This window comes from Amphiprion ocellaris, chromosome 11, assembly GCF_022539595.1.
Source record: "Amphiprion ocellaris isolate individual 3 ecotype Okinawa chromosome 11, ASM2253959v1, whole genome shotgun sequence".
NCBI lineage: Eukaryota > Metazoa > Chordata > Actinopteri > Pomacentridae > Amphiprion > Amphiprion ocellaris.
In genome coordinates, this window is record NC_072776.1 from 32,740,682 (window position 1) to 32,812,770 (window position 72,089).

Genomic DNA, 72,089 nt, shown 5'->3' on the forward strand with positions numbered 1-72,089 from the left:
ACTCATGTAAAGCTAAGCTACTGTTTAAGATGAATATCAATAAGAAATCCTTTGTTCCTTTCCTGGATTTTAATCCGGAAGTGACGGTTTGTAGGATTTTGTTGAACAAGTCTCCTGAATGGTGGCTTTCTGCGCTCTTACTGCAGCGGGTCCCTCCTATTTCCTGTCCCCGGGGCACCTACAGCTTTCAGCAGCTCCAAATTATTTACATTTTCATCGACACCAACGTTTGTTTTCTGTCAGTCTGAGCGTTTAAACGTCCGGCGACACCACCGCATGCTTCCTGGGCCCAGAGGTCAAAGAGTTTGGAGCTTTTCCCGAAGAGAAGGAACACGTTAAAGTGAAAGTATTTCTGCCTCCTGACAGGAAGCCGAAACAAGCAGGAAAACTGTGGAAATCATGCAAATATCACAGTTTAACAGCTAAACTGCTCCTCTACATACTGGAAGTTATGTGTTTTGCAGCCAGAATACAAATAATTAACAGATTAATGCATCGCTGACTTGTTTCCTTGATGCAGTTTCCTTGTTTTGTCTTTTATTTTGAAATCCAAAAGGCAGAAAATACCATGATGATTCAAAAGTAAAAGTTAGCAAAAATTAATTTTAAATGATGGATTTAAGGTGAAAAGGGGCCTCTGATGGCAGCCTGCTTGAAAAAATGCTTTAAGAAGCGTCTAAGTGTCAGAAAAGTATTTTTACAACAATGGGGTTTTCAAAATAAAATGCCATTGAGCCATTTCAAGGTTCAAACATCCTCAGATTTTCATACATTTATGGAAGTTATTAAACAGTGCAGCCAGGAATTTATAAATCTGTTAACTATGTGCCTCAGTTTTGTTAATCATTTCTAATTATTACAAATTATGAACTATTGCAAGCTCAGAGTTTCTAAACAGACTTTATCTTCTAGTTTGTGGAAAAGCTGCTCACAGGTTGGTCAGACGATGAATATATGTTGTTTTCTGATGCCCCTACATACAGGAAGTTATGTGTTCTGCAAAACCTGATTACATCCAGACACCAGCATACAAATAAATAACTGCCTGGATGCCGAGTCCTTGCTTTGTCTCTTATTTTGAAATCTGAAAGGGCTGAAAACACTTTAATTCAAAAGCAAAAGTAAGCAAAGTGAATTTTCAATGATGACTTTAAGATGAAAAGGTACATCCTTGGTTTTTAAAAGCTTTTAAGTCCCAAATAAGTGAATTTGAACTCGTGATTTTCAGAATAAAATGCTATTGAGGCATTGAGAGCTTCCTCTATAACTAATCATTAAGTTAAACCTGCAAAATAAACACCCTGACCACTAACACAGTGAATAATCCTGAACTCAGATGTTCGTACGTCCATGAAAGCCTTTAAAAGCGCAGCCAGGAGTTTATTAATCTATAAACTGGAGTCTGCAGGTTTAATACGCAGCAACAGATGAACTCTGAGCTGCAGGTCGGATGATGTGAACCGCTGGATGCTGACAGTACGTCACCGCTGGACTCCAGATGTTCTGCCAAGGGAACATTTCAGCTCCAGAACCTGGATCACCCTGCTGCCATTTTAATGTAATGAGGAGTAACATGCATTTCTGATTCATAAACATGCATATTTCTGCATTTCCCGCATCCTCAAATACACATTTAGTTGATTTTATTTACAGGAAAACTTATGGCAACTACATTATTTGCTTTTCTGAAAGTTGTTATTGTTTGTCAAGAAAAAATTAAACTTCATGGATCTTGAAAATGTCAAATCTGTAGGAAAATCTGTGTTAATTAAGGATTGTTAAAGATTAATTCAAAGTTTTAAGTATAGATCAATAAACTAACAATCATGCAGAGATAAGTTCAGGAAGAAGTGAACAATGCCATGTTTTTGGGATAATTCACACAAATTTATGCAACTTTCAACTTTATTTATGTATTTATTTATTATTTGTCTTCTTTTGAAGCCTATTGAGTGGCTCAAATGGGTTCTATTTAAATTGACTCAGAGGAGTCACCAGCTGTAGTCGACTTTTTCTTTTGTTCTAACGGAACATAATCTGACACAAATAAGAAACGTAGAGAACAATAAAACACTAACAGGTAAGTTAATGGAATAATAAAAGTATTAATTATCCCAATTATCTGCAAAGTTCTAGTAATGTTTTCAGAGGAAACTTTTCTTTAAGCTCCAAGAATGTTCTTCCTAAAGGTCCAATAAAGTTCTAAAAATGTTCTTAAAACATTTTCCAGATGTTGAATTCAGAACTTTCTTTGTTGTCAAATTGTGGGAACGGTCTCAACAACATCCTCAGAATATTGCAGGAAAAATGTTTGCTGATATATCAAATTACAAGAACATTATATTAAATTGTTCTTTGTTCCAAGGACGTTCTGGGAACGTTCTTGTAATTTTTCACTAGGAGGTTTTTGTTTACTTCCAGGATGTTCTTCCTAAAGGGAGGATAAAGTTCTATAAGCACATTATAAACGTTTTCCCTAATGTTGCATTGAGAATGTTCTTCCTTTGTTGTTATGTAACATTAAGGGAACATTTTACACGAACATTCTCAACAATAGTATCCCGAAAACATTCTCAGAATATTGCAGAATTGCAAAATGTTTGTAGAATTCTAGTTTAATATCTTGAAAACATTGTTTGAATGTTGGTTTGTGCCTCTTTTGTTATCATGGAACATAGTTTGACAACATCCTCCCAACAAAAAGTTCACTTTTAACGTCACTGGAAAACTGTTTGAAATGATAAATATCCTTAAAACCTTTTTAGAACATTAGATGAAATGTTGTCTTTGAAACTTTATTAGAACTTGTAGGTAAAGTTAGCCAACGTTGTGGGAACGTTCTCAACAACAACATCCCCAAAACATCCTCAGAATAACTAAAAATGTTCCATCTTGTAGACTTCATGTTTAGCATCTTGAAAACATTGAATGTTGGCTTTAGAACATTCTTGTTTTGTCATCACAGTCTTAACCTCATTGGAAAACTATTTGAAATGAAAAATCCTTATAATGTTCTTAGAATGTTAGAGTAAATGCTTTCTTTAGAACATTATTATAATTCATGAATAATGTTAGCTAATGTTGAGGGAATGTTCTCAACAGCATCTGCAAAACATCCTCAGAATTAACTAAAAATGTTGCACCTTTGCAGACTTTTTGTTGGACATCTTGCGAACATTTTTTGAACGTTGGTTTGAGAGTGTTCCTCAGTGATTACAGAACATAATCTGACAACATCGTCCAAACAAAAAGTTCACTCTTAACCTCATTGGAGCATTGTTTGAAATGATAAATGTCCTTAAAACGTTCCTACAATGTTTTCTTTAAAACATTATTAGAACTTTAAAGTAGCATTAGCTAATATTGTTGGAACAGTTTCCTGGGTTAATTGAATGGAAATGTATGTGAAGCTTTGTTGTATGTAAAGAATTCCTAATTATTATAACAAATGATCAAAGCTTAGAAGCTCAATTCTGACACTCAACAGACTTTTTCTTCTAGTTTGTGGAAAAACTGTTGTATAATTTGTTCACTGGATGAATAAATGCTATTTTCTTGTCCTTTGAGCTACAAAAATCTGTCAGAAATCCAAAAATCTGTGCAAAAACCAGTCGACTCTTTAAGTTTCTGTATGAATTGAAGTGAACACCCTCGTTTAAACTATTATTTTATGTTGCATGAATTCATTTTAAGCCCAACATTTGTCAAAGTGAAGGAAAAACGTGAGATTTCCACTGAGTTTGGACGTAACGCTGCAGCCTGCTGTGACTCCTGCTCTGATGAAGTCTTTTTTTCGTAACAGAAACGTTTCCCAGCACTTTCCACCGCCGTCTCTCACGCTCGCCTCTCCCCAGTGGAGGCTTCAGGACTCCGAAGCTGGAGGTTGATATTTACTGCATGTAGACACGTGAAGGTCGGACGCGTAAACTTCTGCTGATGCTTTTGCCAAATGGCAGCTCTTTCTGCTGAGGAGCTGAACGTCGTTTCCACCTCGCGGGGCTTGTATCGCTGAAAACAGCCACGGCGAGAATTCGGGCGACAAAGAGCGTTCTGTGTCCACATCTCGGGAGTGATAATAAAACAGAATGGAGGAGAGTGAAAAAAGAAACAGAGCTATGGAGCTGTAAAGGGACAAGCGAGGCCCCACCAGTCGTGTCCAGCGAATAATTCACCTTGAAAAGTTTTTTCCTCCTTAATTTTGAGTCTGGCAGCTCTTTCCCCCCTCAGATAATTTAGAGCTTGTTCCCTTGGAGTGGCGGGCAGCAGGCATGAATCACCGAAGCCTTGCTCAAGAGCATAAATGTCCAACTATCAGCGAGCTCTCACTGCGTCGGTAAATACCACCTTCATAGCCGACGTGTTCTCATGGAAACACTGTGAGCTCCATAGGTTCTTTATTTACATTTGGAAAGTTCCAGAGAAACCGAATGGTTCTGCTGCAGCTTCTGGTATTTGTGTTTATTGTTATTATTATTATTATTAATAATCATTAAAGCTAACTTATTACTATTCCTCTGGTTTATTCTTATAGATTCTGCCAACATGATTTCAGTGCATAACTTGTCACTCAGTAAAAGACAACCCAACAGCTTGATCAAGAATGGTGAGTTGTGACTTCTGACAGTGATTCTTCGTATGTTTTTTGCAAAATTCACCACTAACCGCATTAAAAATACCCATTGAAATGAATAGTAAGTCAACCAGACAACTGCTGAAACCATCCATCTTTGAAATCTTGTATCTCTAGAATATTTCACAGTAGGGACTTCAGTCTAGGTTTAAACAGGTCACAAGACTTTGAATGTTATTTGTCTAAATCCATGTTTTGATATCTTTTGTGGTTTTTATGCAGTCGCAGTTTAAGTTTGAATTTTGATTCAGTTATAGTGGGGAATGTGTTGGCTTTTCAAAATAAAATGTACTTATGTCCAACTATAATTATGCAAAAGGTATAATTCTTCTAATCTTGAAATAGGAACGGTGTACTATGACTATTGGTAGCGATTCTTCATACGTTCCCCATTGAAATGAATGGGAAGTAGTCCAAACTCTCTGGAACCCTGTATCGCTAGAAAATTTTACATTAAAAACTTAATTTAGTGTTCAAATGGGTCACAAGGCTTAGAATGTGATTCATTTAAATCCATGTTTTGGTATCTTTTATGATTTTTATGCAGTTGCAGTTTAAGTTTTATGATTTTTTTTCTGAAAATCTACATGGGAAAGATGCTGGATTTTTAAAATATAAGTACTTCTATAAATTATACTGTATGCATAGTTGTAGCAGGGCATCATCAACTGACTGAAGCTGCATTGGCTCATTCAGAATTTCTTCAGATATTTTCTAGTTCTTTTATAGATTTCAGATTGAAATGAATGGGAATCACTGTTGTGACATCTTTTACGGTTTTTGGTTAATTAATGTTCTATAATTTTAGTTTTGTTTTTGTTTTTTAAATCCAGCATTTTTCTTCAGCTTGATTTAGTGACATCAATAACAAAAAGTCTTGCTCAAGAGCCTAAACATCCAATTACCAGTGGCCTCTTGCTGTGTTGGAAAACATCACCTTCAACACTGTTACCTCGATAGTTCCTTCATTTCCATGACAAAAGTTCCAGACTAACTTTTCTGTTTCTGCTCCAGATATCTGTGTCTCTTTATTACCTATTGTGATGCTGAAAATAGCGTCTGGAACAGCAGGCCGACGGCCTCTTTAGCGCCACCTGCTTCCAGACTTGTAAAAGTTACGAGATTCCAGAGTTCAGACTCACCTGCTGCAGGATCTGTGTGGTCTGTCTGACCTCGGAGACCCGGAGGTCGAAGGTGTGCGATGTAAAACGTAAAGACCAGAGAGAAAAAGTCTGACTGCTGAAGGACAAACTGACCTGCTGCATTCACACAGACAGAATGAGCCTCTCGAGTTTTGTAAAAGTGATGAAATTAGAATTTAAGTGGACATTTTGAAGCACAACAAGGTAAAAGATTCCATTTTGTTGCGCTAATCTTGTTTTTGTTACAGCGTCTAGTGTTCTTTCACACCAAAAAAGCTGCTAAACATTACAGAAACAACACAAATGCATTCATTTCCTATGTTTTCTCATTGCATTAGTGGAATTATTGGACATTCGGGTCAAAATTAGAGGTAAACTGTGCAACAAAAACAAAAATGTTCAGCTCCTAGTTGGTGCACTGGTGCAAAAATGTTCTACTTGTCAGTGTTTAACGTTATGCCAAATGTCAAATTCCTTCTATGTTAAAGCTCCGTTGCCATAAAACTGATTCAAATTTGAAGCCAAGATACCCTGACTTAGCAAATATTTCAAATTCTAAACATACTAGATTCTATATTTCCTATATTGCAACCAGAAGCATCTTTCAATTAGTCTTTTCTAGTCAAACTATGTTCCTTGTGTTGTATGTTCTCATTTATTCTTGGTAAAAAAATGTGTTTTCTTCCAGGAAGATTTGTAGTTAGAAAGAGCAACATCGTCTGCCTATGGATGTAGGCAGTTAGCAACCCACATGCTACCATTGTTCTAAGACTAGAGTTTCTTTGTTTTTTAATTGTTCTGCGGTTCACTACAGGCTCCAAGTGTAAAAAAATGTCCCGATAACCTGCTTGTTGAAGCTTGGTTGGGTTTAAGCTTCAAAACTACTTGGTTAGCCTTAGGGAAATAGCAACATCTGGGTTAAAATATGATCCTTTCACAAAATGTTTGAAGCTTTGATTCCATTTTCTGGGTTCCCAGGGTGACACCTCATCTGACATTTGACTGGCTGACAGTAAATTAAATGTCAAACGATATGTTGATTTGAAACATATTTCATATTTTATAATGCGTCACAAACAAATGCAATCGGTAGATAATCTGTTGGCCTAAAGACTATTTCAGTGAAAATAGTCTTTATTTTACAAATCATTTTCAACATGAAAAGAGTTTCCACCTACAAAACTTCTGGTCCTACACGGTAAGTGTTCTAATTATATCAGTATTTTTCCCAACATCGTATTTATTACACTTTATGTTTGCATTTTGTTTGTTTGTTTATTCCATTTTTTTGCTGAATATAGATGTCACAGCCACAGCTTAAGGCTGTGGTAGTGCTTCCTGTTCTCTCTCTCCTAGGTGTGTGTTGGTGAAGCTGGCAGCAGGTGTGTTGCATTGTAATCAGCAGACGAGCTGCAGGTGGAGCTGAGTGATTGGTCTCTGAGCGTCTCTATAAAAGCAGATGACACCAGTCATTTGAAGCTGGACCGTCGTCTAATCTTGAAAAGCTGATTCCTACCTGCTGAGTTGCCTGGGTTCCTTTGTCTGCCGGTTTTCTGTCCAACCACGAATTCTGGCTTCTTCTCCAGAGGATCTCCACCTGTCGCCAACTTAACCTGGGAACATCAACATACACCTGGAAAGAAGACTTTCTCTAGAAACATCTGCCATGATGGGTTCTACTGATACCAACTACCAAGCACATTGTGAACACCGGGAGGGAGAGTTCTGGATGAAGTCAAGCCAAAAGGACTGTTCTCAGCTCATCAGCTCAGTCTCCAAGCCCTAGTATCACCAGACTATTTGTATTGTTAATACGTCGAATTAAATAATCAGCGTTCCGTATTTAACTTAATGTATTTTATGCTTTGCATAGGATAGCTTTAGTCTGGGGTTTCAGCTCATAATTACTGGGTTAGTTTTGTATTTTCAGTTGTTTCCCTACCTTGGTGTTGCCATATGTGGGTTAACCTTAGTTTCAGTTTCCATGTTCATGTAGTTATTCCTCTGTACCTCTAGATGGTTTTTGTTTTTCAGTTCTAGTAGTAGTTTAGTTCTTCTTTGTCTAAGATTCCAGTTCCGGTTCCTGTATAAAGTTTCTTGTTGTTAATAAAAGCATTTTTAAAACGTTTATGCTGGACTTGTTTCATTTCCTGCTCCTGAGCCTTTTGAACCTGCCGTAACAATAGAGGCCTGATGCATCTGAAAATCAGTGTAAAGCTAAGACCTCCTCTGGTCAAGCTTCAATCCTGGTGAACTTGTCCACAAGGTATTTTTTTTTTTTTTTTTTTTTATAATGTTGGAAGACAAATAATGAGCAAAATAAGTAGTCAACACCATTGCTGAGTGTTTAAAGCTCAAACTGCAGCGTAATGATGACTTTTAGAAACACAGATTCAGATCTCCAGGATTTCATACATAACAAACCTGAGAAACTAATCCCGTTAACTTGCAAGGTGGAACTTTCTGCATTTTTCTTTTTCTTCAGAAGTGATTTCTAGGAAAGAGTGGTCCGGCTGTAGGTGAGCTGATCTATGAACATGCTTGAGCAAATTCAAAGATCTACAATGATGCATGGCGACAGAACACTGTAGAGTTACAGTTGAACCATTTTAAAGCATGAAATGAATTAATTTAGTGAAAAAGAGGTCTAAATATGTAACTTTGGTATGCAGAAAACGAGTTCAGACATAAAGCTGGTGTGCTCGAGTTGCAGAAACTTCAGAGATCTGCAACCGTGCATCATTACAGAACAGTGTAGAGTTGCATTTTAGCCACTATAAGGCAAAAAAAAATAGGACTGTCATGGTTAATGTCTAAATATGTAATTTGAAATGCAGAAAAGAGGTTTTAGAAGTTCATTTGATGAAGAAAGATGGACTTGGAACTGTATTTTGGTGGCAACAAGACAGAGAAGCAGATATTTTTAAATCTAAGCAGCATCTGCAATGCTAAATGTTAGCGGTAAGCCTGAAAATAAGAGGTTAAAAAGTGGGGAAGAGTTACGTAGTGCTTGACTTCCTGCTGGTTCTTCAGTCCATCTGTAAGACTAGAAGAATGCGAGCATGTTTTATGGACGGATCGCGTCCTCGTGAAGGTCAGGCAGCAACCAGCGGAGCTTCATCACGTCTTTTTCCGTCTCCCACGCTGCCTCTGACACCGGCCAGGGAGTTTATCACACGGCTCGATGAAGATGATGAAACGGCGAAGCTCGGCGGTTTAGCTGCAGGCATCTCAACAAACAGGCATGCAAAGCTAACACTGCGTGTGTGTGCATGTGCACACCCACGTGCACGCGCAGCAGCTGATGGCTTTAACATGTGAAGTCCAGCTTTGGTTTTTTACTGTCTTTGGCTGCAGCCGGCAGGATTCCTGAAATAGACGATGTCAGAGCTCATCTTTCATTTTCTCTGCTCGGCTTCAATTATTGAATGTGATTTTACTGCTGAGATGTAGCTGTAAATATTTCCTCGGCCGTGGTTTTTGTAACTGATCACGGTCCGATTCATCGTTCCTCTGATCTCTGGCCGACACTCGCTGACCTGTAAAACTATTATTGAACCATGTAGCTCTGGAATATTTTACAGTAGAAACTTAATTCAAAGTTTAAACGAGCCACAGGACTTTGAATGTGATTAGTTAAAATCCTTGTTTTGATACCTTTTTCCATGTGGGAAATATGCTGACTTTTCAAAATAAAATGTACTTATGTCCTACTATAATTATGCTAAAGGTTTAATTTTCTTATTAACTGACAGAAGCTTAACATTTTGTAGTTACTATTACAGATTCTTCCCGCACATTTTAAGAAACTCTACAAATGGCGCGCTGTGACTAGTGGTAGCGATTCTTCGTACGTTTTTTGGAAACTTTGTAAAAAATCTGCAGTAAAAATCCCCTTGGAAATGAATGGGAAGTCCACTAAAACCATCCATCTTTGGAACCTTGTATCTCTAGAAAAGTTTACGTTAGAAACTTGATTTGCAGCTTAAACAGGTCACAAGACCTGAAATATTATTTGTTTAAATCCGTATTTTGGTATCTTTTGCAGTTTTTACATTTGCTATTTAAGTTTGGTGAAAATTCCTTCAGTTAGAGTGGGCAAGATGCTGATTTATGAAAATAAATTGTACTTACGTCCTACAATAATTATGCAAAAGGTATAATTCATATAGGAATGGTGTATTATGACTATTGATGGCAATTCTTCATACTTTTTTTGTTAAATTTGTAACAGTTTAAGTTTTATGAATTTTTTGAAAATCCCTGTGGGAAATATGCTGGTTTTCTAAAATAAAATGTACTTATGTCTTACTAAAATTATGCTAACTCATCCTGCAGCTTAAAAAAAACTACAAATGGTGTGCTATGACTATAGGTAGTGATTTTTCATGTGTTCTTTTTTTTTGGTAATTTGTAAAGAAAAACTACATTAAAAATCCCCATTGAAATCAATGGGAAATCAACCAACAACCAGCCATTTTTGGAACCTTGTATTTCTAGAAAAGTTTATTTTAGAAACTTCATTCTAAGCTTAAATGAGTCACAAGACTTTGAATGTGATTAGTTTCAATCTGTGTTTTGGTATCTTTTATGGTTTTCATACAGTTGTGGTTTAAGTTTGATGAATTTTCCTTCAGTTAGATTGGGTAACATGCTGGCTTTTCACAATAAAATCTACTTACGTCCTACCATAATTTGCAAAAGGTATAATTTTCAATCATATAGGAACGGTGTACTATGACTATTGGTAGCTACGTACATGAAAACGTGTGGCTCGAACAAGAATGGTGACTTTTGGTAGCGGATCTTCGTACGCTTTTTGGAAAATTCGGAAGACGCTGCATTAAAACTCCCCATTGAAATGAATGGGAAGTCGGCCATCTTTGGACCCTTGTACCTCCAGGAGATTTAGATTAGAACCTTGCTGCTCAGGCTGCTGCCACTCGCTGACCTGTAAATCTATTATTGGGCGTATTTATAGCTGCAGAATGTGAATCCGTCACATCGACAACAAGCTGTCGGGCTCAACTCACCGCACAATAAAGCTTTCCATCTTTTCATCGGCCTCCCGGCGCGACGCTAAGTGGTGTCACTCAGCGACGCTCGGCCCATTTAACAATGTGACGGTGTCGGTCGCACCTCACCGGCTGGATTTCACACGGAGGACGAGCACCTTAAACCGTCACATAAAGGTTGCACCGCCGTCTGGGACGTGATGGAGTTTTATTCTGAGATAATCCCGTCTTTTGCAACCCGGTCTTACCTGTTAGCTGCTCTGAGCTCGTGCCTCATTGTGTTATTTTTACCTCTCTGACATATGAGGTCATGATTATCTGCGCTGTTCCAACTGTCGTATATAATTTTTTGCCTTTCCTGTCGACAGATGCACCTGCAGGAGTCACTTTAAGCTGACTTCCCCCGGTTTTAATGATGACGAAATGCTGCTAATTTGGATCCTCGATGAAAAACAGCTGTTTAGTAATCAGTGAATGTTCCTCGTTAAATGGAGAAACCTTCTCAACATGTCCATGTGGGGGTTTTTACAAGCTGGATGAGTGGAATAAGCATCCACCATGAAATTCAGTTTCCATGACAGTCACTACCAGAAATGAATCAGTCTGCATGCAAGGTGGAGCTTTCTGTTTCTTTTTTAGTGGTTTCTAGTGGGAAAAAATCTAAATGTTGAACTTTGAGACACAGGAATGAATGAACTGTTGTAACTTCTGAGCGCCAAACCTGCCAACGGATTAAGTACATAAATAAATAAATCACCTAAAGTACACCTTTATCAGCCAAAAACTGAAAGAATTGCTGGATTTGCAACTTTCTGAAAGTCCTTGAACTACTCATTTTTGATGGGGCGTTTAAAAACTTACGCAAATTGAAACTTACAAGAGTGACATTTTTAAAAAATCACTTTTTCCCATGGGTCTTATTCTAAAATTCAGTAAAAATTAACCATTTGTTTCAATGGGATTCTGTAAAAAACAAAAAATTCTGCATATTTAGTTACAATTGAGAAATTAAAAGAGGTTCAGCTGCGACTGAACAGTCATGTGACAAAAATTCTGGGACTTTTTTATACCGAACTGAGAAGACAGGAAACCCATCAGGAAAAAATATGTTAATTCATATCATTTCTTGGCTGAACTGAGTTGAACTGCAGGCAGTGTTTTCAGAAAATGTGCTGGATTTTTAAACTTCTCAGTTTTCGAACTACTAATTGTTGTATCGTTCTGTGGGTAAATTTCACTAAATCTGAGCTTAAAATCTCTTTAATCTACATGATTCATTTAGAAATTCTACAATAATATACTGTGTATGACGACTAGAATCTGTAAAGCACAAAAACTGAGAAGTTCATAGTATTTTTAACAAATTTCTCAAAAATTGCTGTAAATGATGCCGCTTTTTTTCCATAACTGTATTATTTTTTTGTGTTTTCTGTCATTATACTTTTGTCATTCTGCACCAAAGACTTTTCTGAGTTCTCTTTCCTTCTTCATGCTTGTTCTGTTTCCATAGATTCCATGTTTTCAAAGTTTTTTAATTTTTAAAAAAAAAAAATTTATTTTTTACAGTGCAGGGTGACACATATCTAATGTTATGTACAGTTTTGCTCCTTTTTTGTTGTTTTTACAATAAATGTGTGAATTAATACTTCAATCTGTATAGTGAGAGTTAAAAATTATTTGTCATTTTAAAAAACTACTTAATGTATATAATTGTACTTTAAATAACAGAAAATATCTGTAAAATGACAATATTTTTGTTGACTGAAATATGCAAAGAAATATGTGACTGTAAAGAATGAAGTACCCAAATATTATTTACAGTTTTGTGAATAACTTTGAATTTATATTGCAGTGAAGAATGAGCCCACAGTGACCAAAAATGTGGCAAAAAAAACACCCAGCGTGGAGTTCAGAGGGTTAAAATGACAAAAAGCATGTGTAAAAATAATAAAGGAGCTGAAATATGCTTGTCCTGGCTGCACTGAAAGCAGATCTGTAGGAATCACACACACACACACACACACACACACACACACACACACACACACACACACACACACACACACACACACACACACACACACACACATTCTTGTGGTCGTTTCTTTTCTACTCGAACACATGTACGGTCGAGTTTTTTCCCATTTGAATCCCACTTCTCAGCACCTGGATCAGCTCAGCAGGTGTCCTGACGCTGGAGGCCGAATGACGGGGTCCGCTCGGTGCATCTGCTGCGTGAATGCTCCTCAGAATGCGCAGGAACAGAGTGCAAAGGCTCCGTTAATCTCTCCGAGAAGACGAGAACTTCTCATCGGTGGAGCTACAGCTGCTGTAGAATCACACGCTGCTTCTACCTGCAGCATGGATCGCATTAGCGTCGAGGTGTGAAGGCGAAACACACACAAGCGCACAATTATGCGAGCGGGGCGGTGCATGCAAACCATGCAGCACTGATTACCCGCCGCATTAAAGCCGGACATTAAGCCCCGCAGCATCCAGAAGCGACACCTTAGCCGGGATTTCATTTTGTGCGGCGGCGGGCTTTAGAAAAACACATGATGTAGCCAGTTGTTGTGCAGGGCGAGCCGTTTTTATGAGCTGTTGCTTGATTTGTTCCTGCGGCCTGCAGAGCGAGCCGCTAAATCAATGCGTCCAGCTGTTCTCGGGGCTCGGCGGCCTCGCAGCAGGTGTATGGCCCAGTCGCTCCACTCACACACACCCGCTCACATAACAAATAATAACGGCCTCCACACACGGCCCATCCATCACGGTTATGGCCCGGCCCGGCCCAGCCCGGCCTGGCCCGGGAGAGCCACGCTCACGCGCCTGTGCACAGCCGCAGTGTGTACGTGGAAGTGTGTGGTGGAAATTCCTGCACATTCGCTGCATGTTTCTGTCCTGGTGAGGCCCCTCTGTTGGATACGAGCCGCTACAGTTACACGTTTAATCCTCCTGTTGTCCTCATTTACAGGCACCAAAAAATATTGTTTCCTTGTCTGAAAAAAAATCCAAAAATTCTGCAAAAAAATTCCCCACATTTCTGAAAATTTGCAAAACCGTCAGGAATAAAATTCCAATAATTCCTTAAAAGTTTCCCTTAAAAGTTTTATTTTTTTAAAAAAATCCCCCAAATTTGGCAAGAAAATTCTTGTAAATATTTTCAAAAAATGAGTAAAAATCTTCCAAAAATTCCTAAAAATATCTAAAGTGATTCCATATATATCAGTAAAACTTCTAATATTTTCTTTAAGAACATTCACAACATGTGATTTTTTTTGTGAATGTTCTTAAGAAACATTTTTAACATTTCCTTTTTTCCACCAAAAAATGTTCAAAGATTTTCCAAAAATGTTGAAAATGTGGACATCAGAAGTTTCACTGTGAAAATAAATATTTTTTTTCCACATTTTCAAACTTTAAAAAGGGCCAATTTTGACCCACAGGACGACACAGAGTTAAACTTAAAGACAAGATAAGCTATGATTAGCTAAAATAAGATGAGACTTTATTAGGTTTATTGAGGTTCTGATGATGTAAAATAAAAATAATAGTAGTAATAGTAAATAAGTAAAAGAAACAGGTAAATAAATGGACGGTAAAAGAGAATAAAATGAACAATGAAATCACTTGACATCATGTGTGATAATAAGTAATATCACACATAAGATACAACTGAAAATCAAACATCCAATACATTAAGAATATTGCACATGTAATCTAAATATTTCAAATGAAAATAAAATATTATGCAAAAAACTGAAATGTTGCACCTGAAAAATTTGACAAAAATGAGATATTGTGCATTAAATTGACATGTTGCACATAAAACTGAAATAATGCACTTTACAATGAGATAGAAATGAAAATAAAATGTCCAATACAGTATTATATTTATAATTTTGGACAGTGAAATGTTGCACATTAAAATGACATTAAAATAAAGATAAAATTCTTATTACATTGAGTGTTGTACAAGTGAACTATTGCATGTAGTCAAGATATTGCAAATGAAAATGAAATATTTCACATGATAATGAAATATTGCACATTACATTGACGTGGTTGCACATAAACTGAAATAATGCACCTGAGAAATGAAAATATGAAACATTAAACATGAAATGAAACACTACACAGAATACAGAAACTGATGCTAAACTAAAGGTTTTCTCAAACTGGTCCTCATAAAGATTAAAGTCTCTCTCTCTCTCTCTCTCTCTCTCACACACACACACACACACACACACACACACACACACACACACACACGTTCAAACCACATGCTGATTTAAAGCCAACACTTTCCCAGATGTGCAGACGTACAAGACTTCTACGTGATTTTACATAGAAACACTTTTACTGATGGGGATGCAGAGAACTGACAGACACACCTGCACACGTGCACAACACACACACACACACACACACACACACACACACACACACACACACACACACACACACACACACACACACACACACACACCAGCTACACACTCAGGGGCTCCATCGATCACAGTTAAAGATCTGCTCTGATCACAACCAGGTTTTTTTAAAGCAGCAGAACACAAATGTTCCAAGTGTTTCTGTCACCAAACTGTCCCCTGGTGCTGCTGCATGTTACACAATAATGTGGATGTAAATGAAGAAATATGTTTTATCGCTTCGAATTTCTTTTACAAAAAAAGCAGCAACTCTTCTGCTATAAAGTCTCTAAATCCAGAGGTGTGTTATCTGTTAAAAACATGTCAGAATTAGACCATTTCTCAGAGCCAGAAGCAGGAAAACACTCTGACATTCCAAACAAAACATCTGGAAATTGGTGTTCCATCATGAAAATGAAGCAATTATAAGCTTAAAGTTGAGATGTTTCATCAAAGTCGCTTTATTTTACGTATTATGTAAAAAATATTCTGTTTGTACCGACCAAATTCTGTTAAAAAAGCAACACAAACTGAGAAGACATGAGAAGCATTTTAAAAATGCCAAAATGACACCATTTATCTCAGCCAGAAACTGGAAAAATGTGAAAAAAAAAGATTTCTTCAGGAAATGGACCAAATATAAGGAAAAAAAATGTGATATTTTATTTTTAAATGACTTCTGTCATTCTCTCTACTTCCATAGATTTGCAGGACTTTTTACTGCAGTGAAAAATGAGCCACAGTGAAGAAAACTGCAAACAGAAACTGCAATGCTAAGTGCAGCTTCACTGTCTTGGGTTAAAAAAACCCTCAGAAACATGTTCAAGTAAAACCCAAATATCTGCAGCGGCTAAATACCAAGAGAAAGTAAGAAAAGGTGATTCTGCAGCAGCAGCAGCTGGACCTCAGTTAGGACCAAAATCAATCAGTCGTCCAAACAGCAACGTTCCACATCTGGACTAACTCAACACTGGAGGAGGAGGAGGAGGAAGAGGAGGAGGAGGAAGAGGAGGAGGATGAAGAGGAGGAGGAGGTGATTCAGCAGGTGATGGCAGCAAACTTCACTAAAGAGGGAAACCCAGAGGAAAGGAAAGGAAAGAAAAACTAGCAAAGGCAAAGAAAAGATACAAGGAAAAGACAGGAAATGAAATGAAAAATAAAAGGAATGGAAAAGAGAATCAAAAAGAAGGGAAAATTAGCAAAGGGAATGGATAAAAAAACAAGGAAAGAATAAAGAAGGGAAACTAGCAAAGGAAAGGAAAGAATAAAAAGAAAACGTGCAAAAGGAAGTAAAGGAAAACAAGGGAAAGAATGGAATAAGAATCAAAGAAAAGGAAAGGAAAGAGAAGGAAAGGAATAAGAACAAAAGAAAACAAAGGGAAAGGAAATGAAAGGAAAGTGGAAATAAAAGTAAACTAGCAAAGGGAATGGAGAAAGAAAAAAGGAAAGGAAACAAGGGAAGGAAACTAACAAGAAATAAAGAAACAGAGACAATGAAACAATAAAAAGGGAAAACTAGCAAAGGAAAGGAAAGAATAAAAAAGAAAGTAAAACTTCCAAAGGGAAGGACAGGAAATGAGGAAAGGAAAGGAATAAAAAAAACAAAGGAAAACTCACAAAGGGAAGAAAAGAATAAAAGGAAGGAAATCTTGCAAAGGTAAGGAAAGGAAAACAAGGAAAGGAAAGGAGTAAAAAAGAAAGTAAAACTTCCAACGGGAAGGAAAGGAAAACTAGCAAAGGAAAGGAAAGAATAAAATAGAAAGGAAAACTCACAAAGAGGGAAGGAAAGGAAAACAAGGACAGAAAATTAATGAAAAAGAAATGAATAAGATGTAAAGGAAAGGGAAGGAAATGAAAGAATAAAAAAGAAAGGAAAACTCGCAAAGGGAAGAAAAGAATAAAAAGGAAGGAAAACTTGCAAAGGAAAGAAGGAATAAAAGGGAAAGGAAACAGAAGGAAGCAGAGGGAAGGAAATGAACGCTGTGAGATGAAAGCCGTCCAAGAACGAGGAGAATGAAGGTCAGGAATGGACAGAAGCTGAAACTCCGACAACAGATATCGGTCTTTATGCAAACTGTGGACACGCTGAGCCTCGTCCACCCAACCAGCAGTCGACACCACGTCGGCTTCAGTGACACTTTAGAAGCCAGCAGGAATGCATGAGTGTGAATGTACATTTATGTGTGTGAGAGCAGAAAAAGCAACTGCTGGACCAATCTGCTTCGGTTCCTAACAGCTGGTCGCTGCAGTTGCCTCCTTTTTTTCTGTCTTTTTTTTCTACCCAACACATGAAAGGCCAACACTCGCAGTGCTGTGTGTGTCTGTGTACGTAAGACATGAAAGAGAAAGGCAGCAACAGGCATCGCAAGGAAATATTCAGAGCCTCGTAAATCAGCGCTACACGATGCAGGCCTTCAGCAGGGCGGCTAGTGTTTGTGGGAACGCTGGATTCATACAAGTCTGTTCTCAAAACTCTGCTCCGGATTGTGTTTGGCTCAAAAAACATGAATCTTGAGGTTTATTTAGACGTGTATGTGGGTTTGGTTTGGCATCTAATAAAACTGTATTCATACCAAACATGTATTTTTGTTGTTATGTAACAGCTGGTCGTTATGAAGCTGTTATTCTCTATTCTGTTGTTTTACGTGTAACACGTCGAATGTGAATAAAATGACCAAATTCTGCCAGAAACGGGAAAATCTTTCCAATTTCCCAAACTAACCATCAGTGAAGTGACGTTCCATCAGTACACCATGTCCCAAAAGTTGGTTCTCCCCACTGGACAACATGTTGGACTGTTTGCCACCAAGCTGGGTTCCATCTGGTCAGTCAGGTCCTGTTTGGTTGTTTGTCTGGTCAAACTGTCAAGTCCTAGTATATACATTTCTTGCCTGACCAAAATGCATGACACTCACAACCAGATTTTGGAAGCATTGTTACCATGGCCATGAGTAAGTTTACATGTCCACAGGATCCGTCAGTTTCTCGCATCCCATTCATTGTCTATGTGAAACACACCGTATTCCATGCTGGTTGCTTTACGGCGTGTTTTCAGCTGCATTCCGGTGCGTCTGGACTTGCATGGAGCGGAGGTCCGACGCATCACAAAACTTTCACTAAACATCTAAACTAGCCGTCTTTGAACTAAAATGAGGACAGATTCAGCAACTTATTTCTTACCTCAAATCCTGTCAGAAATACTTTTAGCTGCAGTGTTTTTGTAATAAAAGGCAAAGTTTGCGACCGAGGCGCCATGTTGGTCCGATGCTTCTACTAGTCTGAAGGTCTGAAGGGCTGTCATGTGACCACCTAGTGGCCCACTAGTGAACGCCCACCAAGTGGGCGATATTCAGATGTGGTGCGTTTTCACGCGAGAAAAAACAGCCCTGCAGACACGTAGCTTAAGGGTGGAAAAGCCATGCTTTCAGAGTCTGAGATTCGTGCACAGGTCATTGCTCTTCGAAATGCAGGGAGAAACGGTCGGCAGGTAGCTCAAGCCCCTGGCAGAGGTGGTGGCAAAGTACAACAAAGGAGGATCCTTCAAAGACTTGCCTCGCTCAGGACGTCCATCTGGTCTAACTGCAAGAGCCAAGAATCTGAGGAGAAAGGCCGAAGGTAAAAGACACAAGTCATGCCGGCGACTCAGTCACAGGCTGAAAAATCTCAGAGAAGAAGTTTCTAAGAGTTCTGTGCATCGTTACTTAACAGAAACATTAGGGCTAGAAGCTTACAAGAGGCAACATATCCCACGACTCATCAAACTGCAAAAGGAGAAGAGGCTGGCCTTTGCAAAGAAGTCCATAACTCTGACTCCAAAGGACTGGGAGAACTGGGTTTTCTCTGATGAATGCCCTCTACTTATTTCTGGCACTCAACAGCCAAATCGACCGTATCTATACAGATGATGGTGAAAAAGTACCATCTACTGAGCAGTGAAATTCAGTGCCCATTGTATGGTTCGGGGGACTATGTCTGCTTCAGGTCTCTCAGAGCTGCACGTTGTGCCTCAAGGTTCCACTGTTAATGCACAATATTACACCAACAGCATTATAGAGAAGGCACTACTTCCAGTATTGGCCAGCTAGAACTAATTGAGGCCTGCGACTGAATGGAAACTGTTTAACAGACGTTCAGAATTGATGCAAAGATGCAAGATGGTGCCTGTATGACTCAGCAATGGTGTTCTGAGCATCTACCTGGCTTTCTGCGTAAGGAGGAATGTACTTCTAGTAATGTCTGAGACCGTCTGAGGGCTTTATTGTGAACTTGTGCACATGAAGTAATGTTCTCAGGTGTCATTTTTGCAAAACTGATGTCGATTTGAATGAGATTTTCAGAAAAAAAAAGCTTAACTTCATCATAAAATAGCTAGAATATACTGTAATGTGTGACATAAAACTGGAACAGTAATCTAAATGAGATGTACGGTGACTCCTGTGTTCATAATTAGTATTAATATAGTGTTTTTCTATTTAAAAAAACTGCAGAAATTGTAATTTAATGTACTACAAAGTAATACACACTGAGCATCATTCCTTGCATTCGTATCAGTATCAAGTATCTAGTTCATGGAAAATAGCATACTTTATAATGCAGAACTCAGATTTCACTGATTACAAAACGCCTTCCCCATATTGTACCATACCACGAAAGTAAATATGCGTCTTGACCTCTACCTACAAGTAGAACTGTGTTGGTAAGTTCTGGATCATTCTGTTCCAGAGTTTTCTAAGAAGTTCCTGCTACCTCTGTCTCAGCCACTCCCTCTATTGTCTATTTTACCTTTATGATACAGAAAAGTGGAGCCAAGTTTCAGCGCTTTTGTTCCCTAAAACACAGACGGAACGTGAATGTGGGTTTGTAGTGTGAAGTTCAAGTTCTCTGTTTGACCTACATCCTGAGCCAAGTTCTGAAATGTGCAATAAATGTGCTTATTCATTAAAAACAGATGGCTTTTACTGTAATATAACCAGAAATTACTTTAGATTTTCTCATTTCTTGGAGATTTCTTGGTTGCTGCAATGAAAGCGTGGATGCTGCATCAATTAATGCTGGTAGGATGAGTGTGAAACTGCAGCTAAACCAGGACTTTCTGCAGGAATCAGTGCTAATGTTTATTGGAATACAGAGGGGAGTTCCGTTCTTATAGATTGACTTAAGTTGATTTTCACCGTAAATCGAAACTCCGGCGAAAATGTAAACAAAGCGGTTACGTGCATCACGATATCGATCAGTTCTTCGGAAAAGTCATAAATACCAATGACGTTCATACATGTAGGAGTCATTTTACAAGAAGATAACAGAATGTAATATGAATACAACAACAACAAAATAAGTCATGTGACTTAGGTCAAGCAACCGGCCAATGTTCGTCAGTGTTTCTCCCTGTCCCGAGTGTTTTATTTGATCTAATTTCACTTCCATGGAGATGGCTTTCCTTTTCTTCAAAGCACTGCCATCAGAAGAGTTTGACTTATGCTTGAGAGCCACAATGAAGGACAAAAAGTTAGCAAATGTAGCACAATCCAAGGTGGCGTACAGTCGTAAATGGAAACAAAGCCGTCTTACAGTGCTGCATGACGATGTATTCGTCCACTCTGCTCGCCAACTACTTCCATGTAACCAGTTCCCACGTAATGACGAAACGCCATAGGTTGAGGACGTCATAAACTGAGGACCCCATATGCATTTTTCAAGCATTTAATATTTGATTCTAGAGAAAAACCCCTTCTATAGAACACTGAAACACATTTTGGAAGTCTACTTTTCATGTAAAGTTGCCTGGAACATCTGCAGAACAACAGAAACCGCAACCTTTCATATCTCATCCGACTTGAAGGCACCGAGGCTAATTACTGACAATGAGCTACAGCAAACCCACAAATCACAGAATCCTGCACTCATTTAACATTCTATAATCCTGTAATGTCCCTGGCTTTATAGTGCTAATGCCGCGTACATTCACGCTTTTGTAAAAGACTTTGCGGTGAAAGGAGTTCTGGTTTCAGCTCAGAGGTCAGCAAAGTCTCAAATTAGCACAAAGGAAAGTCGAGTGTATTGTCGCTGCTGTCTTGACCTGGTTCTGGTTGTACAAAGCGCCATGTCAGAGCTCAGCAGGCTGCGTTCTCAATTACTGCGCTTACAACACAACTTTATTAACAGCGGCACAGCCTGGTTTGGAGAGAAAAAGCCTTGGATTGAGTGTGAAGGTTGTTTTAATGCTGCACATTCTGCCAACAGGAATCCTTAGTGAGCGATCAACGAGGTTCAGGCTTTAATGTAACTCTTCCAAATAACTCGATGTTGTGCTGCTAAATGTGCAACGTGTTGTACCTCTGAGCTCTGAATGCATTTCATATGTGACATTTAATTTCCTTAGCATAACAATTGGGTGTTGGGTCAACTTGTATGGCGGCTCGCTTTACAGGGTGATATATTATCTGGTGTGAACCAGGTCAGCGCCTGTAATGGCTGAGCAGCAGGCAGCCAGCAGAGGAGGAAGTGGCCAAGAAAAGTATGAAACAGATGAGCTTTCAATTAGTGCTGAGCCTTACGCTGGGAGGAGAGGAATGTTGCTTGTGCTGTTCACCCAATCTCTACTAGAAAGTTTTTTTGCAGGTGTTTTTTTCATTTACGTATCTCGAAATTTGTCACATTGTTTTATTTTAACCACATCTGAGTTGAAGTGAAGTTCTCATGTCATACTTTTTTTTAATAGTCAGAGCTGCTAAAATGTCTTAAACCTGCATTATTTGTAATAACCAGCAGAGGGCGCCTCCTCAAACTTCTGATTGTATAGAAGTCTATGAGAAAATTTCTTTTATTCTTGCTTGATTTGTACATTTTTCTAAGGGGTTTATGGTCTAAGTTGCCAGCTTTAAGTCTTCTTCAAAACAACATGATGTTCATTTGTTAAATTATGGTTCTATGAAGTAGATGAGTTTGCAATTAGTAAAGAATCTCTCCTAGTAATTCATCTCTTTTGTAGATTTTGTAGTTTACATATCCTCAGATTTGTCAGACCATTTTTATTTTAACTACATCTGAGTTACAGACAGATTCTCATGTCAAATTTTCCAGTTTTTTATGGTTGGAAAATATCAGGTAGAGCTGATAAAGTGTCTTAAACCTGCAGTATCCCTAACAGCCAGCAGGGAGCCTCTTCCATCTGCAACAATAAGTCAGATTGTAATAATAATAAATAATAATACATTTTATTTTGTATAGAAGTCTGTGAGAAATCACTCTTTTCTCACTTAATTTGTTACTTCTGTAAACATTTTTCTAAGAAGTTTATGGTCTCAACTGATAGTTTCACACCTCATTTAAAACAACATTGTGTTTGTTTAGTAAGTTATGGCTCTGTTTTGAGTGAAATTGATGATAAAACAGAGTAAGAAGTGGAGTATATAAATAAAATGCATTAAACCAATCAAAAGTCTGAGTTAAAAGGTAGATCTTGAGTTTAAGTTGAAGTAACACATAATAGGTGAATTATTTGACTGAAATATCAACTACAATTTCAAGCAGAACAGCAGAAGTTGTGTCCAGAGCAGCAGATTAACTCCCAGCTTGTGCTGATAGATTCCACATCCCTTCACTTCCTGTGTCCCAGCAGCCGTCGTCGCCTCGCCGCTGCAGCCGCTAGACAAAATAACCGGTAGGACCCAAAACCATAACAGAGGGCCATTCGGTCACGACCCCGGCAGTAAAGCAGCGACTCGGCCTCGTATTTTCCCTCCAAACAGAATTCCCACCTCGTTTTTCCTGCCGTCCTCTGCGACTCCTCAACACCAGAAGACCCTCCGGCCAATCGGTTGGCTCGGACCATCAATCAGTCGTTTTTTAACGGAGCCGGTGACCCCCAACGTCCCCCTGAAACACCAGATCTGCTCTACCAGTGAATTCACAGCAGGACGGAGTCTGGTTTTCATCACTTCCTCTCACTTCCTGTCTGACGCCATCGCTGAAAAACAACAAGTCGTTAATAAAAGACAAGGTTTTAACATTTAATAGCTTTAAAAAGTTGGATATACCAAGAAAATGCTCTTTTATTGCTATTTTGATGCTATTTTTGAATACATAACTGAATAAATACATATTTTACGAATGTTTGTGGTTGTTTTAGTTGGTTTAGCTACATTATTTCTTTGGTAAATGGACTAATTTGTTGCTATTTCATGTTTTTTGCTTTAAAAATGGTGACATTTAATGTTTTTTCCATGTTTGCATGAGTTTCTTTCCACAATTAGAGCCATAAACTGCTTCTTCAAGCTTCTAAAATGCATAAGATAATTATTTTTTTATGTTAAAGCGTTTTGCTTCCTCTTCATGATTTCAATGTTTTTCATATTCTATTACCCGAATATGAAGTGATATTTGTTTGTGTCATTGGTAAAATAATTCTAATGCTATTTTATGAACATATAACTGAATAAATACACATTTTGCTAATGGTTTGACGATTTACGGCACCAAACGCTTACATTTTTAGATGATTAAGGTGCTTTTTAAAGCAACTTCAAGATATTTTAATTACTTCCTGCCTATATTTATGTCAGTAATGGAATTATTTAGGTATTATGAGCAATTTTATATCTACAAGATGACAAACAGAAGTACTATTCTTGCTTGTCTTATTAATTTTTACAGTACAGTATCGATAAACTTACAAAAACAGACCATGAATTTGTATGTCTCTTGTAAAAATAAGCGATAATTTTTAGAATTTTATGTTCTCTGGCATCTAATGGCATCTAATATGATATTTGTGTATCTATCTTCAGCCTTTTAATTTTTAATTTCTGTTAACCATTTTGTACCTATGAGAAAATGCAATATCAATGAAGTTTATTATGTTATTATCATTGTAATACTGTTTATTATAGTAATTTGTTCCTGTTTAAATGCTTTCCTGGACTAATATCCAACAGGAAGCTTTGCATGTGCAGAATAATGCACAACAGTTCAGATTAATTATAATAATGTTTGAGATATTTGCCACTATTGCTTACTACAAGACTAATATTGTAGATATCTAGAAATAACTCATCAAGATAGTGTTGTTAATGTCCTCTTTTAATTCAAACTCTACTATTAAATAATAAAACTGCTTGTAATAGGTGTATGTGTGCAGACAGAGCAGAAAAAATACACTTTTTGCTTATATATTCACTAAAATTGTTCACTTTCATTCAAATCTGAATGTAAATGTAATTACTTTAGCTCTTTTTTAAAATATACACGCATGTTCATCTTAGGGCTAAATGCTATAAATAGACATTTTTATGCCCAAAAATGTCCTAAAAGCTCAAACACTCGCAGAAAAGTTTAAGCTGAGGTGGTAAAAACTCTCCTTGTGCTGAAGTAGGTTTGTGGGATTCTGACTTCTGCTACACAAAAGGCAGCAGGTTTCCTGTTATAGCAGCAAAGAACTGGGTCAAAGCAGGAATTTCCTGGTGGCTGAACGCTACAGGTTGCTTTCTATGCATTCGGTTTAAAGTTACCGCTTTATGCTTCTTTAACATTCATCATCTTATGTCTCCATAAAGTCTAGTCAGAATGAAAACCTGCATAATTATCTGTATATTGGCCTTAAGTTTACATTTACCAAGGATTAAAAAGATGTTCCTTTAGGATTTGAACTGAAATGAGAATAATTTAAAGATGTTTGATGCTGTTTTTTTTTTTTATGTAAGTTTGATTTATTCGACTTTGCTTTGTGTTACTGAAGCCCAGCCTGGTCTCTGTCAGAATTACTACCTTTGTCTCCTCTGACAGCGTAGATTCAGTTACCTTTATGATGCTCCGCAGGATCAGCGTGGCCTTTTATCTGAATGTACGCCGGCAACAATAGCTGACCAATGTACTGTACACTGTTCAGCACATAATGAGCCGATGTGCTTCCCATATGTCACACTAACAGGAATGATCCCACTCTAATATCCAGTGGTATATCCAAAGTACTTAGATGGTATATTTTATTAGAAAACACAATATTTTGCAAGGATTATGGCATTTATAACCACAAAAACACCAGAATTTACCAAAGCTAGACCATAATATACCATAATTACCTGCAACCTTGCATCACAAACAGGGAACTCATGAAGAGGACATTGGGAATATCATTGAAATGGATGGGAAAGGCAAAATATTTAACACAAAATGAGAAAAATAGCATCTTTGGGAGCATCAAAGAGCAGTGTGGCTTGAGTCACCAGTTCTAGTCCCCAAATACTTTGACGGTTTATGCATTTTATTTAAAAATACAATATTTTGCAAGGATTGTGGCATTTGTAACCACAAAAAAACCACAGTTAACCAAAGTTAGACCATAATTTAGTATAATTAGGTGCACCCTTTAGTCACAAATGGGGAAATCATGAAGAGGATATTGACGATTGAAATGGCTGTGAAATGCAAAAAAAATAAATAAATAAATAAAATCACACCGTTTATGAGCTTGACAGAGCAGTATAGCTTGGGTCACCAGTTCTAGTAAACAAATTACTTCAATGTTGTTGTTTTTTTCAAAAAATCACAATATTTAGCAAAAATTACGGCATTTGTAGCCACAAAAACACCAGAATTGTCCAAGGATTTATTATAATGCAGTATAATTGGCTGCAATTTCTCATTATTTCATGTGTGTGTACATCTATGAAAAATGAGAAAATCTGATTTTTTACTATCAGATTTTATTGGAATGAAACTTATTCTGGTATAAGTGTCATTGTGAGAAACCAAAAGAAGCTAAAAATGAACACAGATATGACCTCCGATTGATGTATAGTCATATTTGACACAAAAGATGTTTGGCTTCATTTAGAAATTAGCTTGATTAGATGTCATTTGATGATATTTTATGTTTAGTATCAAACAAGCTTTAGTATAAATGAGGAATCATTGCTCCGGATCCCAACTGGGTCAATGCTGAAGCTGCAACCGGATAGAAGAACCGTCCCAGCATTGTTTGGGCTATTCAGTAATTCATCTCATACAGTGTTATGTTCACTGACTTCACGAAGGCTTAGTAAAAGGGCACATGGAAATGTATATTTTAAAGCATAGTCAACAAAAGGGACGGGTCCCATTGTCTCTGCATTCAAGGAAACGAGATGCTTCGGGTTTCATGAGTTGCCCTCAGGACAGGGTCCAGACTGGAGTCCTCCTGACTCATACAATGCAGTCGCTCCCTGACAGCAAAACACTTGACCTTGTTTTGGACCAATCCCCGAAGACACACTCACCTATAAAGACACCTGAACACAGCCCAAAGACTTCAAACAAACTGAGAAGATCCACCAGATTTCAGCTCAAAGACACGACAAAACCTGAAACAAGCTGAAGACCTACAATGAAGATTCTGATACCGCTGCTGACCCTGATAGTCAGAAGCAGTCAGCTGAGTCTGAGCGATTGTGGGTCGGAGGCGAGGCGGCCGCTGATTGATGACATCTCGGTGGAGTGTGGGACGTCGTCCATCGGCCTGGCGGTGGAGATCTGCCCGGTCATCTACACCGGCTACAATGAGACCCTCCTGATCCTGAACCACATGATGGACCCGGTCTGCAGGGCGACGCTGGACGACTCGGTGAATCCGCCCGTCGCTCGATTTAACTTCCCCCTGAACACGACTCATGCCTGCGGAAGCACCTTCAGGACCACCAGCGCCGCCGGGACAGGCATCTTCTCCGACTTCTCCAACATCCAGACGGTGAACATCAGCGGCATCATCCGGTCCATTGACATGACCACCGGAACCATCACCTACAACGCCGAGCTGAAGTACTACTACTCCTGCGCCTACCCGCTAGAGTACCTGATCAACAACACCCAGATCGACGTGTCGGCCTCCTCGGTGTCGGTGAAGGACAACAACGGGAGTTTCATCAGCACCCTGAGCATGCAGCTGTTCAGCGACTCCAACTACACCCAGCCCATGGTCATCCCGGAGCTGGGCATCGAGCTGAGGACCGACGTGTTCGTGGAGGTGAAGGCGACCAACCTGACGGGTCAGTACCACGTCCTGCTGGACCGCTGCTACGCCTCCATCTCCCCGCTGCCCACCAACTCCAGCTTCTTCAACCTGTTCGTGCCGTGCTCCAAGGACCGCTTCACCACCATGATCGAGAATGGCAACAGCCAGACGGCCCGCTTCAAGTTCCCTGCGTTCCGCTTCATCGAGCAGCAGAACGAGACCGTGTCCACCTACTTCCTGCACTGCATCACCCGGCTGTGCGAGAAGAGCACCTGCAGCACCTTCAAGCAGTGCAACAACCGCAGGAAGAGAAACACCTTGGACACCTCTGCCGTCACCTACACCATCACCTCGCCGGAGATCATCACCAAAGCCGAGAGCACCGACTCCAAGGAGAAGCCCGTCGCCGCGCAAGACAAGGACGACTCGGCCGTCGGGCTCGGCGTGGCCGTCGGCATCCTCGCCTTCGCCTGCGTAGTTGCCCTTAGTGTCGCTGCCTTGTTTTACAAAAGGATCAGGAACTAAGGAGGCGTCGCTTTGAGGTGTTCTGTACCTTCGTCTTTACTTTATGACTTTTTGGGAGAGATGCTGCTGCTTCGTCCCAAACTGCATATCAGTCCTGGAAAGATAGTTGGGAGAGTGACGGCTCTTTAGACGATTCGGTAGATTTCTTAGTAAATTCCCCCAAAATGGACCAAGAGAAAAAAGCTATGAGTGTTAATGCATGTCTGCACTTTATAAGCTTTGAAATAATAATAATAATAATAATAGTGAAAGAAAAATGGTGACTTGTAGGGAAAATAGCCAAACAAATGTTCCGGTTTCTACATGTGGAGTGTTGGGTGTGTTTTTGAAAGTGAAGTCAAAGTACCTTTCAAAGTATTATGTCTCTAATTTATTGAATCACTTAATAAAGTTATGACACCAAACAGACTAAATTGCCTGATTCCTGAGTATCTTTCTGTCTTCCTCTGACTGGTTGCTTCACCTTCTAAAGTCTACTAAGCACCTCCACAAAGCACCACAGCTTTTATTAGCTGTTTTAGATGATTTACTGACAAAAAACTGTAGAACAAAATCTGCTTGTATGTTAGTCATCACTGGTTTGTATGCATTTCCTTCACTGTATCGAATAAAAACTACAAAAACAATCAGTGTTCTTCATTTTTGTCTTGAAAACTGTACATCAAGATGTCAAGAGGAGGTAAATCCAAGACGCATAAATGAGTAAAATCTAAATTAAATTAAAGAAATATCAAAATATGCACATGAGAATGAATCTTAATTGTATAATCTATAATAGTCAATTTCCTTTTAAAATATTTTATGGTTACATCAGACATGCACTTTTACAGTCTGTTTTTATAATTTTACTGATATTTTTGTGTATTTCAAAAGTTAACAACAGTGCTTCTGTTTACTTTCTTGCAGGAATGAGTTTGTTTCATTATAAGGTAACTTCTTTACAATGAGCAGATGCTGTTTTGAAGCAGGAATATAGTTTAAAAACAGCTTAAAATATCACAATAATCATAATACAGTGAACTTTATTTATACTGAACTTGACTTAAAGTTTCACAGTTCTTAACAAAGTTAGAAAGTTAATTTAAAAGACTAAAAATACTAAAAACATATGACTAAAAAATAAATATACAAACATCATATTAGCTGACAGGGAGCATCAAATTGTAAGAATCACTTATTTTTACAGATTATTTTACATAAAACATACAAATTAATGGTTTGTTTTGTATAATTTTGTACAAATGTTCATGTATACCAACATTTTATGGGAAAATATTGCATAAATTGCATCCTATTAACTTCCATAGAACATAAAAATATTAGATTAATTACATATTTTCTACAGATATTATTTTGCATGAGACATACTAATTCCTTTTCAGTTTTATACATTATATTGATGTTTTCGTGTTTATTGAAAGTACGGGAAAAAAATTACAGATTGTCTTTACAGTGTAAAACTAATAATATAACGAACAACAGTGCATCTGTTTACCTTCTTGTAGATGTAAAATTGCATAAAATACATACATAATTCTTAATCATTTACAAATTAAAGTAGGGACAATTTAAAATATCTTGAAGTTGCATTCAAATGTCACAGTTTTGGTGACATAAATCAATAAATATCCAGGTTATAAATTATCATACAACAGTATAATAAAATCATGCATTTTAGAAGCTTGAGTGACCCAAAAAACTCTTTAAAACCAGGAATATCATGATCTAAATCAGTCTAATTGTGAGAAGAAATAAGAGCAGCTTTAGGAAACTAATGCAAACTCAGAAAAAAAACATGAAAATGATGCCATTTTTGAACCAAAATACACAAGTTAACAACAAATTGATTTATTCTCCAAAGCAACCTTGCAGCTAAACCAAATAAAACAACAAGAAGCCTAAATAAAACCTGCATTTATTCAGTTATATGTTAATAAAACAGCAGCAGAATAGCATGTAGCAGTAAAAGAGCTGTTCCCGGGTTTGTGCAGCTCTTTAAAGAGTTTTCCCAGCAGGCTTTGCGGCCCAGAGGACCAGTGTAGATGTCAGAGGAGGAAGCTGCTGCCGGCGTGGATGAACCGAGCCGTAGATCTACACCGGAGACAAAAGGCTGATGGATGGAGAGGAGAAGGCTGAGCCCCTCATGAGGGAAATCTGAGATGAAACATTTCTACTAACTAGTCGTTTTGCTCTCTTTAGTCTCTCTGTGGTGCCGGATGGACGGTTTCCTGCCTCCACTAATCGCCCAACTCAGACAGTAAATTATACAGAGCGATGCCAGCAGGTTTATCACCCACACTGTAAAAAAAAAAAAAAAAAAAATAAGACAAAAAAAGGTAATATTCCTGCAGCTCGGGCTTCAGAAAACACAGAAAGTCATTTCCCATAACTAAAACCCTTCATTTTACATGAGTTAATGGGCATTTCTGGGCTTTTTCATGTTATTTTCATTTGCAAAAACATTAAAATGACCTTTAATAATAATAAAAGATAGATTACTGATGCTTATGGATATTATATGATGATGAACATTCATTTATTCAAAATTTTTGTTGTGAAATAATCTGTAATTACACAAAATGTTACAAAATATCTCTCACAACAAAATAATTCCTGAAAAACTACAGAATTGATGGGACTCAGAAACACCCCCATAGTTTAATCAATTGTTCCTCGTATCATTTCTGACAGACAGTCTCAATAAGGCGCTGGATTTGTAGTAGTATTGCAATCATGTGATCATCAGCAGTCAGCTGACTAGTGTTCACTTGTTGCCATAGTTACAGTGATGCATGCTGCTATCTTGCAATGATACAGAAATCTTTAACAAATCCGTGGATCCAGACTATAAGCTGCATCACTGCCAAAATCTAATCACTTGTTCCTTGTGTCATTTCTGACCTTCCCTGAAAATTTCATCCAAATCCGTTAGTCTGTTTTTGAGTAATGTTGTTTGTTACAGACAAACAAACAGATGGACAAACGTGCGCTAATCGCCCCATAACTCTGCTCCGTTCCTTGGCAGAGTAATAAAGACAACGCTGAATTTACACGTGGATATGTACAGCTATGACATGATGGATAGTTCTGTGTTTTTACATGGTTGTTTATAGAAGAAAAATAGATTCAAAAAAAGGTGATAAATGGATGAAAAAACAACCTAAAGTGTTTTAATTAGGTGTTGTGCCCCAAATCAGCTTCAATGCACCTCCAGCTACACTAGAGGGATAAACACTGTTTTCTGTAATATGTGAAAGTGTAATGTGTAAAAATTTAACTGAAATCCATCAGTCAGTTTTTGAGTAACGTTGCACACGGACAGACTAACAGACAAACCAACTCCGATTGTTGCATAATCACACCACTTTCCTTGGCGGAGTAATAAGTGCATAAAAGTCTTCTAGTAGATTCAAAGCTGCTAAAGTCAGCGATGAACTTCTTATCTGTCACAGAAAACCATTGTGGACAGAAGCGAGGTGGAAACTCCAGAGTTTGAGCAGAAACTTTTGGCGTCTCTGCTGTAATTCTGCTCACTTTCACATGGAGCCAGTTATTCACGGCTTCGTCCTAAAAACCCCCAAACCTGATCGCATCGACGAGAGCAAATCTGGGGATTGAACCGCTTCCCGGAGTCATGCAGGATTTGATCTACGGCAGTTTAACGCCGACGAGGTTTTGGCAGCAGCGAGGAGGAAGACGGAGGAAGGAGGCCGGTTTGATTGGCCTCCTGTGAGTTGGTATTATACATTCGATGAGATTTATCCTCCCAGGCTTTGTTCGAGGGAGTTTAGTTTACTGGGAAGTCAATTTGTCTGCCCCGACCGTCCCTGACTCCAGCTGGCATGTGCACGTACGAGCGCAGCAGATTGAATTTCATTTATGCACAGAGTGGATCCAGAACTCCACTGGAGGCAGAAAATCTCAGCGGCTGAGTTGGATTTCAAAGAAACAGAGGGTTTTCTCTGGGAGAGGAGGAATCTGACGAAGCTGAGTTTGTTAGTTAACAGACCGTCTTTGCAGCTTCATGCAAGATCAGAATGAGAATTAAAGCATTAAGCTTGTTTTTAGGTGTAATGTGATGACCTGTAGCTGCACTGGTGCAAGGAGTCAGACATGAGAACTGTTGATTTCACAGAAATGATGTAATAAAACATTTTCTCGCTGAAAGGTACCACTGTGGTGTAGTAAGTAAAGTCCCTGTAGCTCTTTTACCAAGGAGGCCATAGTTTTTAGGACTATTTCTGAAAAAAAAAAAATCCAACTTCCACACTCAAACGTCCATAAGCAAAGATTTAATATGTCCCAACACATAGTGCATCGACTGCAGTAGGTCAAAAACACCTGGATCTCCTTCTACATCTGGACACTTGTTGCATTGTGGACGCTTTTCTGGCCATTCTGACCCACAATCCTTTGCGTCACAAACATGTCATGGTTTTGTGCAGACAGAGAGATGACAGCTCGTTTCACATCTACACTATTATAGAGCAACTTTAAATAATATAGAGCAACTTTAAATAATATAGAGCAACTTTATTTCACATATACTACCGTTCCAAAGTTCATCAAAATGGATATCAATATGCAAAAAAATATCAATAACCTGGATATTAACACATAAAAAGTTAAAACAATGGATAGTATTGCACTGAAGTATCAACAACCTGGATATTGATGGTAAAAAAGTATCAATAACCTCGATATTATTTAAAATTGTCAATAAAGTGGATATAAACATGCAGAAGCATTCATAACTTGGATATTAACTCACAAAAGTGTCAATAAACTGGATATTAAAGGGCGAAAGTATCAATAAATTGGATATTAATGGGCAAAATTGTCAACAAACTAGATATTAACATGCAAAAGTATTCATAACCTGGATATTAACTCATAAAAGTGTCAAAAAATTGGATATCAATGAGCAAAAATGTCAATAAACTGGATATTAATAGACAAAAGTGTCAATAAACTGGATATTAATGGGCTGAAGTGTCAATAAACTGGATATTAATAGGCAAAGGTGTCAATAATCTGGATATTCATGAGCAAAATTATCAATAAACTGGATATTAATGCACAAAAGTATCAATAAACTGGATATTAATCTGCAAAAATATCAATAAACTGTATATTAATGGGCAAAATTGTCAGTAAACTGGATATTAACATGCAAAAGCATCAATAATGTGAATATTGATACACAGAAGTGTCAATAAAGTGGATAGTGACAGTTACAAGCTTTATTCTGCCTGAAGAACTCTGGTTAAACACGTGTATCAATAAATTAATGTGTGGACAGTGTCTAGTTTCAGTCACAGGACATTTAAGCAAGAATAAAGGGTAAAGAAATAAAACAAAAAGCTCCAATAAAAGGCCGTAATGAAACCAGAAACCAGCTGGCTCTCTTGATATTTCATTACGGGTGCTTTATCTCAGCATTACAGACGTGTAACGGCCTCGCTGTGCTCCTACGTTAGCTTGGCCTTGAGCCCATCGCTGAGCCGCAATATGCTAAATGTATTATAAGAGTTTATGACTGAGCAGCAGGAGGCTGGCTGGCTGGAAGACGGAGGAAACAGGAGGAGGAAGACCTGCTGTCCATAAACACTGCAGCGTGTGCACGTGGGACAGAGTGTGTGCACGTGGGACAGAGTGTGTGCACGTGGGACAGAGTGTGTGCACGAGTCTGTGTGGGAAAAACACTCAAAAAGACTCATTTTTTGCAAAAATAAGTGACGCATTTTTGTATTTTAACCAACATTTTAGTCATGGCTTCTTTCAGATATTTGTAAAATTGGTTACTGATTAACACCTGATTCTTATGAGAATTAGAAATAACTTGGACATTAACGTACCAAAGTGTCAATAAACTGGATAATAGTATCCAAGAAAGCTAAAAACCTGGACATTAATGCACTTAAGTGTTCAAAATATGGATATTAACACACAAAAGTATCACTATATTATTGCACGAAAGTGTCAATAAATTGTATATTATCATGCAAAAGTATAAATAACCTGGATATTGTCACACAAAAAAGTGAAAAACTAAGATACAAACCTACCAAAGTGTTTAAAATCTGGATATTAACATGAAAAAGTATCAAAAACCTTGATATTGATGCACAAAAGTATTAATGACCTGGATATTATCACATAAAAAAGTCAAAAGCTAGGATATTAATGTACCAACGAGTTAAAAACTAGGATGTTAACAGGCAAAAGAATCCAAAAACCTTCATATAACACACAAAAGTGTAACAGTGTAGCTATTAACACATTAAAGTGTGATATTGATGCACAAAAGTAGCAATAACCTGGATATTAAGACACAAAAAAGTTAAAAACGTGGATATTTAAAATCTGGATATTAACATGAAAAAGTATCAAAAACTTTGATTTTAATGCACAGAAGCATCAAAAACTGTGATATTACCAAAAAAAGTGGTAATAAGCTGTATATTACCGCACAGAAGTATAAAAAAAATCTGATATGATCGCACAAAAAATGGATATTAACACAAAAATGTGTCAAGAAACCGAATATGAAATGCACAAACCTATCAATAACCTGGATATTAATGCACAAAAAAGTTAAAAACATGGATAAAAACACATCAAAGTGTCAATAAACAGGACAATAACTTGTAAAGGTATCAAAAACCTGGATATTACCATATAAAAATATTAATAACCTGATATTAACATGCAAATGTATTAATAACTTGGATATTTATGCACAAAAGTATAAATAACCTGAATAATAACACAGAATTGTGTCAATAAACTGTATATTAGCATGGAAAAGTATTAAAAACTTGGACATTATTACACAAAAGTACTATTAACCTGGAAATTAAGACACAAAAGTGTTATGATCCTGCTCCAGCCTCTGCCCTTCTTCCTCCTTTTCTCGTTGCTCCCATTGTTCCTCATCTGTTTGTTTTGACCTGTCTCTCTCTCTCCCTGTCTCTCTCCCTCATGTCTCTCTCTCTCTCCCTGTCTCTCTCTCTCTCTCCCTGTCTCTCTCCCTCATGTCTCTCTCTCTCTCTCTCCCTGTCTCTCTCCCTCATGTCTCTCTCTCTCTCTCCCTGTCTCTCTCTCCCTGTCTCTCTCTCTCTCCCTGTCTCTCTCCCTCATGTCTCTCTCTCTCTCCCTGTCTCTCTCCCTCATGTCTCTCTCTCTCTCCCTGTCTCTCTCCCTCATGTCTCTCTCTCTCTCCCTGTCTCTCTCCCTCATGTCTCTCTCTCTCTCCCTGTCTCTCTCCCTCATGTCTCTCTCTCTCTCCCTGTCACCTCTCCCTCCTGTCTCTCTCTCTCTCTCTCCCTGTCTCTCTCCCTCCTGTCTCTCTCTCTCTCTCCCTGTCTCTCTCCCTCATGTCTCTCTCTCTCTCCCTGTCTCTCTCCCTTCTGTCTCTCTCTCTCCCTGTCTCTCTCCCTCCTGTCTCTCTCTCTCCCTGTCTCTCTCCTTCATGTCTCTCTCTCTCTCCCTGTCTCTCTCCCTCCTGTCTCTCTCTCTCCCTGTCTCTCTCCCTCATGTCTCTCTCCCTCCTGTCTCTCTCCCTCCTGTCTCTCTCCCTCATGTCTCTCTCCCTCCTGTCTCTCTCCCTCCTGTCTCTCTCTCTCCCTGTCTCTCTCCCTCCTGTCTCTCTCCCTCCTGTCTCTCTCTCTCCCTGTCTCTCTCCTTCATGTCTCTCTCTCTCTCCCTGTCTCTCTCCCTCCTGTCTCTCTCTCTCCCTGTCTCTCTCCCTCATGTCTCTCTCCCTCCTGTCTCTCTCCCTCCTGTCTCTCTCCCTCATGTCTCTCTCCCTCCTGTCTCTCTCCCTCCTGTCTCTCTCTCTCCCTGTCTCTCTCTCTCCCTGTCTCTCTCCCTCCTGTCTCTCTCCCTCCTGTCTCTCTCTCTCCCTGTCTCTCTCCCTCATGTCTCTCTCTCTCTCTCCCTGTCTCTCTCCCTCATGTCTCTCTCTCTCTCCCTGTCTCTCTCCCTCATGTCTCTCTCTCTCTCTCCCTGTCTCTCTCCCTCATGTGTCTCTCTCTCTCTCCCTGTCTCTCTCCCTCCTGCTTCACCTGCTTCACCTGCCTGCACTCTGTCTTGCTGATTGCTACAATGAGTTTCAGCTGCAGCAATCAGTTCACACCATTCACCTGTTCTCCACCTCACCTCCACCTATTTAAGCTCTGTCCGTTCATTCACTCCCTGCCGGATCATAGATTCACATCCCTTCATGGCTTCCTTTGCATTCCTGGATTCTGTTTCTCCCCACCAAGCCTCCTACCCCCTGTCAGCTTCAGCCCTTGGACTAAACTGATTCCCCCATCCTGGATTTCCCTCTCGTGGACTCTGTTTAACTTCTGTTTGTTCTTGGATACTCCCCAGTCTTCAGTCTACCAGTTTTGTTTCCCCACTAGCTTCTGATTCCCTGAGCCTGCCGAGCCCTTAGTTCTGTTTTCCCCTGGTTTGTTGTAAGTACATTGCTGTGTTGTTTGGTTCAGTTTATTCCTGTTTGGTTTTGTGGTTTTTGTAGATTTAGTAGTATTGTTTCTTTTAGTGTTGGATTCGGCTTAATTTATCTCCTGGTTTGTTTTTACCTTTTCTGTATTAGTTTAGTTATTTGGTTGAATAAATCCTTTTCTGTAAATTCACCTGTCTGCCAGTTTTCTGTGTGCCTGCACTTGGCTTCTCCTGCTTCCCCCCATAACACAAAAGAGTGAAAAAAGATATTAACACAAAAAAGTGTTTTAAGTCTGTATATTAACATGCAAAAGTATTAATAACTTTGACATTAACCTACAAAAGTGTAAATATCCAGTTTATCAGACACATTTGTGTGTTCATATCCAGGTTATTAACATGCAAAACCATCAATAACCTGAATATTGATACACAAAACTACCAATAACCCGGATAAGCGTCTCTCCATGCTGCTTAAACTTTCTGATTGTTATCATCACTAGATGCAGATTGTGGAGTTGGAAGAGGTTGAATATGGTTTGACATCCATAAATCTGGAGCTTCCTGCAGAGAGAGATGAAACTGCCTCCTATAGAGCTGGCAGGGCAGACAGTGGGAGGCTCATATATCACATCAGCAGCACATGAACATCCTGTCCAACAGCTCTGTCAGCCCTCCATGCTCACTGGTTCCTGTCTGCTCTCTAAAAGACTCCCCATCTCTCTGGCCTCTGCTCCAAGGAAACATCAGAGCAGAGTTCATTAACAGCTTCGTCAAGCCTTTCGCTGAACCGTACGGTTTTCGAAGTCAAGTGTGCTGAAAACAAAGTGGAAGCTGCCCAGTAAAACCACAGTCTGATCTGCTGGGGAACCTCAGTGTTTACTTAGGAAGGGATCAAGAACCTGGATATGAATAAAACCTGGATATTGCCACGCAAAAATAGAAATAACCTGGATATTAACACACCCAAAATATCAAGAACTAAAAAAAAAAAAAAAAAAAAAGGTACAACCTGGATATTAATGCATAAAAATGTTCCACAGCTGGATAATAATCTAACATGCTGAAGGATCCAAAACCTAGATACTGATGCACCAAAGTATCAATAAACTGGATATTAACACAAAAAAGTGTCAACAAACTGGATCATGATGCATAAAAAAGTCAGAAACTTGGATATTAACGCAGCAAAGTTTTTTAAAAACCTGGGTATTAATGCATAAAAGTGTTTAACAACTGGATATTTACCTAGCAAAATATTCAAAACTAGAATATTAACATACTTATAGACCCATAACCTAGATACTGACATACAATAGTATCAATAACCTGGATATTAACACATTAAAGTATCAACAGTCTGGAAAATAATGCACAAAAATGTCAAGAAACTGTATATTTATGCAAAAAAGCACCAACAATTTGGACATTAACACGTAAAAAAGTGTAAATGAAGTGGATATTAACATGCAAAAGTATCAAAAATCTTAATATTGTTGTACTAAAGTGTCAAAAAACTGAATAGTGACACAAAAAAGTGAAAAACTTAGACATTAATGCACAATTTAAAAAAAATCTGGATATTCATGCATAAAAGTATTCAACAACTGAATATTAAACAAGCAAAGTGTTCAAAACCAGGATATTAACATGTTTAAGGAGCCAAAACAACCTAGATATTGATGCACAAAGCATCAATAACCTGGATATTAAAGCATCAAAGTGTCAATAAACTGGATAATGACACACAAAAAAGTCAGAAACTTGGATATTAACACACCAAAGTATTTAAAACCAGACATTAATGCATAAATGTGTTCAGCAACTGGATATTAACCTAGCAGTGTTCAAAACCAGGATATTATCATGCTTACTGATGCACAATAGTATTAAAAACATTAATATTAAAGCATTAAAGTGTCAATAAACTGGATATTAATGCACAAAAAAACGTCAATAACCTGGATATTAGCCCATAAATAAGTTAAAACTTTGGATATTGTTGCACTGAAGTATCAATAATCTGGATATTGATGCAAAAAAGTGTTAATCAACTAGACAATAATGCAAAAGTATTAATAACCTGAATATTAACGCACAAAAGTATCAAAACTATGGACATTAGTTCACAAAAAAAGTTAAAAACTTGGACAGTAAAGTACCAAAGTTTTAAAAACCTGGATATTAACACACAAAAGTATCAAAATCCTAAATGTTAACAGGCAAAAATGTCAAAAACCTGGATATTAACACATAAAAAAGTTTAAAATTCTGATATTATTGCACCAAAGTATCAACAAACTTGATATTAATGCAAAAAAAGGTGTAAATAAACTGGATATTAACATGAAAACATATCAATAACCTCAATATTAACACAGGAAAGTAGGAGTGACCTCATCATTGATGCACAAAGGTGTCAATAAACTAGATATTTCCACAAAAAAAAAGTAAAAAACTCAAGATATTAGCCTAACAAAGTGTTTTAAACCTGGATATTAACATACTTAAGAGTCTACAACCTGGACTTTGACACACTAAAGTATTAATAACCAGCTGTGGCTCAGGAGTGTACAGTAGAATATGAAACACAACACAAACAAGAACACACAGAGTAAATGTATAAATCAAACCCAGATAGAACTGATGGATCTGGTCTGCTGCCAAATCATCAAGAGTCTCCATTTGACGTCCAAACCGGAGAGATTTACGGATCTGGAGTCATGTGTTTTCAGTTTCAGTTAGAAAGAGGTTTTCATTATTGTGATCATTAGAAGAAAAATGGGAAACGTTTCAGGACTTAATGCCGCTGACCCAAACCTGGATCACTCTGCAAACGGAGAGCGTTGAAGGAAATCAGGCCTCGGTTCCAGTCTGAAATTTCACCCACTGCTGCTTTCCAACGGCGTCATTGTGTGTGGTTCTACTTCTGAACAGCTGTGTTCAGACCATGTCAGACACAAACTGCTCAGCTCAAGGATTAAATACACAACTGTGTCGACTCTCTGTTGTGCAGTAATTGTACGTCTACATATGTAACGAGCACAAACGTAGCAAAAACCTGGATATCAGTGCACAAAAATATCAATAAACTGGATAGCAACAGGAAACGCTGATAATAAATTGGATGCTAATACAAAAAAAAGTCTCAATAAACTAGATGTTAACAGACAAAAAAGCTAAAAACCTGGATATTAATGCACCAAAGTATCATAACCTGGATATTTATAACCTGGATATCAACACACAAAACATTCAAAAATGTGGATATGAACGCACAAAAGTGTCAAATTGGTGAACATTAACATGCAAAAATGCCAAAAATCTGGATTTTAATACACAAAAGTACCAAAAATCTGGATTTTAATACACAAAAAGTTAAAATCCTTGATATTCAACTCTCTCTTGTAACATGTAATCAGACAAAAAAGAGGAATTCTTCGTCGTATCTGCACTTAAAGCATAAAACAAAGTGATTTAAAGGCCTAATGAGACACAGATTTACATGATGATCCATATTCCTGCTCATGCATTAACTCCACTATTACTGAAGGTTGTTCTATTTGTAAAAATCTGAAAACCAAACCTACTTTTCCAGGTCCAAACCCTGTTTACTCTCCAAACCCTGATCCAAGCCTCATGTGGACCTCGGTGGGATTCCCCTCATTTCAATCCAGACACAAAGCGTCTGGAACATTTCTCAGCACAAATTATAAATCAATACTCTGATTTTTATGAAGTATTCTGCTGTGTGCCGCCAGCAGCGACTCTGCAGCCACAGCTATTTATGTGGAATTGTTTATCCGGTGCAGAGCGCATCAGAACAGCAGCTCCGTGGGGACGGACGTGTCGGAACGGTTACGTTTAAACCTTCATCATGTCAGGAAAAAACCACCAGAATAACAGTCGTCTAGTCAGTCGATCAGCACTGAGGTCTGCTGGAGGATTATAGACCAGAACATCCAGAAAACACCAGCTGTGATACAATAAATAGTGCTTTAATTACTGACTACAATGCTAACATTCATGTTCTTTGGTTAATTCAAATCGCCGCTGCTGCGTTTTTAGTTTGGTCCAGTAGACGACCAGATTATCCCATTTTCTGCTGATTTTTAATGGTTAAAAGTCCATTTAAGAAGTGATTTTAGTGTGTCATGACTTGTTTTCAAAGTCTTTCATGTCCAGGTGCATGTTTACTGTACATTTATGATCTTTTAACCCAGTAATCCTGAATGCTATTTAAAATCCTCCATCAGGAACCTTCTGACTGTTCCTGAATCTGACCTTGTAATTGAAGGTTTGCCATTCGTGCACCAAAGCTACAGGATTCCTGCCTGGAAAACCTCAGACTGACAATTTCAGTGTCTGAAAACTCAAATAATCTTCTCTTCGTTGGTTTTGTTATGGTTATTTTAACCCATTCTTTCATTTTTTTTTTCTTAAGTTTCATATTATGCTGGGTGCTAGGTTCTGCTGTTTGTTTTTGTCATTGGTGTTAGCTTCTGCCCCAGTCGAAGAAGTTCAAGTATCTTAAGATCTTCTTTATAAGTGATGGAAACATGGAGTTGGCTTTGTACTGGACCATCGTGGTGAAGAGGGATATACTGTATCAGTTGACCCTCACCAATGGTCACGATCTCTCTTTTTTAACCCAGTAATCCTGATTGCTGTCTAAAATCCTCCATCAGAAACCTTCTGGCTGTTTCTGAATCTGCCGTTCAAGCATCAAAGCTACAGAATTCCCTCCTGGACAACTTCAGACTGACAATTCTAGCGTTGGAAAACTCAAATAATCTTCTCTTCATTGTTTTTGCTGTGGTTATTTTAACCAGTCCTTTCACATTCTTCTTTTTTCCCTCAAGTTTCATATTGTGCTAGGTTCTGCTGTTTTTTTGTCACTGGTATGAGTTTTTACCCTAAGTGAAGGGGTTCAAGTGTCTGAAGATCTTCTTTATAAGTAAAGATGGGAAAATGGAGTTGGCTTTGGGGGTTCAGGTTCAGAATAAGAAAGTCCAACTGGAAGGAGACCCAGAACTCTCTGGAGGGATTATATATCTCATATCTGCTGGGAATATATTGTGAAGGAACTGGAAAATGTTGGTGAGGAGAAGGACATTTATAACGCCTTGTTTGGTCTGCAGTTACCATGATCCAACCTGACTTTGGACGGATGAGGCTCAGAGTTCTGCACCGTGAAGCAAGTTCAACATTTCTCTGTGTACGTTGCATTGAGTAAAACTAAAACTCCATTCAGAGACAACATGAAGGTGGTTTTTAACTCAGACTCTCTCCTTCAATCTTATAAAAAGTCAACAGGTTGTTTTAATGTAGAACAACAAGGAATTAAAAAGTTCTGCTGCTGTAAATGATGCAGGACAGGAATGCTGGTAGAAAACTGTTAATCGTGTGTTAATATATTGATTTTATTGATCAATGCAGCTGATTATTGATAACTGACAGCTGCACATTAGAGCTGTTAAACTTTAAACTTCATATATTTAAACATTTTATTGTATTGAAGTGTATTTGGGTCTGACACCATCCCATAGTGTAGGATGTAAATGTCATTTTTGTCCAAATCAAAGTGAAATTAATGTTACTGATTGAATATTCTCTGTAATAAATAACAATAGAATAATCAGTGTTCTGATCAGTGATCTATCAGCTGCAGCAAATCAAACATTAAAACATCTTTATGTTTTCTGCATCTCCAGCTGAGAACATGTTGGGTTTCCATGGCAACACGATGCATTCACGGCTTCATTCAGTGGTTTTAGTGACGTACAGATCAACAGGTTTACAGATAAAACATTTTCAATCAGCTGAGAATCTGAGTCATCAGGAAGCATTTGGCAACTTTCCACTGCTGCGTTTGACATAATGTCATAAATTAAAGTTGGAAAAATATCATTTCAGGTGTCATTTAGCATCGTCCTTGGCTCATTCTTCAGGGTTTTTTTACGGCTTTTAACAAAATGCAAGCTGCCAAAGTCACTTCATTGCATCTAACTAAAGCCTTGAGTTTCAAAAAGTAGCATTTATCTAATTTTACTCACAGAAAGCAGGAAACTCTTTCTCAGTCTGTTTTGGTGATGCAAACCTCCATAAAAAATAAAACAAGTCTAGAAAATACAACATATTATGCTAGTTTAGCATTTAGCCTCATGTTCTCCTGCAAACAAACCGTGAGCAGCGCTGATATCTAAAGGGACATTACTGGAAATAATAAATATCTTTAAAACGTTCTTTGAGCATTAGATTAGAATATTATTAGAACTCGAAGGTGATGTTAGTGTTGTAGGATTGTTTTCAGTTAACTGGGAAGGAAGAAAAACAAAGTTGAAGTGTGCTGGGGTTGAATAAATGCATCTTAAAAATGTAAAAAATGTATAAATAATGTTGGAAAAATGAAATCTCAGACGTATCATACAGTTGCTATATTGCACTACAGAGCCAGGTTGGTAAGAACTGTGCATTGCTAGATGTTAGAGCTCATTTAGCATCATCTGTGGCTAATTGGTCAGGTTTTCTTAAGGCATAAATTACCTAACTGCATCTAACTAAAGACTTGAGATTCATAAAGCAGCAGCTTTTACCTCATTTTACCTTCATTTACTTGGTTTTCTTACGACTTTTAACAGAATGCAAGCTGCCAAAGTCACCTCATTGCATCTAACTAAAGACCTATGGGTTCAAAAACCAGAATTTATCAGATTTTACTTGCATTTACTTGGTTTTCTTACGACTTTTAACAGAATGCAAGCTGCCAAAGTCACCTCATTGCATCTAACTAAAGACCTATGGGTTCAAAAACCAGAGTTTATCTCATTTTACTTGCATTTACTTGGTTTTCTTAAAGTTTTTAACAACATGCAAGCTGCCAAAGTCACCTCATTGTCAAGGCTCCCTCCTCAGTCCCTGCCTCAACTCCCTCCTGATCACCTCCTCCTCCTCCTCCTCCTCCTCCTCCTCCTCCTCCTCCTCCTCACCTGTCCTCCACTCACTCCCTGCAGCAGCTGCCTGCAATAACCCATCATCATCGTCATCAGAACTGTGGGCAGCCGTGATGCAGCACACCTGTTCTCCATCTCCCTCCATAAAAGCCAGCTCCACACTCCACGCCCTGCCAGATAGTTGCTTCAGCTCCAAGCAGTTAGGTTTGTGTTCACCTGCAACTGAGAGCTAGTCTTTTTCTCCTGTTCCTGCAGTCTCTGCTGGTCATGCTCCCTGTAACTCCTGTCCACCACCAAACTCTGAACCAGCGTTCACCTCTGGAGGAGGAGGCGTCTCGTCCCTGCCTGCCTCAGCCCGTCCTCGCTGCCCCAGCCTTTGGATATCCAGGACTGCTAAAACCACTCTCTGCTGCTCATCCACCCCAGCAGAGAACAAAACCTGGACCACTGGTCTCCAGTAGCCTGTCTGCCCCACTTCCAGTCCGTAGTGAGTTCCTTAGTTAGAGTTTTTCCTGGCTTTAGTTTCATGTTGATTTAGTCCTTGGTTTCAGTCACTCACTCCCCCTTAGTTCTGTTTGCATACCTAATTTGTAGCAAAATAAAATTAATTTCTGCCTGATCCTGCTGTGAGTCTGTGTGTTCTCTGCCTGGGTTCATCACCTCCCCGTGACACTCACTGCATCTAAAGTCTTCAAAAAGCTGCAGCATTTATGTAATTTTTCTTGCATTTACTTGGTTTTAACTTCAAACAATATACAAACTGTGACCTCATGCCATCGAACTAAAGGTTTAAGGTTCAAAAAGTAGCATTTAATCACATTTTACTTGTATTTATTTGGTTTTCTTAATTTTTTTTTTTTTTTTTTTTTTAACAAAATGCAAGCTGCCAAAGTCACGTCACTAGATCTAACTAAAGACTTGAGTTTCAAAAAGCAGCATTTATCTCATTTTACTTGCAGAAAGCAGGAAATCCTTCCTCATTCTGTTTTGGTGACACAAACCTCCACTGCAGGTGTTTCTGGTTCCCACTGAGGAGAATAAAAATGTCCTGAAAATACAACATATTAAAGATGCTGCAGGTCTGTGAGAGGATTTGTTTTTAATAACTGATTTATAGTGAATCTCTTCCAGCTCTAAAAAGGAAAACAAGAATGAAGAACTCCGATGACCAAACTGCTAATTTAGCATGTAGCCTCATCACTCATGTCCTCCTGATATCTAAATGTTGACGTGAGCAGATGTGTGAAGACTAGCGAGCGCCGGGCGTCGTGCTGAGTGAGGACTCCATGTTTATTCGTCCACGGGGAGACGCCTGTCATTGCCAGATTCCTGTGGATGAAGTATGGCGGCCGATTCCTGCAGGCCGGATAATTCACCTTGGTAATAGGTCTGATGAATCCCGCTGTGGAAGTGACACGTCCACAGAATCCGTCTCCTGCAGAGGCTCTAACGCCGGGACAATCGGCGCGAAGGTGTCGAGTTATTTAGACGCCCGATCCGACTGGAACAACAGCTTCAGGATGGACGACCGGCTGGGGAGCTCTCAGAGACAAACGAAACGGACGTCCACAAGGGTTATTTGGATATGATTGTGTATTAAAATGCCAATTATTTTATTATTTCATGTCCTGGATAAGTAACAAATGAGCCAAATGTTGTAAATGTGGAAGAATAACAACTTTTCAGCAGCTCTGTCTCGAAAAAAACAACATTCCTGAACTGAATTTATGCCGTTTGGAAACTGGAAGATAAACTCTTTAGTCCAGATAAAGATCGATAACTCCAACACTGAAGGAGTTTCTGAAAATAAATTTCGAGGTGTGTTTTTAGATGACAAATTTAGTTGGAAAACCTCATAAAAAGTATATAGAGAGCAGAGAAACCAAGGACAAGACACAATCTGAAATAAAAAGCCTCGTTTCCATTCCACTGCTCACTGTTTTTATTGTATAAAACTACTTTATATGCATTAATAACAGCTTCTATTTGCAATATTTTTATAGTACCTAAGGTTGGATATATGAAACACACTGATATGTTGTTTTCTAAAACAAATACTTTAATTTGAGCATAAATTTGAGCTAAATTAACAAATTTCAAACAATAAACTGCTTTCAAACCTTAAGAGGAAATTATAATATAAAAAGCGGTTTGTTCGTAGCACCATGAGGAGTAGATGCTGATCCGTTAGTGAGGTCAATGTATGGAACAAAAGAAAGCTTAGAGATTAAACAGTAAAAGTGTTCTTTGGTATCAGGTTGGAAGCAAACAGCTAGAAGTTGAGTTAGAAGTTAGTTTTTTGCCTTTATGATAAAGTTTTGACCTAAATGTTTTTGCGATGCTTCACAAATATATTTCCACTTGATGTGTCTTTGTCTTTTATTTTATCGCCGTACCTTTCCTCCAGGTGTTGGATGCATTACTCTGGTAAAAACTGCAGGAGAAACCTCCAACATGTCATATTGTATTTGAACTAAAGGTGGGATTTTAACGCGTTCATTCTGATTAATTAATTACAGAAAAAATAACGCATTTAATTGCACCTTTCTCAGTTCCCTAATTACTGGTAACACTGATGAACACTCCAGCCCAGTAGGTGGCGCTAATGAACCTAAAGTCTGTTTTGCAGCCGTGAAGAAGAAGCACAGGAAGCACTGATGTCAGCACAAGAAAGTTTGGTAAACAGTGAAGCAGGATGAGACAGCATTGAGCTTGTTGGGAGGAAAGTTTTCTTTTAAAAATCTTCCTGATGGCAGCTTGGATAAAAGCCTGGTTGTGTGCAAATTGTACAACAAAGAGTTTTCTGATCACTGCATCACTTCAAGCCAACGGTATCACCTCAATGTAAAACATGTTGCTGTTAACACGGACACCAGCTTAGTGTCCACAGGGACGTTTTTTCTTGCATGGAAACACGCTGCTTCTGAATATCAGCTGTTTGGTGGGCGGGTCACTAGTGGTCAACTAGGAGGTCACATGACAGACCTTCAATCCGGTAGAAGAATCGGACCAATATAGCGGCTCGGTCGCAAACTTTCTCAATCTCTTATTACAAAAACTGTTCAGCAAAAAGTATTTCTGAAAGCAGTTGGATGATGCTCATTTTGTCGTTGACTATCATAGGATAATGTTATTTCTTTTACACTGACAAATCAAAGATAAGATGGTTTTACCTTAGCTGACATGTTTCAACTGCAACTGCAGTCTTCGTCAGAGCATCATCTGACGTGTGCTGACGTGTCCTTTTTATCAGGTGACCGGTCTGACAGATCTGTCAGAATCTGTCAGAATCTGTCAGATAGGCCACGCCCCCCGCCGTCCGGTGGTCTCTGGAGGATGGAGTCCCAGGTATTAGAAGGTGTAGGCCCCCTCGTGAGTTGAGGAGTTATTTTGGGGTGAATTTAACAAGGAAGTTATGTATAAACAGAAACCAACGCCTGTCTGGCCTTTCTGCTACAGGTGGCCAGCCAACTTTTTTACCCAATGAGCAGTGATGAGTGTGAAACTGTGACAGGTGATGAATCTGAGGACTGAGAGATAAACTGAAACTTTGAGAGTGGAGGTAGATAATATCTCCTTAATCTATGACAGACAGAACACTGCTTCGATTATTTCCCGTCGGCAAAATACAGGAAAAGTGGCTCAGTTTCTGTGGAAATATCCAATTTTCTGCCCTAGCTTGCAGACTAACGTTTCAATGTGATTCTTAAATGTGTGTCTTTGGTCCAGATAGATGCCCAGATATTTATTTTCAGAGACTCTTTCTTGCCCAGTCAGTATGGTGATATTTTACCTGCCTTCCCAAAACTCTCTGTCTCTTGAGAAAAGTATGTATTTAGTCCTTTAAGTTTTAATTGGAACAGTTCATTCTATAGTTGCTCAGAAGCTTGTTGTAGAGATTGAACATCTGACTGTTCAGTATCAGAAAAAGCAGCACAGAATCATGTCGTCAGCGTAAAGTTGAAGTCCAGGTATTGAATAAACACTTAAAAACTGTATCAAAATGACATATTTAGATTTTTTTTGCATGACAATCAGCCCTTCATGCCTCAGATTTCACTCCATATGGTTGCAATGCAGACCTATGACATCTTGGCCTCTTGAGCACACCAGCTCACCTATAAGCTTGGCTGAAACTCCATCTCCTGATGTCTGCATCATACCCTACCGGAGCCCTTTATTGCTTGGTGAAGGTCCGGCACGGCCATGATAAATTAATCTCTGTTTGCAGGAGTCTGATAAAAACTTTGACCACTGTGCAGTATCAGAAAAGCAGAACAGAGTTGTGTCGTCTGCGTAAAGACGGGAAGAACAGCTTGTTGTGGTGGATGACATGTTATTGATGTAAACTGTGAAGAGAACGGGACCCAGAATTGAACCTTGTGGAACTCCTTTTGACAGGGATAAGAATTCAGAATGAATATTTCCAAAACTTACACATCATCGACGATGAGACAAGTAATCATGGAACCATTTACGGGACACATAATCAAAACCTGTGAATTACCATATTGTGGTCAACAGGGTCAAATACTTTGGATATTTGTGGTTTTCATAATATTTTGTCTTGTTTTATTTGTTTTTTGTCTGACTTTTGTCATTTTGATCATAAAATAAAATTTTACATCGATCAGTTCCAGATACCTGTGACTAAATGTTGTGTTTCTTTGTCGACAGTCTGTGATCTGGAAGTTGTAATGTGTAAATGATACATTGAGGCTTGATGTTGCTGAAATTAATTTTTTTTTAAACTTAATTTGTCAAAGTTGCACCACTAGGAGAACTTAATAGATATAAATTTGTGCAATATTTTTTCTTATTTTGCACATCCTGAGGAATCTGCAATGTCTGAAGATCCACCTCTCTGTATTTTTTATCTCCTCTTTGTTGCTGTAACTCTACAAATTTCCCCTCTGTGGGATTAATAAAGGCCTGTCTTATCTTATCTACACTCCCCACTGTGTTTCACTGATACCTGCTGCTAAAACTGTCCAGTAGAATCTTCTAAATGCTAAAGAACCACCTGATTCTTTGGCTCGTTTTCCATCCAGATGCACAGCATCTCTTGTCACACAGATATTCATATTCTACTCAGGTATCTCTGCCGGGTTTCCTGCCGGTTTCTTGGCCCGGAGGCCGGATTCCTGCCGAAGGAGTGACTGCAAACCTGCTCAGCTCTTCACCTGCTGCGAGCATGAAACCCAAACTGACTGTAAAAGTCAAAAAATACACAGAAAAAAAAGAAGAAGAGTTATTTTGCCCTGTTTTTTTCTTCCCCCCTCCCAGCTTGCAGAGCAGACTAGAGGCAGATGATGGACTGAGGCTCTCCTGAGTGGGAGGTTTGGACCAGAAGTGAAGTTTTCCAGCGATCTGCAGCAGCTTTGTCGCTTCGTTTTACGAGCAGACGGACGGTTAGGAGGAGGTTATTCAAACGCTCTCAGACTCACCAGCTCCGCCGTCGGCATGTCGACCTGCAGCGGAGCGTGTAATCCTAACACCGTGTCCGACCAGAACACAACTCGCGGCCAAATCGTCCGTGTCATCACCGCCTCTGGCCGTGAAATACTGGGTCTGACATCAGCGGGTGAGGAAGAGGGGTGAGGAAGGGGTGAGGGAGAGCGAATGGGATGCAGCCAGGGAGAGTGGTATCTGTAGAAGTCGTTAAATTCCCCCGGGAAACATCTAGAATTATTACCAGGTTCCTTTTCCCTTTTAAATGCTGCTTCCGCTCCACGTTTTATGTCTTCCTTCTCTGGTTCCCTCCATCTTTCTGCTCCTCCACTTTCATTTCCTGTGGCGGTTTAATACGTCATGTTCAGGTGTCTTTAAGGAAAGAAGAGGAAAAATGAAGCGGTGCGCAAACTCACTCCTTTCTTACATGAGGTTTAGTTTTGGATAACAGAGGTCAGGAAGCTCAACCACCGACTGTATCTTCAATGGGCACCTAAATACACGGTGAAAATGAAAATTTAAACAAATACATTTTTAAAAAATGCAGAAAACAACCCAAAAATTTGGTTGAAATTTTTTTAAAAAAATTTGATTTAAATACAATAAACAAAAGTAAAAAAAAATGCTAAAAAATTTAAAGAATAATAACAAAAATCTGTAAAATACTGAATTTTTCTTGGAGATTTAAATGCAGTAAAACTGTAATTTTGTAAATTTTGAACAGTTTTAGCTTGTTTTTGTTCAATCAGCATATAAACTAATATTTATCATGTGTAGTTTAGACGTCTGTAAAATAATAAATTCATTCTTAATATTCACAGAATTTCTGAGGGTCCGCAAAGGGTCTGTAAAAGTAATAATTTTCTGATTAAAACACAGCAAACAAAAAAATGTTCAAAAAACTGTTAATTTTTTAAAAATCATTGCAAAAATTTGTAAAATATTTATTTTTTGCAGTTTTAAATACAGTAAAAACTAAATTATTTAACAACTGTAATTCACAGAATTTCTGTAAGAGCTGAATTAGTTTTTTGATTTAAACACAGTCAAACACTGTTTAAAAAATGTTGAAAATATAAAACTAATGGCAAAAAAATCTTTAAAATACTGACAGTTTTTGTGTTAATGAGAAATGTAAAATAAAGGTCATTTTGATGAAATAAAGCTTTAAACATTAGTTAACTTTGCACAAAAGTACAACATAAGATGGCAAATATCAGACTTTTATAACTGCACAAAAGCCATAAAATAAAATACCAAAAAAAAATAGAATAAATGAGATCAAAAAAATAAAATGCTAAAATATCATATATATACATATATGCTGCCAAGATACACTTTTTAAAAATTCCAAATCAGGTAAAACAGTTTTAACTGATCCAAAATATTACAAAACAAACACAAACATGTTACATCAGAACTAACATCAAATATTAGTTCAAGGACTGTCGGAAATTTAAAAATCTGATGATTTTTGTCAGTTTTTACAGTTTCTAGCTTTGATAAATGGTCTAATTTTAGTTAGTTTGTTTCTTTACAGAGAACTTGATTTTTATTGGCATAAAATGCAGTGAAGTCATGGTTTTACTCAACAGACTCTTCAATTTTAATCAATAAATCAGCATCAGAGAGGCTACTGAGATCGCAAATGTTGAAAATTTGCCCTTGAAAGTTTCCCAGAGGTTCAGTTCCAGGTGTTTAAGCTGCTCACACACATCCGACCGAGGTGTTAACAGGAGCAGGCGTTAACAAGCAGGAAGCCGATTAATCATCAGGATGCCTGGTCGGTGGACGCACCGTTAAATAAAAGTATTAACGTTGTTCTGCCTCCACCTTCACTCATCCCTTTTCTTTCTGCGACCTCAGGAGACCTTCTGTCGTCTTCAGCCGGTTCTCTCTGGTCCGTTTGGGGTCTGACAGGTGAAATATGACGACTTAATCTCTGCACCGCCTCTGGGACACGAGCGGAGAGAAAAACATCAGTCCTGACCTTGGAGCTTCAGATGCAGATTCCTTCTAGAGGAGACGACCGGCCGCTGACCCCGGATCACCAGCAGACATGGACCGATCATTCTTGACAACGATCATTCACGTCTGCCCATAAAAGCAGCTACACATGTTGAAGCCCCACAAACCAGATTAAACCACACATGTAGAAACCACAGCCAAGTTTAGTCTCGAAGTGAAGCCTTGTCTTCGCATAAACACCTGAAATCTGAGCTCATGCTGCAAGAACACGCCAATAAATAGTCGCATCTCTCTTCTATTTATAAGGCCTTTGCTTTATTTTAACGCCACAGAGGATGAGTCACTCTTAGGTTTATATTAGGCTCCATTTAGACGGACGTCAATCACACTACAGGCCTCGAGGACCACTATAAAACCAGGAAATTTATGATTAAATGAGGAAAAAGATAAATCATTTGCTTATACAGACAGTGGTGGAAAAGTTCTTTACTACAGCAATGATATATGAAAGAATTTATCATGAAAATGAACAGAATGAAACAGAATTTCTTCAGAAATTAAACAGCAGACCCTATCAGTGCATTCACAAAACTCTAAAAATGTGTTTTAAAGTGCAGTAAGAAATGTGGAAGAAAAATAGTGTGTGCAAGTTTATCTGTGAAAACTTTTAAAGACATTGTAAAGTAGTAAAGGCTTAAAGTAGGAAAAACGTACATACATGCAGTATTATGTAAATGTGTAGCTTCAGTCAATAACTACAAGGAAGTACTAGTGAAGTATTCTAACTTCTTCAGGGGTTGCAGCCTTCTTCAAATACTACATGTGGACCGATAAGATTAGACTTGTTGAGACTTTTCTTTAACCGGGTTGCATAAAAAGTCACATTTGATGAGAAAACGTAACGTCTGCACATTGAAATATGCCACTAAAGTGTTCACTTTCCTTAAATTAATTTGTGTTTTAGTGTGAATCTCAGTTTGGTGTTTCTTTGAGGCACATTTTCCATAAATTTCGGCAGTTAATATTGCAGAAGACAATGGGAGAACAGTGTTTTATTTTCAGTTTCAGCTGTTTACGATCACTATTGGTTTATTTAACAGGGACGGTCAGTCTGAAATACCATTTTACCATAACATGAAAAAGAAAATGTTTTTCTTTTTTTCTTTTCTTTTTTTATTTCTGTTTCTATGTGTTTTAGTCTGTATTTAAAGACTGGATTTGGACAAACCTGCATTTGTTTCTAACAGCCAGCAGGGGGCGACTCATCTGGTTGCACAAATAGGTTGGATTGCCTAAATAAGGCTACTTCTCATTTGATTTGTTGCCTCAGCAAACATTTTTCTAATGACTTTGTGGTCCCAATTGTTACTTTCAACTCTCCTGTAATGCAGCATGAAGGTTGTTTTGGAAATTATGACTTCATTTAAAATAAAAAAGACACAAAAAGCAGACGATGCATCTTGCTGGTAGCTGTAACTTATAATGTTATATGTTACGTGGTCACATGTCACTGTCAGTGACATGTGAACACTAGATGACATCAAAACTGTAAAAGATATCAAAAGTTGAATAATATTTAAAGCTCTGTGAGCCGTTTAAGCTTTAAATGAAGTTTCTAATGTAAAATATGTCAGAGCTACAGGGTTCCTAAGACAGGAGGTTTTGGCCCACTTTCCATTCATTCCAATGAGGATTTTAGTGCAGTTTTTTACACCGTTTTCTAAAAATCTTACCACGAACTGCTGCCTAGAATCGCAGCACACTATTCCTGATCGAGCTGCAGGTTTTGATACATAATTTATATGTTTTCTCTCAAAGCTGTGAGACAAATTAGGTGAAAGAATCTATTAGGAGCACCAGCAGTATTGGGGTTTCAATGCTTATGCTTCAGCACACTTAGTACTGATCAAAGGTGATAAATGTTGGATTATTATTTCTTATTTCATGGTATATTTGGGATATGCAATACATATATAATTTTTAAAAATAATGCAGTTGACTGATACTGATTTGGACGTCAAACACTATGACAACAGTAGGGTTAACTCTCTGCAAGTTAGCAGTGCGGCTAATGTTTTTAGCCTGTTTCATGATGTTGTGCCTTTTAGACTGCACAGATTTCCTATTTGTGAGCATTTCAAACTCCAGATGAGAGAGAAAATGAAGATTTTTCACCAAACCTAGAGTCAGAACACTGACATCTGACTTCTCACATGTGGACAAGGTGGAACGTTTTCATAGAAGGACTTCTCACACCAGTAAAACCAGTAAATGTGCACCACACACACACACCCAGATGAGGTTTTGTGGGTCTGTAAAGTGCATTGACTGGAGCTGAGGGATGGAGGCGGCTGGTGGAATCAGCTCGGGGCTTGTTAACACGACATTCTTTAACCTACAACATGAAATCAGAAAAAAAAAACGACTCAGTCACGACCTCAGATTGACTCTTGAGGAATTTAGCTGCAGCCGTAAAAACAGCTCATTTAAATAGACTCGGCTTTGTTCTGCAGCTCTGACTGCTGCTTTGATGGATTGTTCTGGGTTTTTTACCCATAATGCATCAACACAGCACTCCTGGGTGAACTTTAGCAGTATTTTAGCTTCAATTTATCACTGTTTTAATGAGCAATACCTGTTTACAGATGATATAGATCTTTATATTTTTGATTTCAATTTTTAAGAGATCATTTTAGTCGCTTTTTTGTGCATTTGTGTCCAATTTTGTTCACTTCTGGTGCCCGTTACAGTCACTCCAATACCTCAAACTTGTATTTCTTGAAGTAATTAATGGTACATTTTGAATTTTATCTTCATTTTCTCCACTTCCTGTGTGATATTTGCATCTAGAATCTCTAGATATTTAGCAGAATCCGTTCTACCCACCATATTAAACAGCTGGTAAGGTGTTGTTTTCATCCAAAGCTGCTCATGTTTTGTCTAAGAGCTCAGTTTAAACTTACAAAATGACTCTGTTTTATCCAGATGTTGCTTTGCAGAGTTCAGATGTCAACTCGTGGGATGAGGTCAAAACTCATCACTCAAAGCTGTTCTAATGTTTCTAAGCTTGTATTTTTCCATGTTTGTGTCTTTAATTACAGTCAAAAGTTATTAGCAGATAAAAAATAAAAACCTTGCATGCATCAAGCTAAACATAGATGTGTTTTTGTGCAAAATAATTTTTTTTCAATTGTGAGAGGAGAGAGCCCCGTTTTGTCATCCTAAATATGGCGTCATAATTTTACTCATTTTGTTGTTTTTGAGATATTTTGTTTTCTGTATTTTTAAAGTTGTCTTTATCAGAGATCTTATGTAAATGTGACTGTTACCAAAAAGGTCTTATTTCCACCAAAAAAAGATGCCGAATATGTTTCAAAACTCATGCAAAGTTCGTTTTAACAGATTTTAACTTGTCTGCCAGCAACAGGAAGTTCATCCAGGAGACCAGCAGCCAGGATTCTTCTTTTCACTTGTTGCTCACTTTTAGTTTCGTGGTTCAGTTTGGCAAAACAGCAGTTACACAACATACTTTTCCATTTTCAGGGTAAACCAGGGTGAATAAAACCCTGACAGCTGCTGGAAGGAGAGAAATATCCTGACAGGAATTACATGTTGAATAAATACCCTCTGTGTAAACTGTTTAGTCACTTCAAGCAGAAGCTTTCAGGAATAATTCCAGGATTTAGCGTCATACAAAGTGGTCAGAATGTAAGAAATGGATGCCACCTCTTTATCTTTACAGCAGCATCAGTTTTTCTGGGTTTAGTTTGTAGAGCTCCTAGAACAGGTTAGATAATAATAAAAAATAAACTCCATGCATTAAATTCTCTTCAATCACTTATATATGCCGAATAAGAACTAGATTTAAAAAATCTCTGGTTAATATACATTATTATTATTATTATTATTATTATTATTATTGCTGTTATTATTATCACTATTATTATTATTATTATTATTATTATTATTATTATTATTATTATTATTATTATTATTATTAACAATAATAATAATTCTATATATGAGATTATATATAAAGAATATTTTAAAAATGGTTTTAAAATAATAAAAAATAAACTCCATGCATTAAATTCTCTTCAATCACTTGTACATGCTGAATAAGAACTAATATTTACGACTGTTTTTGCACAGAATGAACCACTTTAGGTTAGTTGGATCTAAAGATTTGGATAAAATTTTGTAGATTTAAAAAGTTTCTGGTTAATATACATTATTATTATTATTATTATTATTATTATTATTATTATTATTATTAATAATAATAATAATAATAATAATAATAATGATTCTATATATGAGATTATATATAAAGAATATTTTTAAAATGGTTTTAAAATAATACAAAATAAAATAATAGTAACATTATTATTATTAATATAGTTTTCTATATAAGATTATATATGAAGAAAATTTGAAAGAATATTTTAAAAATGATAAGAAGAAGAAGAAAAAGAAGAAAATGATGATGAAGATAACAATGATAATATCAATAATAATAAAATAATAAAAATCATTTTATAAGATTATATATGGGGAATATTTTAAAGAATATTTTTCAAACGTTAATAATAATGATAATAATAATAATAATAATAATAATAATAATAATAATAATAATAATAATAATAATAATAATAATAATAATAATAATAATACAGTTTAAAAAAAACACGGCTAATTCCAATATACTTTTTTCCCTCACCTATAATTTTAAAAAATCTCATTTTGCCCCTATCAACACATTCAAGCTGTGCATAACTAATATTTTGTACATTTAAAAATGTATATATATTTATTTCTGTATACACAACAATCTGTGCCATAGTATTTTTATTACGTATTATATTTTCTACTAATAGACAAATCAAGTTCAACATCAAAGTTTTTCTACATGTAGATTAAACCTGTGCAATATCTGAATTTCTACATATGTAATCATCTTCATAATAACAGTATTTATGTATATGTCTTGTTTATTTTTGATTTTACTAAAGATGTTCCTACATTTTTTTGCACTTTCCGTTTCGCTGCTGCAGATTTCTGTGCTGTTGGACTGATAAAGGATTATCTCATCTTAAAAATACCAGTCAAATAAAAAGCAAACTATCCACAATAATATTAATTATACATGTGATCAGAACATTAACATTTACTGTTCTGTGGCTCTGAAAGCTGCAGAAACTTCAACATTTACAAGAAAAAACACAGTTTTATGACTAAGAAAGGAGATGCTGCATAAAGATTAAAAAACTGCTTCTGTATCACGTCATCTTTGGGGTTTTTTTGGTTGTTTTTTTGTATCCTCTCCAATCAGAACCGTGATGATCCCAGTCTGGAGGGACGTCCGACGCCTCAGATTGAGTTTCACTGCTCTGCTGACTGAGACGTCTTGTAGAAAAGTCTGATTTCAGGTGGTTTCAGAGAACAGGTGGTCGACACGTGCAGCCGACGCTCACATTCCTCTTCACAGCTACAAGTCTGTCAGCAAAGCAGCTTCTCTTTCAGAAATGAGGGACTTTTCCTTCTTTTTCTGGAGTTTTTTTTTTGAAGTTCTGCTCTCAGATTTCTACTTTCAAAAGTCTGTCAAGATGTCTGTCGTGTCTGGATAAAAACACGAAGGAATAAAAAAGGAAGGACTGCAGATAAGAGGAACTAAAGAGAAGGAAAGCAGTGACATCTGAGTAGAGGTTGAGAGGAGGAAGGTTGGGACCACACAAACCCTGCAGGCCTCGTCTCCAGGGAACCTCCAGCCTAAAGGGAGCTAATTCAGAACATCTGCAGGCTGGAAGAGGAACCTCCATCTGAGCAGGACTCTTTGTGAGTACACAATACTCACAAATTGTGTAAAATTAATAAAAATTGTTGAAATGACTAAAAAAAAAGTTGTTCAAAATGGGGTAAAACTTCTTCACATTTGTCCAAAATGTCGCATTAAATTCCTCCTTTTATGTGAACGTACACGGAGTTTGAAGCAGAAAGTCTGAACTGACAAAGAAAGTTGATTACCACCTTCATTATACCCGTTAACTCTGATTGAGGCTTTAGTTTTTGTCGAGCTGATTTACACAAAGAAAGTCTGGACGTCAAACCTGCTGCATAGTTCACCCTCAGGTCACGTTTCTATGTCCGATCTGACCTTAAACCAGAAGAATTTAACTAAAATATTGGTTTATGTTGCCACAAGTGTGTAAAAAGGACTTGTGAAGAGCTGAAAGTTGCAATAAAATCTGCTGTTTCTGTTTCATCCCAATGGAAAAGTGCCACACAAACACTCACACAAGAGTTGCACTAGTCAGTGAAAACACACACAAACACACACTAAGTGACGCTGGCTTGATCTCAGAGCCGTCGGTTCCTCGTATAGAATGTCTCCCTCACAGCCAGAAGTCACATTCAGCTCGGGAGCGATCCACGGAGGGTATTCTGGGAGGAGAACCTATAGTGAATATGTGCGTACCGAGTGAAACGTTAGCAGACGCCTTAATCTCATTTTCAGGGGGGATTAGCGGTAACGTTAGCCACGTTAAATTATCTGTTGGAGTCATGACGTCTGTCCTGATGCTGCTGCAGCAAACAAACAAACTTCTTCAAACTAAATCTAAAAACTATAAACTGCAATCAGCTCTGATAACTTGGAATCTAAAGGTTTCCGATAGCAGAGAGTCCGTTTAATCGTAACTTAATTAGGCCTCAGGGCAGCTCTGGATGCTAACAGACGTAATCTCAGCTCATCTATTTTGGGCCACCAGTCGCTCCGTCAGCATCTATTCTGCATTAAAATTCCTGCTGCAGATCGTGATGTTTAATCAGTCGGAGCAGCAGATGGACGGATGGAGTTCAACGAGTCTAAAGTGTCACTTCAGCTCCACTTTTTAACGTTCTTCTCTGCACCTGTGTGAAAAATCAACACAACAACCCCAGCAACGCTTAGAATAAACATTAAAGAGCAGAACTTAGCTGAATTCTTGGAGGTTATTTTGTCTGATGCATGAAGAGAATAAAAGAAATGATCAACTTTAATAGAAAATATTGAAATTATTTCATTACAATAAGTTTAATTTTGATCTAGAGAACAAATGTAAAGGAGTAGAACATCTTAGAATAGGTTTATTTGATATTAACAGTGATTTCTGTTGGTTTTAGAAGACTAACAAACCTCAGAAAACATTTCATTTAGGTCTACTGCAGCATGTATGCCATGCATTTGCTTTATTTTAGTGATTGTTTCACTTTATATGCAAGAAAAACATTAGCTAAATATAGTGGTTCACTCCAACTAATTCTCTCTTTAGCTTCCATCCAAGTAGAGTTTAACCTCCTGACCTCATTTTTTTTACTGTACTATAGCTCTTATTTTTCACATTTTTTGAGTGCTTTTACCTCAGATTTGTCTTTTAGTCATTGGGTTTATGTCTTATGTGTTTCTGTTTCTAATTGTACAGCACTTTGGTCCAATTTAAATGTGCTTTATTGAAAAATCTGACTCCAAATATGATCTAAAGAGTACTTATGTCAGACAATATTCACAACCACACACTATTGGACCAATAAAGGCGTACAAAGAAGAAAACTGATCATATATTATCCACATTGTGCTAATTTTAGTCGGATATTACTGAAAACTCGTCTTCTTACTGCCCTGTTTCCCAAAAACGACTTTAACATGCAACATTCTCAAGTACATTTAGAGGAATCATAAATCAATTTCTAGCAAAACAATCTTGGATTAGATGCAGAAAATGGAATAAAAGCATTGGACATGTTGTGAAATGGTCGTATTTTACCCAAAACCATGTAGATTTGGTGCCTAAATGTAACCAAACAACCAGTAAAAACCAAAAGCAAAAGCTTAAATCCAAGAAAAATGGTCGCAAAATGGACTTTGTGGCTCATTTAAGCCGGAATCTTTTCCTGCTGCATCACAATCTTCTTTAAAATGTAACTGAAGCTGCATTCTAGTTGCAGAATATAGATATTAAACCTTGTTTGGTAGGAAAATGACCACTGTGCAACCAAAAACTGGACATAATATCACAGGAAACTGGTCTTTCATTACCAAATGGATGGTTTTAATCAACTGGAAACACAAATTATTTAAGCAGAGGGGATTTTTCTCTGCTTGTTGACACTATTTTCTGATGTCTTGCTAATTTCTGTTGATTAAATATGAAATTTTACCAAACACTTCTTGAAAGCTGGTTTTGACAGAGTATTTTTTCCTACTCTGGCAATTTTATAATTTTTCCAACATTTTTTCAATATCTTTAAAAATATTTGATTAACCATTTTCTGATATTTATGAATTTTCAAGAATTTTATACAATAAACTTGCTATTTTATTTGTATTTGTGGAGATTTTTATGACATTTCATTCATATATTTGTATATTTTTATTATATTTTTGGATGTTTTGGGACATTTTTCCTCCTACTATGATCCAGAAATCTCCAAACTTTACAGTTTTATTTTCATCTGTGTTCAGATTTGCTCATAAATCATTCACAGCCTGATTTATAGAACATTTAATTGCTAAAAACATACAGAAAATAGGATTTTTTCATCTCGCTGTTGATGGTAAGTTGCTTTTCTTGTATAGTTTCTAACTTTAAAGAGTTTATTTTTCAGGTTTGTTCATAAAACTCATGTAAGAACTTTTTTAGACTGGCTATGAATGGACCAGGTCTTTCTGATTATTTTAATTCTACATTCTTTTTTCCATCGTTGTGTCTCCAAAAATTAGTAAATAGAAAAAAAAATTGCATGTACTAAACTAAAGAAGGCTGCTTTGTTGCAAAAATGACCCATTTTTCCATTTGTAAGAGAAAAAGAGCAATAATTCGTCTTTGAAATACACAGATTTCACAGGACAGTCATAACATTTGAAAAATGCATCATAATTTGACTAATTTGGTTATTTTAGAAATATTGGTGTTGTTTTCAGTATTTTCCAAGTTGCTTTTTTGAGTTATCTCATGTAAATGTGTCTGTTTCTAACAAGAAGATTTGATTTCTTTCTAAATAAACAAAGTTATATTACATTCAGTGTCATTTACCAAATCAAAAACATCTTTTTTTCCATCTCGAAGAGGAAGAGATCAGTTTTTTGTGTTTAAAAAGTTGGATTTTAACTGTTGCAGTGATGTTAGAAGGACAGCAGCATTTTAATTTAGATTTTTCCCTCCATTTTCTGCCCTCTCTGGTTCCCACAACACCAGCCTCAGGAGCGACCGGACTCAGACAACAATGAATAAAGACAAAAAGGATGGAATCAGATCCAAGCGCTTTAGCACCTGAACCCTGGAGAGCACAATAAACGTCAGAGGGATATTTATAGCTCAGTATATGGAGAAAGTCCAATTCCCTCCACTGCAGTTAGCAGGCTGCATCTGCTAACGGCATCAGGGCCAAAACCCCGTCGGACGCAGCGACCGACGGGGTTTTTAGCTGCAGTGAAAATAGAAAAGTGCACGGCGTCAGCTCATCTCAGTGCCACCGTGCACTTTCTATTAACTTACACTTTAAGCCCCCGGTAACCCAAACCCCGGCCAACTGCAGGGCCTCGACACCACGGCCAGATATAAATATCTAACACTCACCTTTACAGCTGCCAGGAGAGCAAAACCATACAGCTCGCTGAAACTCCATCACACCCTACGACAGTAGAGAGGACGGAGATCCTTAGTAAAAAACTACAGCCGTAAAAACACAGGAAACACTCAGATCTGTGCATCGACACTGAAATGTTGGAAATATACTGGAACTTATGGCTAAATTTCAGCTAAAAACTTCAAGATTAAAAACATTTCTGACAAAATTCAGCAGCTTCTGTCAGTTAATATGTCCTGCAAAACTTATACTTATGAGGTACATTTTATTTTGAAAAGCCAGCATATTTCCCATTTCAACTGAAAGAACTTTGTCTAACTTAAACTGCAACTGCGTAAAAATGTTAAAAGATACCAAAACATGGATTTAGAGGAATAACATTCAAAGGCTTGTGACCAGTACAATCTGAGCTACAGGGTTCCAAAGACGGATGGTTTTGGCAGTCGTCCCCTTGACTTCCCATTCATTTAAATAGGGAACCTATAACAAGAACTAAAAACATTTTCTGAAGAAATTCTCAATGGGCAAACATAGATTCTGCTGTCTGAAATAAATTACGCTGTATTTAGACTTTTTGATGCTCTTCATTATAAAATACCAGCAGGATTTTGCATCTTGTTTCTTCTAGCAGCTTGATTTGCATGTTTGGCATCTTATTTTCCTCATTTTTTTTCGCTTAAATGTAGCATGTGAGCTGTTGGAAACCTTAAATTTCCTCATTAGGAGTCTCTTTCCTTGATTTCAGTTGGTCTTTGCACCTCTGTCCAGAGATTTGACATAAAGACAGCGCTGTTCTTCTACTGCACGGTGAAACGGACCATCCATCCGGAGTATCTGAGCGACCGAGCTGCTGAAAGGCCTCCCAGAATTGTGTCGGGGTGTCTGAGAAAGTGTGGATGTGGTGTGAAAGTGACGGATCTCGATGCGCTGACAGCATCAGTGGAGATCCGTCAGTGATCTCAGAGACTCGTCTGCCAGGAAGACTTCTGCCAACATCAGTGTCCGGATACCGAGCGTCCAGATCGTGTCTACACTCAGTGGGACGGTTCACAGCTCACACCAGACACCATAAACATCTGAAGCGACAACTTGTAAACAGGTTTTCTCACTCAAGTTTGTGGTGGAAAGTTTGTTAAAGAAGGAAAAACCAGTGACTGAAAACAATGATTAACATACGTTACCAACAATCCCTCGGTTCCTTTGGATTTCTGATTAAGGAGCATGTTAACTTATTTACGTCTTATCCAGGTGGAAGAACAATTTTGATATCAAGAGACCGTTCTTCCATCTGGGGAACCTCAGGAATCTGTTTTTAAGGACGATACATGAGTTTCTATTTGTCAAAAAGAAGCACAGAATCCTTTGAGTTGCTACCAGAGTTTGGTTGAAGGCCGTACAGATTTGCTCCCATTCAGTGACAATAGTTCTAAAGGTTGAGCTGGTGTTGGGAAATGGCTTCCAGTTCATCAAAACATCCTGGGATCAGAGTTCTTCCACACTGAACTGGGAAAAACACTTCTTTGACTTGGATATGACTACGTACTGGGATGCATTGTCAAGTCAAAACCTGATGGGGAAAAAAACACGAGCTGCTGCCACAAATCTGGAAGTAAACGATTGTTTCTACTATCATCGTATGTTTCTGTAGGACATAATTTTTCTTAAATGGAAGGAGGGGTTCAAACAAGTGATAGCAACCAGACAGCAGAATGTTTTACCCAAACATCTGAAACGTTTTTTTTTTTTTTTTTTTTTTTAATTTTATTTATTTTTATTTTTTTTTAAAGAGTTTCTTCCGAAAAGTCTGGTCTGTTTAGGCAAGGAAATCATTTGGAAAAAACTTGTTTTTTGAATGACTGTTTCTTTAAGGAGAAAATTATGAACACACGTTATTAGATTAAATCTGGACACCAACAATCCCTCAGTTTTAGACTGAGAAGCATGTCGGTTCTGTTTTTAACCAAAGGATGTCTTTATCCAAGTGGAAGAAACCTTTTCATATAACAGACTGTTCCTCCATTCACACATCCTGGGGTCAGAGGTCTTCCTTAGATAGTCTTCCTCATGGATGGATGGATAGATCCAAGGGGAATTCAAGTATTCAGCAGCTTGCATACAACAACAAAAATACAAAACAGGCAGGTTAGTAACCAGATTAGCATTAAAGGTTAATATATACTTTTAAAATGAGATCTACAATACCAAAAACAAAACACTTCTAATTTAAAATCTATAGAAATATTAAATGTATTGAAGTCAATGTATAGTATTTACACATTTCAAGGCACAGGGATTTAAAGTGATTTTTAAAGGTAGTAAGAAAAAGGTTGTAGTAAACTAGATAAGATGCATAGACATTTAATAATCACATTGGTTTAGTCCTAATGATCACTGAGTGGTCAGGGGGAGTCAGTCATGATCAGATCTGATTGTTTTCACCCATAAGATGAGTCGTGGATCCAGCTGATGTGTTCGTGTCCAAACTACATTTCCCTCAACCTGAGCGTGTACAAGGGTACTTCCATAAGTTCTCACCACGAATCGAGGGACGTCACTTCTATCCTCTTTGAAATCTCGAGCAGCGAACATCTGCAGATATGAAAACTACAGTAACTTGTGCCGCTCCGTCCTGTGACTAAACAAAGGCAATAATCTACTTACATCGGGGGTTTCGTCACAGACAAATGTGCAAATCGATTTTCCACCCTAGTGTTCGTATCATGTGCGATTCCCCTGCAATAACATGCCCTTGTGTTTCACACACACTCGCACACGTCTGTGGGTTCGGGCTTCAGGAAAAAGTGCGAGTGTGTGTTTGTGCAGATATAAATCATTTCAGCACAGCTGCAGTCTGCTGCTCTACTATCCTCAGATAAGCTTCTCAAATCTCCCTCCAACCATCATGTGGCCTCTCAGCCTGGACGCCGCTCAAACATCTCCAGTGTGACAGCATGTGTTTGCCTTGTGTTGAATGTGAACGTGTTAGTGTGAGTGAGTGTGTGATTATGGGTGGAACTAGTACCTACTAATCCCTGCAGGCTGAGACAATCTACTGCTGCTCTCTGGGCATCGGCGGCTAATGTGAAGACGCTTTTCTGACATTTTACATCCACAAAGTTTCATAAAAAGCGATGAACATGTGAAACAAACATTAGAAAATGAGTAAATTATGATTTCCTTGATCACAGCAATCACTCATTACATTTATTTTAGAGTTAAACGGTCAATTAATCAGCAAACTCAACGCTAATGAAGACAAAACGACACAAACTTTGTGTTAAACTCCCCTTTCATTCATTCAGTTGGTTCGATCCAACCAGAAGCAGCTGCCTCTTATTTCCTGATTACAAATACCCGCAAATATGTTAGTTTTAGTGAAAGTAGCTGCTGTTAATAGCTCTTTTTGTTCCCCTAATTTGCTTTATGCATCATAGATGACGTTTTTTTCACAATTTGACTTGTTTTCTTACACAAACTGTACTTTTTTTAGCCCTCTTTCGTTCAGCCAGTTCTAATCCCACCAGAAGCAGCTGCCTCTCATTCCCTGATTACCTGCTTTCAAGCAGGTGTATCTACAACCACCTGAAAATACGTTCATTTTAGTTAGAGTAGCTGCTGTTGTCCACTCTTTTTGTTCCCTCTGAATTGTTTATGCAACATAGACGAGATTATTTTAGAGTCAAAGTTTTTCTGCCAGTTTGGCTTGTTTTCATGCTGAAGAACTAACGTTTGAGTAAAATGATGACATCGTGAAGTAAACTGGTGTCTGAGTGAACAGAAGCAACACAATTTTATGAGCAGTAGAAGAAAACATGCTTTTAATTAATTAAACAAAAGCTAATGTGAGAAAACATTAAATTTGTCACCAAAAACTGCAGAAACGCTGCTGCTAAAACCAATAAAACAGAGCTGAAGTAACAAGAAATACTAGAAACGGATGAACAAATAATTAAACTATGATTTTTGTCTTTGTCATAACATCACTGATTACATTTATTTTACAGTACAGTCAGTTAAGCAGAAAACTCAAAAATAATGAAGACAAAACACCTACACAAACTGCTTCTCACCCCCTTTCATTCTCCCAGTTGGTACGATCCAACTAGAAGCAGCTGCATCTTGTTTCTTGATTACCTGCCTTCAACCAGGTGAGACTACAAATACCTTCAAATATGTTTAGTCAAAGTAACTGCTGTTGTTGACTCTTTTTGCTCCCCTAATTTGTTTTAGGCATCATAGGCAAGATTATTTTAGATGAAAAGAAGTTTTTTCTGTCAGTTTGGCTTGTTTTCATGTTGGAGAACTAAAAGTTTGATGAGTAAAATGATGAAATAATGAAATAAAATGGTGTCTGAGTGAACACAAGCAACACTATTTCATGTGCACTTGAAGAAAACATCTTCTAATTAGTAAAACAAAAGCTAAATTGAGACACACATTGAAGTAGTCATCAAAAAACTGCAGAAAAACTGCCACCAAAACCAAGAAACCGGAGCTGAGGTAGCATTTAATACTATAATCTCATGAACTAATGAGTAAACCTGGATTATTTCCACTGCATCATCTAATTGCATGATTCCAATATTAGATTTGCTGCATCCAGCTGCAGTCTTTCATTAATTAGACGCATGTTTATCACTTAATTCTTTCATGGCATCTTTGGTAGCAGCGTTTCTGTATTTGCTGTCTGTTTCAATGTCTTTAGATTTGTTTGTATTTATTTTTCTGGTGTCAATCCAGATGTAACTGGTGTGTAGAGACTCCAAATCTTAATGTGTTTGAGCCATTTTTTTCCATCTTGAAAGCGTGCTAATCCAAGCTTTCCTTCCTCTTGTAAACTGTTTCTTTTAAAATGCCATCGTTTGGTGCACTGTAAAACATTTACAACAGGAATTTATTTAAATCAAAGCAGCATTTTTATTGTAAATATACAAATTTCCAGACCACTTTAAAACTTCTTAACATGAGTTCTTGACTTCTTTAGGTTTGTTTCATTGTTTCAGTTGTATTAATTTGCGATGGTTTAATTCTAAATGAAATGTGTGTTTGTGAGATTTTAAATCTTCATTTGTTTCCAAGTCAAATAAAATCGACTTGATGCTCAAAATTACTAATAATTCTCTAACTTGATGCTTTTAAGTAAGTTTTTGGAGTTTGGAGACAATGGTTTGGTCAGATTACTGCATCTAAACCCACTTTTTTTACAAGATGGAAGGAAAAACAAAAGGCAAAAGCCACCTGAGTGGCTAAAACAGGCTGTAGAAAAGTGAGAAATCTGAAGAAAAGGTGGTGCTTAGAGAAGACCAGAGTCTCAAAGCTGCATGAAGGCAGATGGAGTTTGGATTTAGGCTCCTGTGAACGGAGCTGTCACATTTCATTCTTCACTTAGTGGGCTCAAAATCACACACTAGCACACACATAGTCAAACAAAAACACATGCAAACCTGCAAAGTCATGCATTCAGATACACCCTACCATCTAAAAAACTGTCTTGTATGTTTAAATATTTTTAGTCCACATCCAAAACTAATTAAATTTAGATAATTAGGAAGAGGGAACAAACTAGTTGGCATTTTTCTGGACAAAACAGTGATTTAAATGGGTTTAGGTTACATTTTTATACTGGAGGAGACAAATAATGCATTTTGTAGACATCAAATTGTACCATTCTGCATAAATTTGCAGTGGAAATGTCTGAAAATTGCACCAGGTGGTAATTTAAAGTATAATCGAATATATGAAGCTAATTACATTCTTAATAAATGTGTTACAGGTTCCGTGATGCTCAGATGCAGGAATGAGAAGGAGACTGATCGAGTTCAAAAAGAGTTTTATTTTACAGAAAATTCAGAATACAAAAACTAAGCCAGAAAACTACGACAGGAAATGACCTTTAATACAAGCGACAAAAAAACAACAACTCAGGAGTCCTCCTAGAGGACTGGTGTGGAACACAAACAGCTAAATACAACTAACCCACTTTAGGTATAACTTAGGTAGTGGAGCGAGAAAATTCCAGATTTATAATTATGTAAAAATTAACTCTAGCAACACCAATATAAATTCAGCAAGTGAAAGTAGAAGAGAACTAAACTAGGAAGTGGAGACCACTTGCTGAATAAATCAACTCAAAGTGAAACTACAAGTTAAATCAGAACAAGAGAAATATACAAAGCTGGTTCAGCGAGAAAATACACAAGAGAATTAAACTAGGAAGCAGAGACTTCTCACTGAATAACTCGACCTCAAACGAAACTACTAGAGAAATATACAGAACTGGCAAGCCAGGAATAAACACTAATAGTGACTACTCTCAACAAACGAACTAAACAATTTGGAAGTCAGGGATGCTCGTGCTGAGACTTGGCTCAATCAGCATCTGCTGATGCTGATTGGAACTGGCAACACCTGCTGCTGCAGCCTCTGTGCAGAACACAGCTGAGCAACAGCAAAGAATGGGGAAAGGAAGAAAAACCCTATCTGGAGCCTGCAGGAGCAAAAAAAAAATTACAGCTTCAAAATGTTGCTGCATCGCTTGATTGTACGACTATAATAAGATTTTGTAACTGAGACCTCAACTTCATAATTACAAGACGTCCTTTTTTTCCCTTGGACTCTACGCCGACGATGTGCTTCTGTTCTTACACAAACAACACATGATGAAAAACTGCTAAAGGTCATACTGTTAAAGTTTTCTGGTTAGAAAATGATGCTTCTAAAAACCATTTTCACCTGGAAAATGTGTTCCTTCTGCTCACTAAAGGCAACACTGCTGTATGAATCAGTCAGCATTGTGTAGAAGACAAATACACACCCTCATAAACACATGCACCGAGCTGACATGTGCTTCTAGTTGAGGAAAGTCTGAGCGGTTTTGGTACGAAGGCCTTTTGCACACACAATATAGCTCAGTGAGGATGCATTAGCCATTACCTTCCCAGCAGAGAGTCCCTAATGAGCAGGAGAGAGCTCAGCACCTCCACCACTACCACTACACACTAACACCATTCAGAAATGCAACACACACATATACATGCACACACATTTAGAACAAACATGCAAAAACACACATTGCTTCACTCGTGTGGGATTTTTTCAAGCCAGAGAGTGAAAACAGATTCCACCCCTCCTTTCTTTTGGTAAAATATATTGATGTAATTCTCTGTAATCTAATAATCTAATCAACAGCAAGGGGTCCAGTATGACTCTAATAGCACTAGGCCCAGGATAAAATATGGGATTCAGCATAACAAAGTGGTGTTTTGTATGAGGAAGTTTGGACCTTTGTTTTTAATTTGATGATCTTAAACTTTCTGTATTTATAACACAACTCTGAGAAAATTTATTTTCATAAAAACACCAAAAGTCATCAAACTCCAGGCAGCAGAAGATGAGATGTAAGCCTTTTTGTCAAGGATCAAGCTCAGTAAACACTACATTTCCCATATTGCAGCTTTAATAGTGTCTAGTAAGTAACTACTTCCATTAAGTTCCAGACACAGGCTTTCTGTTTGCAGTCCTTCAGCCCAAACTTAATAATTTCCACAGACATTAAACCGCCCCAGAAGACATTATTCAGTGTTTATTTTACGCTCTGACTAGCCACAGTTTTCAGACGGTTCTGTAGTTCTTTTGGCTAAGAGGGGCATGCTGTTAGAAAATAAATTATGATCAATTTATCAACTAATTTACTTGACCTCAGTCTGGATTCTCCTGTATATTTTACTAATCTGCAGTGGAAGTAAAATGCAAAAAGTTCAGCTTACTTCATTACAAATACAATCACTTTGTATTAAAATGGTCTATTTATCAGTTTCTATGGAGGAAATTCAAGAGTTTTATCATCAATACATTGAGAAGCCTAAGCTAAACTGCATTTACCTTTTGTTTTACTGACGTGGAGGAAGAAACCTGGAGGTAACATGACCTCAGTCCCATAAATTACATTCTTATACTACTAAAATACACCGTCAATTATTCAGTCAAATGTGCAAGAGTTATTTATTTTTTTAAAGTTACAGTTAAGTTGTGAAGTTCTTCTGTTTTATAAACTGATATCCCACTTGTCTAGTCACTATGTTCAGATTGACGATGAGGTCGGGCCTGTTGCTGAGGAGTATCTGGAGGTTCAAGATGGGACCTTCTTCTGGGAAATTTTAACATCGGTAGACCAAGTGCATTGAAGTCGAAGGAAACTGTGGGAAAATAATGCAAGAACAGTCTTTCTAATGTGACGTTTTCGAAGTGGCCTTGTATATTTGGTGCCTAAACTTTGAGACGACATATGTTGTGAATCTGTGCTGTATAAATAAAATTTAATTAAACTAGCGCAAGCCTTTAACATGTAGGTACCTTTGTGAAATTGTCAACCAAAGCATGATATTTTTCCAATACTAGCCATGCAGCAAGTGAGATCCAAATAGTTTAGCCACCTGACCTGCACCGTCTGCCTTCTGTCTGCTTCCCAAACTTAAATCCCATTTGCACCATTTTCAGAGTGATGAGGTCATGCTGAGAATCTAGAGACTCAAGTTGTGGGATCTGGAAGGCATAGTGAAGTTTGAGCATCAGTGAACCAAGTGCATTGAAGTTATTAAAGACTATGTAAAAAGAAAATTATGCAAGAACAGTCTTTCTACTGTGACGTTTCTGGGGAAGCCGAGAACTTTTTGAAGTACCATTGTAGTTTTGGTGCAACATGCAATGAATTTTTCAACCATAGCATGACGTTTCCCTAAAACTATCCATGCAGCAAGTGAAAACACCTTATATACCTGACTCTCCCAAAAAATCTTATACAGCTAAATAATATTCTCAATTATTCAGTCATATGTACAATGTATTTTTTGTAAAGTTACATTTAAGTTGTAAACGTCTGATGCTTCCCAAACTGAAATCCCACTTGTATCATTTTCACATTGATGATGAGGTCATGCATGTTAAAGAGTATCTGGGGATCTGCCAAGGCACAATGAAGCTTGAGCATCAGTGGAACAGGTGCATTGAAGTTAAAGGAAACTCTGTTGTAAAATAATGCAAGAACAGTCTTTGTTCTGTGATGTTTTTGGAGTATCCTCATAGTTTTGGTGCCAAAGCCTAACCAAGCTTCTACCGTTGTGAAACTTTCAGCCAAAGCATGATATTTTCCTGAACCTCAAAATGCAGCAAATTAGAATTTAAAGTAGAAAAGTGAAAAAGAAGATTGAGTCTGCATGGTCTGATTTTTATCTGCTTCCCAAACTGAAATCCCACTCGTCTGGTCGCCATTTTCAGATTGGTGATGAGGTCATGCATGCTGCTCAGGAGAATCTGGAGACTCAAAATGTGACTTTTTACCATGAAGGAACAGCAAAGGTTGAACATAGTGCATTGAAGTTGAAGGAAATCATGTTAAAAATAAAGCAAGAATGATCTTTCTCCTGTGTGTTTTTGCAGTGGCCTCGTAGTTTTAACTTAACCAGGCTTCTAACGTTTGGTTATATTTGTGGAATTGTCAACTAAAGCGTGGTATTTTTCTAAACCTAGCCATGCAGGAAGGGAAATCTGAAAGTAAAAGAGAAGATTTAGTCTGCACAGTCTGACTTCTATCTGCTTCCCAAACTGAAATCCCACTTGAGTCATTTTCAGATTGATCATGAGGTCATGTATTCTGCTGAGGAGAATCTGGAGACTGAAGACTCAAACCGTCAACCAAAGCATGATATTTTCCTAAACGTAGCCACACAGCAGGTGAAAGTTGAGAATAAAGTGGAAAAAGAAGAACAATGATCCCAAATGGGACGTGAACCTTGGATGAAGGTCTTGTAGTTGACTTTCAAACTGGAAATCTTACTTTTTTGTGTGAAAATACATTTCTTCTGGTTTGTAAATGACAATGCAGTTTCGCTGAGTACAGGTGTAATTTTTCGGAAATAGGTCTGCATGGATAGATGTTCCCATGGATACCCGATGACATGGATTTGACTGTAATCTGGGTGAAGTAATCCTTCGACCGGCCTGTCGGTGCATTCCCTCCAGAGCGCCATCATTAACACATTAGAGACTCACCGCCCTGTTGCTCTTTCACATTTTATTGCCGCTCTGGACAGATCTATTGGACCACACCTATTCAGAGTTAACACATAATAAAGGAACGGCTGCACATTTAGATAGTTTACTGTATGTCAGTCGCTGATCGGCGTGCTTTAGATTTCTGGCGTTACTTGGAGAAGACTCACTCGGTTTGTGGCCTTTGGCGGCCTGTTGGTGAGAAGGGAAAGCAAAAAACTCTTCTTTCATCTGGGCTACATCATATGATCAGGTTCATTTTTATTTCCTGCATGTGTCAGAAAGCACCAGTATGATCCCAGCATGGTTATGTTTCTGGAAGGCCTTTACCTGCTTCAGTAACTGGACAGACTCGAGTGATTTTCGTCCCCTTTTTCAGGGTCTCGTAGTACAACATTACACAATACAAAACACATGTAAGAAGAAGGGAATGTCCCTGATCAGCACAAAGTCACAAGACTTATCGCCCCTCACATTTAACCACCGCGAGGCTATTTTGTTCCTTCCCACAGGTGTTAGGAGTTAATGCTGGCGGTCATGTGATGGCCGCTTGGCTTGGGTCCCTCAGGATGCCGCAGAAGCTTCGAGGCTGTGAACAACCAGCCCCGCGGCCTTCATCTGGGTTAGGAATAACAGTGTTAACAACTTCTCACACTGCACAGCCACACAGCAGCACTCAGAGCGCATAACAAGGGAGACGGTGAAGCTGCAGGAATTTTAGAAAAGAAACCTGAAACATGCCGCGTGTTCTGTGGTGGGACTCGGAGAGGACTGGATCCTGGAGGGTTTTCACCTCAGAATATTGGGTTTGTTTGTGTTAAAGAGTGGAGCTGATTGGAACTGAAACAATGTGGGTAAATCAACACTTTAGATCAGATACAGAGCTTTGATCTGTCAGTTGTGCTGCTTTTGTCCTTGAGTTCTTGCAGTTCTAATGGCCAGAAAATAAAACAGAAATACACACTATGGTTCAAAGGTTTGGGGTCACCCAGACAATTTCATGTTTTCCATGAAAACTCCCACTTTTATTCATGTACTAACATAACTGCACAAGGGTTTTCTAATCATTAATTAGCCTTTCAACACCATTAGCTAACACAATGTAGTATTAGAACACAGGAGTGATGGTTGCTGGAAATGTTCCTCTGTACCTCTATGGAGATATTCCATTAAAAATCAGCTGTTTCCAGCTAGAACAGTCATTTACCACATTAACAATGTCTAGACTGGATTTATCATTCATTTAATGTTATCTTCATTGAAAAAAAATGCTTTTCTTTCAAAAATAAGGCCATTTCTAAGTGACCCCAGACTTTTTAACAGTAGTGTACATACCAAACTACAAACAAGATTATAGTTGGATAAATGTAAATACTTCAAACATATGGCTTATTTTTTCTTGTTGTACTGTATTTAGGTAGATACTTGATTGATCCTGAGGGAAATTCAAGAAACCAACAGCATATTAAACATACAGAATACACAGAAATAAAACATAAGAACAGAGCACTAAAATATAAAGGCATAATTATGTACAGAATGTATATACTAAAGCTAAAAAATTGTGTAGATGGTATGCAAATAGGCAGAAAATATAAATCAGGAACTGTGCAATTAGTAATGTATTATATGTAGTATAGTACTTAGATTTTTTAATACTTTTTTTTCTTATTTTTACTATAAAATACCAGCAGGATTTTGCAAATGATTCCTTATGCTGGGACAATTTACACATTATTTTGCAGGTTATTTTTCTTAAATGTAACATGTGTGAACCTCTAGATAGCTTGAATTTCCCCCGGGGGAATCTATCTATGTAGAAATCTAGAAATCTTTTTAGACTGGGAACCTGTGAACTGTGTTAAAGGGT

General features: G+C 37.8%; 1 protein-coding gene across 1 annotated transcript; it reads left to right on the plus strand.

Annotated features, from left to right (window-relative positions):
- The first annotated feature begins 26,522 nt into the window (after nucleotides 1-26,522).
- On the plus strand, nucleotides 26,523-28,345 carry LOC111566317 (zona pellucida-like domain-containing protein 1). Its single transcript, XM_035946642.2, has one exon. It carries the CDS (start codon nucleotides 26,571-26,573, stop codon nucleotides 27,717-27,719), a length of 1,149 nt encoding a protein of 382 aa, XP_035802535.1. The 5' UTR covers nucleotides 26,523-26,570; the 3' UTR covers nucleotides 27,720-28,345.
- Nucleotides 28,346-72,089: the final 43,744 nt, after the last annotated feature.

Coding starts and splice junctions, on each gene's coding strand:
- LOC111566317 (XM_035946642.2), top strand. CDS start 26,571: ATGAAGATTCTGATACCGCTGCTGACCCTGATAGTCAGAAGCAGTCAG.